We start from the raw sequence: 58,340 nt of genomic DNA, 5'->3' as shown, positions 1-58,340 counted from the left end.
AGCTCGAGACCTCTACTCTCTTTTCGATGTTAAGTACGTAGGGTAGAATATCACGACAGGCCAACCCTCATCACGGTGGACGGGTCTTATTCACTCGATATTTAATTGGTGAAACATGAAATACAATTGCAACTCTAAGCATACCATTTAAAAGACTGAAGTTTCGTCAACATATTGTGATATATGGAAAGCCCCATACGAACTAAAATAAGCATGTGAGCTCTTCGTAAAATATGTTTTCAAGGCAGTTTTGAAATCCAATATGGCGGCTACGTTTTGCATGGAAGGTTCTCATCAGTGACGGCCACCATCTTTCCCCAGCCTTCCCCAGCATCATATTTGAACAATGTTAGCGTATGTATGTAACGTTTATTGATCTTACTCAAGATTGCAGTTGTAATCAGCACAATAAAACAACATTTTGTTGCCTAGCCTATATTAGTGAAAGTATGAAACTTGTTATTCCCGGGTTATGGTTGGAACTGAATTCATTCTTGACCTTGTAATCAGTGGTTTTATCCTTACTGCCATCACCACTGCAAACTCCACAGTGCTTATTTGATTGTAGTTATACACATTTTGGTCTTAATTCACTCCACAGTGCACTCGAACCACATTGCTGTTCGTGTTTCCTAAGCACTCACTCCGTAAACAAAGTTACGAGCAGCAGACGACAACACTGATTATGAGATGCAAAGCTTTATTCCCTTAATTGTTTACTTTACTTAATATTTAGTTTAACTTTAACTCTACTTCAAAATGTTTATTTAATTCATGTCCATTATCCCTTTTATGCAACCAAATTAACCCCCAAAATTACAAATGTTCGGATGTATACTTACGAGCAGACGCGTGAGGAAAAATGGCTCATCGTTGCCAATCTAGTGGAGCGTCACACATACGCCGATGCATTTACAAACTGTTTCGATGAATTCTAGTTGTCATAGTAAGCAGTAATGATAAAATTGCTCTAATATGTATATACTACAAATAGATACGCTAATTTCACTTACGTTCCCCGGTTTTGTGTAAGTCTTATACCTAGTTTGGAGGGCAAACACATACCAATTGACAACACTGATAAACAATTGAAGAGCGCAAAACGCCGCAAAGAATGCCGTAGTCCCCTTGAATAAGTACGAATAAGTGCTGGTAAGAGGGGGGTTTGGGTTTTACGATTGTTGTGATGAAAGTGCCCCAGCGTCTATGGGTACAAGTGGTGTGCAGATTTAGCACATGAAATGGGAAGTTTGTTGACACAAGCGACTCCGTAAACATCAAGATAGCGTCAATCTTCGAAACATTTTTAGTTATAAGTAAAAATTTCTAAAGCGTTTTGGTGAGATTTCCACTGCCGTAGCCACCCTTTTCAGTACCCTCTGTTTAAATCTTAAAATTTGGCCTTAATTTCTAACTTTGGAGAAAATACTTACTTCGACAGGAGAGTAGAGGTCTTTAGCTCCGTTTTTCACCAACAAGAAGTCGCGACTGATGCCCATCTCCGGTGTCAGGACGCGTTATAATGTACTTTTTCGGAGGGTGGCTAGCGTTGATTGTAGGTGGCCTGCTTGGCCTGCTGTGATATTTTACCCTATTTTCTCCAAAGTTAGAAATTACAAATTGGATATTGGTACGGCAGCCGTATCCCTGATTGTGATAGATATTGGTACGGCTGTGAATTGCGCATGCGCGAACCCTTGTTTACCACCTCAGGCATATCAGTGACAGCAAGAAAATGACGACCTAACAACGTGTTTTCAGGTTTCAATAAGCTGAAAAAGGTAGGTAGTAATAGACGTCTGCGAAGAGTCAAACTTCCAAAAATTGTATATTCGTAGGTCACGAACGATCGAATCGGCCCTGAAAAGAGCTCTGAAGAGGAGATTCAAAGGAGATTTGAAGCTCAGCTAGTAAGATAGTGCGCAGCAGACAGTAGTGCGTCCAGTATGGGAAACACGCTGTTAATATAGACCTGATTGGGATGATTACTTACAATAGATTAGGCCTTTTACCAGAGGATCGACTTAGTAGTTTTCCTTACTGCCAAAAATACAGCAGAGCATGATTTCTGTGTACTTCAAGTCTTCTTTGAATTTCCTCTTCGGAGTTCTTTTCAGGACCGTTTCGATCGTTCGTGACTTACGGATACTTTACAATTTCTGGAAGTTTGACTCTTCGTAGACATCTATTGCTTTTTTCAGCTCTTTGAAACCTGAAAACATCTGTTTTTCAGCGAAAACTGATGTATTATTACACGGTTCTGAGGAGATTCAAAGAAGATTTGAAGTACACAAATAGATTAGTTTAGTTTTATTTTTCATTTATATAGTAAAAATCTATGTATGTTTAAGTATTAGTATTGTGATTTTTTTATAATTTAATTTACTGTCAAAATGTTTTGGTGCTTTGGTGATGACAGTATGGTGCTTCCCTTTAACATTTTGAATTGAACATGCTCAGCGAAACAATTCAGTTTGACTATTATTACTACTGTCGCTGATCTTCTAGTGCCGTACCCATAGCTCTTAGCGACAGTGTACGGCAACTGCTGCATGATTAGCAAACTGCCGTACCTACAGCAAGTCAATAGCGCAATACGGCACCACTGACACAAGCTGACGTACCCCCACTACACTATGTTGTTTGTACGGCAGGAAGTCTGAAATTGACGCATGCGCAATTCATTGCCGTACCAATAGCTATCGCAATCAGGGATACGGCTGCCGTATCAATATCCTGTGCCTAGAAATTAAGGCCATATTTTAAGATTTAAACAGAGGGTAATGAAAAGGGTGGCCAACGCAGTGCCCACAACCCCAAAACGCTTTCGAAGTTTTCACTTACAACTCGAAATATTACGAAGATTGACGCCATCTTGATGTTTGCGGAGTCGCTTGTGTCAACAAACTTCCCATTTCCTGTGCTAAATCCGCACACCACTTGTACCCATAGACGCTGGGGCACTTTCATCACAACAATCGTAACCCTGACCTTTTACCAGCACTTATTCGTACTTATTCAAGGGGACTACGGCATTCTTTGCTGCGTTTCACAGCGTTTTGCACTCTTCAATTGTTTATCAGTGTTGTCAATTGGTACGTATTTACCCTCCAAACTGGGTATAGACTTACACAAAACCGGGGAAATAAGTTGAAATTAACCGTATCTATTTGTAGTATAACGAATATATATTATATTACGGCAGTTTTATCATTACTGCATTACTGTGACAACTAAAATTCATGGAAACAGTTTGTAAATGCATTGGCGTATGTGTGAAGCTCCACTACATTGGCAACGATGAGTCTTTTCGCCATCGTCTCCTTGTACTTCAGAAATATCTGTAATTTTTGGGGGTTAATATGGTTGCAAAAAAGGGATAATAGACATGAATTAAATAAACATATTGCAACACACATCCCCTGAACACCTGAACTAGCCCTGGTCACTTACCAGCCCGAACCATCATTTATTAAAAATTTACCAAATCTTTGGTTAAATAAACGATCAGTGTTGCCAATCTCCTGGCAAACACCCTCGTTACCTAGTTACCAGCCCACCGCTAGTAGCCCTGCTCACGGGCCGGTCACACCTGCCCTCTCACGTCAATCACTTATCGTTCGCGGTGGAGTACAGATGTATCCACAGCGAACTCCTTTTTGGTCTTGCCCGGCCTTCATTTGCACCTTTGATTTGATTGAATTTGGTGACGAATTACGCATCCCTTTGGATTACGGTTGGATTGCTCTTAATACCTTGTCATTAGACATTGATTCTGCAAAGTAAGAAACAACCACAGGCTACGACAACGACTACTGCATCCTCGGCCACGACATCACAGAAAACGACGAGCGGAGTTCAACAACGTATCGTCTTTGCCAACAATGCAAGAAAAGGATGAGTACCCTATGACACGATAGTCATTCCTTATGCGTAAATTGTAGGCCTGTTCAATATAATGTAAAAGACCAGATGTTTGGAATGTCAGGAGTGGTCTTTGGACCAGATGTTAGGGTATCTCAAACATAGAAAGGTCTCGTATTAAGAAGTAACTGTAGGCAGGAAGAGACTAACGTAGATCAAGATAAAGACTTAGAGACAGTGCTCTTTAAGAGACTTGAGAGTACGCTGACATCGAGTATGACATCTCTGTTACCGATTTTATGTCAAGATTATGTGTGATAGATCGAGCAATACGGGATACTGAAATTAACTAATCGTTCTGTTCCAGCTCCCCTGCCTGTTCCAGAATCAGCCCTAACCGGTGCTGGGGGTTATGGGATCCGCAAGCCCACGGGCAGGATCCGCCGTCCCCCCTGGCGCGGAGCAGGCAGTGTTGGCAGCAGATCCCTTCCCTCGATGACATCTCTGTTACCGATTTTAGGTCAAGATTATGTAGAGGATAGATCGAGCAATAGGGATACTGAAATTACTAATCGTTCTTTTCCAGCTCCCCTGCCTGTTCCAGAATCAGCCCTAACCGGTGCTGGGGGTTATGGGGATCCGCAAGCCCACGGGCAGGATCCGCAAGCCCACGGGCAGGATCCGCCGTCCCCCCTGGCGCGGAGCAGGCAGTGTTGGCAGCAGATTCCCCCTTCCCTCTGATGTGTAAGTTCTCAGGATGATAAAAACGTAGGTCAGATATAGACGAGTAGGGATAATAGGCTACATAGTGTTTAGTTTAGGAAGAGAAGTGCAGGCTTCTTCGGGTCGGTTTTCTATTAAAAGTAGTAGTTTTTTAGAGGCACAGTGTCCTTAGAGCATCTTTAGGCTTTTTCCTGCTTCGAGTTCCTTGCATCAGAAGCTTTTAGGCCAGGGTTGGTCTTTCAGATATGCTCCTTCGTCTTTAAGGTTACTTTCCTCTACGTATACGATACGATAATTGTTAATATCAACTAATTCTCCGTTCAATGCATATTGACTTACGATATTCAGTATGAAGAGAAATCGAATAAAAATTAACTACGGTTAGCCTAGTGTTTCACGATGATATATCGTAGCTATGCATATTCAGTAGCCTAGCCTAACCTAAAGTATTCGCTGTACAACATATCGGTAGTTATTTTTATTTTGGCTAACGCTGTAGGCTTAAGGCATTCTTGACTTCGGATAATTCAATACAGGTGTAATTGAAAACGAACGAGAATCCGATCTGAGGATAATTAATATGAATGTAATCGAACAGAATGAAGATCGGATTCTGTCCGACTAAAGCATTATAATTGTATTATGTGTATCATCATATGGCGTAGTATAAACACTAAACTCGGCAGTCATTCACGCTGGAATCAGCGGATGACGAATACGGGTTTGCGTCGCCGTATCCATCTCATTCTCTCCTGATTGACTAAAATGACTAACGTAACAACACTCTCACTTATGCCAATTTTTGTACAAAAACGTCTTAAAGGAGACGTGTCTTCAACTATGTTGACATTTAATATAGTCAATGAGGTATCTATCTTGGGGCATATATCAGATGTCAGATATAAGGAATTTGTATGTATGACGTCTTCATACGTTTAACAGACTATTGCCGTCAGTATTTACATTGAGCTTATGGTCAATTACAGTTACAAATTATTACCAGTCGTATTATCAAATTACAATGACAACTGAAATTTAATATTAGGCCTATAATAAAGTTAATTTAATTACTTTAAATATTATTTTATTACTTTTCAATTAAATTATAATTACCACTAGCTTGTCGTCAAACAGCACTATTGTAAGGAGGTGTGGTTTAGACCAGACAAGGATGCCGGCTAGTCTATTTTTTTTTTTCTCCTTGGCTTCAGATTCAACCATATCACTTGGTCTCGGCTAATGATTTTGTCCTTAGTTAGCATATTAAAATGAATATCTGGATACTTAACTTATGTAACGAAGTCATACTGTTCGTCTTACGAGGTAATTTAAGACCAAAAATTTGACTGATACGTCTCATCGGAAGCTAGTTTTCCCTTGGGTTAGATGGCGTTAAATTTAGGATTCCGTTCGTTTTCACTCGTTTTCATAGGTATACGAACCTTACACTTTATATACGTTATTAATCCTTTGTCTGTGTGAAAACAACAGTAAATGAGCTCTTTCATGCTATTAGTTTTTTTTCTTTTACCACGGCTGCGTTGGAATTCATTACAATAAGCTCGGGACTTCTGTCCAGGTTGCTGATGAACGTAATTTTGCCTTATTAGCTTCAGCTGCATTTATAACATGAATACAGTAATTACCGTCCCACGCGGATGAATACAATAACGGATGTTGCTATCGGATTCGATTACTGTCACACGCTGATCAATACAATAAAGTGATGTTGTTATAGGAGTCGATCGCATTAGCAACAAGTTCTCGTTCGGGCGTTGTTCATAGCTGTACGGAGTTATACGAGTATTATCGTTTAAGATAATACCCTTTTAACTTGCTGCAATTTGCGGAGGTGGAGATATTAGACGATCGTAATTTCTCTCTCTCTCTCTCTCTCTCTCTCTCTCTCTCTCTCTCCTCTCTCTCTCTCTCTCTTTTCCTGATTTTATCTCTCTCTCCTCTCTTTTCCCTTATTTTATTTCTCCTTTATCCTATAGTTGTTTTCTCCTCTCTCTCTCTTCTCCTCTCTCTCTCGTCTCTCTCTACCCCCTCTCTCCCTCTCTCCCTTCCAACTTTTTTCTTGAAATTTCATAATTCCTCTCCATATTCTCTCATCCTATTTTCCACGCTCTCCTAACACTGGACTCATTGTGCAACAGAGGTTTTTTCTTCCTTTCACACCTTTTCAAACTTATCAATTTCCCTTCAGCGCTGACTGACCTCATAGGTCCCAATACTCGGCCTTTGGCCTAAATTCTATTTTTAAACCCAACAATCTTGCTGTCTGAGTTAGTATTAGAGTAGGGAGCGAATATTCGGAATATGTATAAGGTATTCATGATATGATATATCACAAGAGGATTTTAAGTATTAGGAAAGATAGGAAAGAACATGTCTGGGTCTATCTGAGGGTTGTATTCTTCCAAGTGCCTAACCACAGGCAGAGTACAGACAGGCAGGTACAACACTACAAGAGAGGACATCACTACAATCGACGACACCGTTGTCTCCTCCGTACATGAGAGGCCTAAGGCCACATGGGAGGTCTTCAGTTTCCCTCCATACATGAGAGGCCGAGAAGCCGCATGGGAGGTCTTCAGATTCCCTCCATACATGAGAGGCCGAGAGCCACATGGGAGGTCTTCAGATTCCCTCCATACAGGAGAGGCCGAGAGCCACATGGGAGGTCTCAGTTTTTCCTCTACTCAGGTGAGGCACATAGCCAGCTGAGAGGAAACAGGTTTGTATCCCTTCCGCACTCAATGAGTTTTGACCTTAGGGTAGAGGTGCAGGGAGTTTTTTCCCTCCACATATGGCAGGCCTAGAAGGCCACACATGGGAGATTAGCTTGGACGAGTGACAAATGAACTTGAGACTGACTCGCGTACTCAATTATATTGACTGACAACTAGTACAGTGGAGGGTCGGGCAAGATTTGATTCCCCACCTCCAAATTAATGTTGTTAATCGGGCTAGTTCAGGTGTTCAGGGGGTGTGTTGCAATATGAAGTTTTTATTGTAAAACTAATATTGTAATACCTACCTGAACACCTGATGATTCCCACCCTCCTCCCCTCTCATACAGAGTTATTGAGTTATGATTGACGTGAGAGGGCAGGTGTGACCGGCCCGTGAGGCAGGGCTACTAGCGGTGGGCGGTGGTAAACTAGGTAACGAGGGTGTTTGCCAGGAGATTGGCAACACTGATCGTTTATTTTAACCAAAGATTTGGTAAATTTTTAATAAATGATGGTTCGGGCTGGTAAGTGACCAGGGCTAGTTCAGGTGTTCAGGTAGGTATTACAATATTAGTTTTACAATAAAAACTTCATTTTGAAAGTAAAGTTAAACTAAATAATAATAATGAGTAAAGTAAACAATTAAGGGAATAAAGCTTTGCACCTCATGAACATGTAGTCGTCTGCTGCTCGTAACTGTGTTTGCAGAGTGAGTGCTTAGGAACCAGGAACAGCAACGTGGTTCAAGTGCAATGTGGAGTGGATTAAGACCAAAAAGTGTATAATTACAATCAAATAAGCACTGTGGAGTTTCAGTTGTGATGGCAGTAAGGATAAAACCACTGATTACAAGGAAAAATGAATTCAGTTCAAATCATGACCCCGGGAATAACAAGTTTCATACTTTCACTAATATAGGCAACAAAATGTTGTTTGTTTCATGAAACTTACCTGTCAGATATATATATAGCTGTATTCTCTGAAGTCCGACAGAATTTTTCTAAAAACTTACGACACACGTAGTGGGAGTAGGGTGGTTAGTACCCATTCCGCCGCTGGGAGGCGGGTATCAGGAACCATTCCCATTTTCTATCAGATTTCTTCTGTCGCCGGTGTTAAATAAAACATCTGTTTACAGCACCTCCGCCTCAGGATTTTGGGAAAACTTTATTTGTTTGAGTATCCTCTTGACTTTTTGGTTATTTGTTATTGGATCGATAGCTTGGCATACGTGACTTTGGATTGTTTTGATTTTGGCTTGGTTTTTTCCTTAAATATGTCAGGTTCTAGTTCGGCTAGTGCCAGAGTGTGTATGAAAGACGAATGCAAGGTGAGGTTACCAAAAGCTTTGGTGGATCCTCACACAGTGTGTAAAGGTTGTAGGGGGCGGGCAAGTGTGTAGGTTTGATTTTTCGGCTTTGATTTTCGTGCACGGAGTGTGAAAGTTTGAATGATGCTCAATGGAAGACTTATGAATCCTATGTAAATAAATTAGAGCGTTATAGGATCAGGAGGTCTTCCTCCAGGAGTAAATCGGGTAGTAGACAGGGTAATAATGTAACCCCTTCTAACCCTTCTTTAGATTTTGTGACTCCTAACCCCGTAGTGTTGCCTTCGGGCCCTCAAGTGGTGTCTGCGGAGGGTAATGCCCTTTCGCTTATTTTAGATTCTTTGAAAACTCTGGAATCTAAGGTTCTAGCCCTTGAAAACAGGGAATGTGCTAAGTGTAGTGATAGTGCCCCCAGTGAAGTGGAGGGGGCGTCAGATCGGCCCTATAGCGCCTCTAGGCTGGGACTCTGCCGACTCCCAGGACTCAGGGAGAGGGCATGTCGAAGGCCGAAGGAGGGTTACGGGGATCCCCCACCGATCTGACGTCCCTTCAGCAGTACCTGTTGACGCTTCCCAGGCTGCTAAGGAGCGTGCTCGAGCACGTTTCCTAAAGGATTGTTTGTTCATGAAACTTACCTGACAGATATATATATAGCTGTATTTTTTTCTGAAGTCCGACAGAATTTAAAAATTCGCGGCACGCAGTGGGCGGCCCAGGTGGTAGTACCCATTCCCGCCGCTGGAGGCGGATATCAGGAACTATTCCCATTTTCTATTCATATTTTTTCTGTCGCCGGTCGGTAAACAAACTGTTTACAGACCTCCGCCTAGGATTTTGAAACTTCATTAGCCACTAAGTATCCTAATTATTCTTTCGATTATTAATTTGGATTTGTGGCTAGGCATACGCTATCGTAAATTTTTTTCATTGCATTTGATGTCTGAAGCTAGTTAGCCTAGTTTCAGCACTTTGTTGTCTGCATGGTAAGGTGAGGCTACCGTAACTTTCGGTAGACACTCGCTTAGTATATATGACGTTTACATGTTTTCTTTGCATAAGGTAATTAGTGTAATGTGTGACTGATTACGGAAGAAGGAGGATTCAATTACGCATTTTAGAGCGTGTTAGAAATCAGGAGTTTTCCTCCACAGTACAGAAGTTAGAAATAATGAACCTTCTAACCTCCTGTAGATTTTATTTTGCCTAACCCTGTGGTATGGCTTACGAGCCTAGAATAAGTGTCCTGCTAAAGGATTACATCAAGTAATCTTAGACTAAAGTGCTCGCTCTCCAACCAGTGTTGTGGAGTGTAGTGCCCCTTGTGTTGTGGAGGGGGCGTCAGATCGGCCCCATAAGCCTCTAGGCCTGGACCTCTGTCGGACTCCCAGGACTCAGGGAGAGGGCATGTCGAAAGCCGCAAGAGGGTTACGGGGGCTCCACCACCGATCTGGCGTCCCTTCGGCAGAACCTGTTGACTCTTCCCAGGCTGCTAAAGATCGTGCACGTGCGCGAATCTTGAAAGATTGCTTCTCGTCCTCCGAGGCGTCCTCCCCACACAGGGGTTGGAGTTCTCGGAAGGACTCGCGCCCCCTAAAGAAGCTTAGAGAAGAGGACGCTTCACGTCCTCTCTCTCGTCACGAGAGGATGAGAGAGTAAAGAGACCACATTTTCCCTTTTAGAAGAATGCACTGGCTCTTTTCCTAAGGGACATTTTAAGGAGGCTCATTCATCTTGCAGAAGAGTGATTTGAGCCTCCTGCGAGAACGCTCATGTATATATCATTTATACATTATTAAGGAGGCTCAATTCATCTTGCCAGAAGAGTGATTTGAGCCTCCTGCGAGTGACCGCTCATGTATACATCATGTATACATTATTAAGGAGGCTCATTCATCTTGCCAGAAGAGTGAATTTGAGCTCCTGCGAGTGAACGCTCATGTATATATCACTTATACATTATTAAGGAGGGTTCATTCATCTTGCCAGAAGAGTGGATTTGAGCCTCCTGCGAGTGAACGCTCATGAAGTTAGAGCTAGTTTTCAACCTCGCTAGCATTCCAAAAGAATTTGGTAATCAAGGACATTCTTGATTCCACCTTTTGGAGGAGCAACTCAGTATTCGTCTCCTCTCCTCATTGCGCTCCGTATACGTTATGTAACGTTCGCTTTACTTCGATAAAGCAAGCTGATAAGTTTGACGGCCGGCAAGCTGCTTTGCACAGTCAAACAACTTATGTCTCTGGTCGGCATAAGAAGGGCAATTTAGACGTGAGGAAGCTTTTGGAGGTGCTCGACGTCCTATAAGTAGAGACATTCTCCAGGACGCTCGGCAAGCACCTTGCGGAAGACGAAAGCCATACGTCTTCCTTTAGTGTTCACACTCTTCAGGAGCAGCGTGCGGCTCTCCATGGAGACTCGCATGAGGACGTCCCTTAAAAATATTCAATGTCATACGCAAAACGCGGTTCGTCATAACATTGTGATGTTGGCAAGGTTCGCTCGCCAGGACGCCTCTTGGCGGGCCTTGCATGCATCAAGGCGCTCAACGAGTTCCTCTCTGAAACGTCGTTCAGAAGACTTGGTGTTCTCTGCTCAGACACTCTCGTAGCTGGACGCTTTCCAGGACGCTTTTGAGGACGCTCGGCAGGAAGCTTTTGAGGACGCTCAGCAGGACGCTTTCCAGCACGCTTTTGAGGACGCTCAGCAGGACGCTTTTGTGGACATTCGCCAGGACGCTTCGGTGGAAGCTCGGCAGGACGCTCGCCAGGACGCTAGCGAGGACGCTCGCCAGGACGCTAGCGAGGACGCTCGCCAGGACGCTAGCGAGGACGCTTTTTGAAGAGACGCTCGGCATCCTACACGTCCATGAACGCTCGGTAGAGCACTTGCCAGGAACGTTCTTCAGACGATAGGCGTCCTACGCATCAAGACGTTTCGGCAGGATTCCTGCAAGAACGCTCTTCAAGAGGGCGTCGTCGAAGTAGAGGAAGGAGTTTGGTCTCGTCAAGATGTCTACTTCGCTTTCTACGAAGGGAGCGTTCAATAGAATCCAATCACTTGATGAATTCCAGGAAAACTGTAAGCAGATTTCGGTGTCATAAAACGCCTCGTCTGCTTTCGGGATTGCGCTGCCGAAGGGGAACATTAAGGTCCTTCCTGTCGTAAGCCCAGTCTCTAATCAGGAATCCTGCCCCTTCCTCGATTTCTGCGGGAATCGGGAAAACTATATGCTCGAATTCCTGGATTACTTTCTGTCATGTAAATGGGTTAGTTCTCATTGACAAAGATCTTCATAACATTTTATCGCTTAAGCGGATAAGTAATAAATTTCGGAAGAGCTCTCATTCATTTTCAGAACCGAACGTGGACAGTCGTTTTCCTTTCTTTCTCTCTTCCTCGTCCAGGAAAGATGTAGTAGAGAATTCGATGTTCAAATTACTACAATACTTACGTAGTTTTATCTTTGCGTCATTTTGCTAACGCATGGGTCGAGTCTATACGCATATCGTATTTACCTCTGCGGATAGAAGCCGAAAGAAACTGTTGTTCTAATGTATTTATTTGACACTCCCTTCAACCTTCCAAGAGTTTTCGGAGTAAGAACAACTCTTCAGGTATTGTTACGACAACACCAACTCAGCTTCTGTATTTAGCGAATTCTGTTTCGTTTAAATAGGCCTGCTTGAGGAGTTTCCTTTTGCTCGATAATATCATACCTATTCCTTCGTAAAGGGTAGTAGCTGGCAACTCAGGCAGATAGTATTCTGTTCTCCATTGAAGCTTTCCTTCGAGGAAGACTTCTCCTTCACTCTTTTTGATAGAGATCGAAGGTGGTCGATCTCCAATCCTTATTTTGTTTTCTTTAAGGAAAGAATTTAGGATGGAGATCGTTGTTGTTCAGAATACTATAAATATACTACGTATATTAACCTCGCGACATGATTCTACTAAGCAGTTGAATTGTCCGAGGGGTAGGCGCATATCCTAGTTATTCTACGGATTGCGACTTAGACGAGAAGTATTCTAATTGAACTGCAACATCAACTCAGCTTCTGTATTTAGCGAATTTTGTTTCGTTTAAATATGCCTGCTTAGAGTTTTCCTTTGGCTCGATATTCATACCTATCCCTTCGTAAAGGAGTAGCTGGTAACTCAGCATATAGTGCGAGAAAGATGATCAAGGCTGCTGTTACTGTGATCTACGCAGTACCGGCTAGCTCGGTGTCATGCGCGGATTGGTTACGTCTCTCTCCCTTGCGGGAATGGCTTAATAAACCGTCCTCTTTGCCCTACAATCATGGATTTTTAGCCTCGGGTTGAGGAAATTTCTAGTAATCTTGAATGATCATACCTGCCGTTTACTTAGAAAATTTCAACAAGATATCTCTTATACTTGTTAGGTGCGGGTTTACCGCACGGTAACATTCTGTACGAATCTACCGCGGCATAGCACTATAATAATGCTCTCCTGCTTATGCAAAGCGCAGCCTTATTTAGGGAAGGAAGCAGGCTGAGTGAGGGAATGGATGAGTTTGCTGGGGACCATTTCCTCGCTGGAGAAGCTTGTTTTCCCTGAATAAACAGCAATTCAGACCTCTACAAATTTTCCTCACGAAGAAATTGGAATAACATCAAAGATCTTGTAATTCTAATTTTCTCTCAACGGCTTGAGGATCACCCTCAGGTGATAGCGAGAGGGTGCCAGACATCCGAACAGAGAACAGATGTTCTGGCACATTGTCTGAAAGAATTGGAAGCCAAATTAGTCGGCTTTCCAGTTCCTCGAAGGGTGAGGTTGGATCGAGTGGCCCAAATCATCTCGGATAATTTCTCAGCTCTCTCATAGCTCGAGAAGAGAGAATTGGTTATGGGCTTGGGCACGGAACGTAACGATCCTCAATAGGTTCGTTAATCTAGTGCACGTCCGTGGGGGTCTTCTCGATCGAAGGCAACAACTACTGACGTCTGAGTAATCCTCACTTAGAAGTATGTCGAAAGTGAGGAGAGACTGAGGGAGTCCTTTCGTTAAGTTTTTCGTAATATTGAAGACGAAGGAGCTTCCTCTTAAGTTGTTCCCTTATTCATGATCCTAGAGGATTAGCTTTAGTCGCCACATGTTGGCCTCTAAGAGGTTGGATTCACAGAGGTCAGGTAATTCAGAGAATTGTCCAAAGACCCTTCCCGAGAGAATCGGTGTAATCAAACATCGTCACTTAGTGAAGTATCTAATATCTCTCCTCTCTGAGTCTGAAAGCGTTCAGACTATCGAGAAGCGATAAGATCTTCAAGATTTATGGCAGTCTCTTGCCAAGGCAAACGAGTGCTGCCTATTTTCAGTTTTCAATCGGAGGGGGCCGTTTCTGGAGATAGTGAAGGGAAATGACTGTTCCTCCACCTCGACCTCTGTGAATTTCGTTATGGTTCTATCTTTCCGTATGAGTATGAGATAAGATAGAAGTCCTAACTGTTGTAGAATATGCAAATATGTTGTTGACGGCCTCTAGGCTCAGAGATCGGTTCTGTCAAACAACAAAGCTTCACGATCTTTGAGGTCTGTGGAGATCTTGTATTCTCTGGATCAAAGGTTCCGGCATGGAACTTAGACGTAGTCTGAGTTTCTGATGCCAAAAGCATTTCGAACCTATCCTTTCTGCGAACTTAATACACGTGACCAGAAAGGCTAATATTCTAACCGCTCTAGCCACGGCAATGGGAGGGTTAGTGAGGTTTTAGCATCATCAGAGGTTTTGCTTTAAAGGACATAATGCGGTCTGTCCGCTAAGCCTTCCGTTCTTGATAAGAACGAAAAACCTGTCTGACCATTGACCCGAAGGCTTGGAGACCAAGGGTATGGCACAAATTATTGGGCAAGGGCATTAGAGAGTCCTGTGCCCTGTAGGGTCTCTCAAGTTTTATCTTGATAAAAGCTATAGAAAGTCAAGGTCAACAGACAATCTGCGGGGTGTTCCGTAAAAAGACCAGACTAGTTCATGTCCAAGAACACCCTGGCATGATAGCCAAGGAGTTCTTTTAAGAGGTCTCATTCATTATGTTTGCATAAAGATTTGAGATTTTTTCTTAATATCAATGCTCAAGAGGTGAGGGCGCGGCCTCGGAAGCATTTCAACAGAGCATGACACTCAGTAACATCCTGAGTGCCCACGCTTTTTGCGAAGCAACTCTGGGTTCGCTTCACACTCCCGAGACAATCTGCGGTGTTCCGTAAAAAGTACCAGACTGGTTTCATGTCCAAGAACACCCTGGCATTATAGCCAAGGAGTTCTTTTAAGAGGTCTCATTCATTATGTTTGCATAAAGATTTGAGATTTTTTCTTAATATGAATGCTCAAGAGGTGAGGGCGCGGCCTCGGAAGCATTTCAACAGAGCATGACACTCAGTAACATCCTGAGTGCCACGCTTTAGCGAAGCAACTCTGTGTTCGCTTCACACGGGGGGTCCCGACGGGATGTGAAGACGACATTTCAGATCCGTAAGTCGCTAGGACCATACATATCCGTAGATATATTATTGGGTGCAAGAAGCAACACGAATCCTATCCTATAGAAAAGGGATAGGTGTGCTTTTAACTTTGAAGGGTTGGTCGCTTGAGGCGCGTTCCTTTTCTTTAGCCTAGAAGTTATGGAACTAACTTTGATAGGTTAGGTCAGGTGGTGGTTTTAGCTTCGGTGCCCTCAAAAGTATGGTCATATGGTCTAGTCACATTGTGGTCACGCCCCCGTTGACAGATCATCTAGAGCGCACCAGCATTACAGGTCTCTACCTCGCTGGCAACTCTAGTAACGCAGAAGCAGACTTTGGTGACAGTAATCACGAAGTCGGCTATGCTAACAGGTCAGGAACCAAGATGTATATCATCTACTTAATTTAGTTTCCCAAAAATCCTATTCTGTCTCTTCCCACCATCCGAAGGTGGGATTCAGCTATATATATATCTGTCAGGTAAGTTTCATGAACAAAATGTTATTGTTTATAATACAATTAAGTTTGTTCATACTTACCTGGCAGATATATATAATTAAAGTGCCCACCCACCTCCCCTCAGGAGACAGTGGCACTGATAAAATATGAATAGAAATGGGAATAGTTTTCCTGATATCCGCCTCCCAGCGGCGGGAATGGGTACTACCACCGGGCCCCTGCCGCCCACTGCGTGTGCCGCGAATTTTTAAATTCTGTCGGACTTCAGAAAATACAGCTATATATATATGTGCAGGTAAGTATGAACAAACTTAATTGTATTATAACAATAACATTTTCTCGTCTTCCGACGCGTCCTCCCCGCGCAAGGGGTGGGAATCTCGTCCGAATTCGCGACCGTTGAAGAGGACGTTTCAAGATCAGGACGCTTCACGTCATGCTTTGTCGGATTGGCATTCTTCTCCGGAAAGCGTGTCCTTTCCGCCCCAGAAGAAGGCTAAGTCGTCTTCCGATGAAGACGTCTTTGAGCGCCCCTGTCGCTCTAGAGCTAAGGCTGTTCCTGGGAGAAGGAAGAAGGCGTCCCCTCGCCCCTCACCTTCTCGCAGGCATGGCTCTTCTCCTCGTTTAGATCCTTCGCAGACGGAGGTGATCCTTGCTATGCAGCGACAAACTGGATGCTTACTTAAGCAGAAGGAAACGGTTTTCGGCCGTAAGAAGGATGATAGACTTCCGATCAAGAGATCAAGACAGTCTTCTCCGCCTGCTCGTCTTTCGTCCCCGTTTCATGGTATTTCGGCGTCTAGACTTCGTTCTCCCCAGCGTTTGTCTAGAGGTGGAAGTAAACGTCAGGAGAGAGAGAGGTTTCTCCAGTCTGCCCTCTCTTCTCGACGTGAGGACGCTCGGCGTTCCGACATCGACGTTTCTGATGAAGATGCTTTAGTTTCTGAAGGACTGGAATTTGGAACGCACCCGCTCCGCTTCGTCATGCTGGTGTTGACGTGCATCGGGACGCTCGTCAAGTGTCAATTCCTGTATCTTCGCGGGACGATCGTAGAGACGCTTCGAGGGACGCTAGGAGGGACGCTCCGCTCATCGCTTCTTTGGACGCTTCGTTGGACGCTCACTTGGACGCTGATTTGGACGCTTCATTGGACGCTCGGAGGGACGCTAGGTTTGACGCTCGATGGACGCTAATAGACATCGTCGTAAGAGCGTCTTGGACGCGAGTACGGAAGTTCGCTCTCGATCGGACGTTATTCCCGAGTCTTTAGATGGACACTACAACGTCTTCCTTCTACTTCGCGGTCTACTCAAGTTGTGATTGCTGCTCCTGTATCGGCTAACGATTCTGTTAAGGATACGTTACCCTCTTCTTCTCGTCACCGGTCTGATAGGAGACTTGGAGTGAAAGGTCTTCTTCCTCTTTCTTCGGAGTTTAACTCGGGTAAGGAAGAAGGGGAATTGAGCTGTTCTTCGGAGGAGTTGGATGAAGAACAACCCTCGTCGTCGTCTTCTTCAGACTATCAAGTTTTGGCTCGGCTGCTCCGTGATTCTTTTGGAGATACCTTCCTTCCTGCTGCTCCGCCTTCTCCTCCATCGCAGTTTTCGTCGTCGAAAGCTAAGAAGACACCAGGGTTTGTTAAGATGAAAACGTCTTTGTCTACCAAGAGGGCTTTCCGGAAAGTTAACACTTGGATGGAGACTAGAAAGCTAAAGGAAGCACCACTTTCGCCCTGCCTCCGTCTAGGCTTAGCGGTAAGGCAGGGATGTGGTATGAAACCGGTGAGGAGTTAGGTTTGAAGGTTCCGACGTCAGCACAGGGAGATTTCGCCAGCGTTGTAGATGCTTCAAGAAGAGCTCTGTTAGCCTCAGCGAAGGTGTCGTGGACTACGTCAGAGATGGATCATCTTTTGAAGGGTCTGTTTAGATCCTTAGAAGTATTTAACTTCTTAGACTGGTGTCTCGGAGTACTAGACACCAGTCGCGTAAGCCAGATTCGATCAGCTTGGGGGAGCTGTCCAGTGTTTTTGTCATGCATGGACAAGGCCGTCAGGGATGGCTCAGAGGAATTAGCATCTCATTTTTCAGCAGGCGTTTGTTTGAAGAAGAGATCGCTGTATTGTAATTTTGCGGCTAAGTCTGTCTCTCCCGCACAGAAGACAGAACTTTTGTATGCGCCGTTCTCGAGTCATCTCTTCCCCCAGGCTTTGGTGAAGGATCTGGCAGTAAGTCTGCAGGAGAAAGCTACTCAAGACCTTTTGACGCAGTCATCGAGACGTCCTGCTGTCCCTTCCACGTCTTCAGGAGTTCAGTCTTTTAAGAAGCAGAAGCCCTTTCGTGGAGGATCTTCGGCTAGATCTGTATCCCGAGGAAGAGGTCTTCCTAGAGGTAGAGCCCCGGCTAAGTCCAGGGGCAAGAAGTGAGAATGCGTGCCTTCAGTCACCGGTAGGAGCCAGGCTTCAGTTGTTTGGAGGAGCCTGGAGAGAAAGAGAGGCAGACACCTGGTCTCTCAACATCATAGAGAAGGGGTACAAGATTCCGTTCGTAAATCCTCCCCCTCTGACTTCCACTCCCAGGGACTTGTCCCCGTCGTATCCTCAAGAGAAGCAAAGGATTCTTTTTTTCGATCTGCTCCGAGCAGATTGCTCGAGAAACGAGCAGTGGAACAGGTCTTAGACCTGGCTACGCCAGGGATTTTACACAGATTGTTTCTTGTTCCGAAACACTCGGGAGGGTGGCGGCCAGTCTTGGACGTAAGTCTCTGAACCTCTATATAGAAAAGCAAAAGTTCAAGATGGAGACACCTCAGTCAGTTCTAGGGGCCTTAAGACCGGGGGATTGGATGGTATCACTCGATCTTCAGGACGCTTACTTTCACGTCCCGATACACCCCCAGTCTATGAAGTACCTTCGTTTCGTCCTGAAAGGAAAGGTGTTTCAGTTCAGGGCTCTTTGTTTCGGTCTGAGTACGGCCCCATTCGTGTTCACCATCTTAATGAAGAATGTGGCAAGGTGGCTCCATCTTTCCAACATCAGGATCTCGCTCTACCTGGACGACTGGCTCATACGAGCTTCTTCGCAGACCCGGTGCCTGAAGGACCTGAAAACGACTCTGGCTTTAGCTGCGTCCCTGGACTTCTGGTGAACTTTCGAAAAGTCACTTTTTGGAGAAGTAACTCGGTGTTCGCCTCGCACTATTTACGGGAGGTCAGAACGACATATGAGAAATGTTAACTCTCTTGGACCATACCGTCGCCGCAGACACTATCTTGGGGGCAGGAGGTAGCACTCATCCTTTCCCATAGAAAAGGGTAGGTGAGTTTTTAATGTTCGCAATGTTTATGGTTGTAGGGTCGGCCGCCGATGCGGTCTTCCCTTCTTTTAGCCCTTGATATATGGGAGTATTAGTTTAGGCTAACTTAGGTGGTGGTTTTGCCTCGTTGTCCCTCTTGAGTATGGTCATGGTCTAGTCACATTGGTGGTCTCGTCCCCGTTGGCAGATCATCTAGAGCGCACCAACTATACAGGTCTCTACCTTGTTGGTAACTCTAGTGAAGCAGATGCAGGCTTGGGTGACAGTAATCACGAAGTCAGCTATGCTAACAGGTAAGGAACCAAGATGTCAATCATCTACATATATATATGTTTCCTAAATCCTTTTCTGTCTCTCCCACCGCCAAAGGTGGGATTCAGCTATATATATATCTGACAGGTAAGTTTCATGAACAAAATGATATTGTTAAGATACAATAAAGTTTGTTCATACTTACCTGGCAGATATATATATTTTAAGTACCCACCCACCTCCCCTCAGGAGACAGTGGAGATAGAAATCTGATAGAAAATGGGAATGGTTCCTGATACCCGCCTCCCAGCGGCGGGAATGGGTACTAACCACCCTACTCCCACTACGTGTGTCGTAAGTTTTTAGAAATTCTGTCGGACTTCAGAGAATACAGCTATATATATATCTGCCAGGTAAGTATGAACAAACTTTATTGTATCTTAACAATATCATTTTTATTGTGCTGATTAAAACTGTATTCTTGAGTAAGATCGATAAACGTTAATATATTTTGCTAACATTGTTCAAATGAGTGCTTTGAAGGCTTGGGAAACGATGGTGGATTGTCTGTGTTAGACCGGGCCACCTACACGATTGTTGCCATATTGGATTTCAAAACTGCCTTGAACACATATGTTACGAAGAGCTCACATGCTTATTTGTTCATGCCACTTACCTGACAGATATATATATAGCTGTATTTTCTGACGTCCGACAGAAATTTCAAAAAACTCGCGGCACACGCAGTGGGCGGCCAGGTGGTAGTACCCATTCCCGCCGCTGGGAGGCGGATATCAGGAACCATTCCCATTTTCTATCATATTTTTTTCTGTCGCCGGTCAGTAAACATCTGTTTACAGACCTCTGCTCAGGATTTTTTGGAAATTGACTCGTTTTTAAGTATCTGATTGATTTTGTTGGTATTGAATTGGATTGTTGAATTGGCATGCGCGATAGTGGACCGTTTTTTGATTTTGGATTGACTTTTCTCTATAAGATATGTCTGGTTCAAGTGGTGTGAGTTTCAGAGTGTGTGTGAGGGTTGATGGTAAGGTGAGGCTACCGAAAAGCATCGGTAGACCCCCACCACAGTATGTATGAGTTGTAGGGGGGCTTCATTGTTTGATTGATCATCGGTGCAAGGAATGTGAGAAATTGCTGATGATGAATGGAGAGCATATGAGTCCTATCGCCTTAAATTTGGAGCGCGATAGGATCAGGAGGTCTTCCTCAAAGAGTGGTTCTTCCAAAGGTAAGACTAACGTTTCCTCCTGCACTAACACCTGTAGTGTTTACAACCCCTAAACCTGTGTTGCCTTCGGGCTCTGATTCTGTGTCGGGAGGAGCGGATGCTCTCTCTATGATTTTGGAGTCCCTTCGCACTCTGGAGACCAAAAGTGAAACAGCCTAGAAACTGGCTCGGTGCAAGTGTGTGATCGTGCCCCCAGTGTTTGTGGAGGGGGCGTCAGATCGGCCCATAATGCTCTAGGCCTAGACCTCTATCAGACTCCCAAGACCCAGGGAGGAGGTATGTCGAAAGCCGCAAGAGGGTTACGGGGGCTTCCCACCGATCTGGCGTCCCTTCGGCAGACCATGTAGCAAAGACCCAGGCTGCCCAAGGACCGTGCACGAGCACGTGTCATGAAGGAGTGCTTCTCGTCCTCCGAAGCGTCCTCCCCGCGCAAGGGGTGGAGCGCTCGGAGAGACTCTCGTCCGTTAAAGAGGACGTTTCTTGCGGAGGACGCTTCACGTCCTCTTTCGCCTCTTTCGTCGGAAGACGCTTATGATGTCTTTCGCCTCAGAAGAGAGGTAGGATCTCCTCCGATGAGGACGCTAGGTTGCGCGCACAGGCGTATACCTGAGAAACAGGTAGCTGTTCCTTTGAGAAGGAAGGAGGGCGTCCCCTCGCCCCTCGTCTTCTCACGGACCAGTCCTGCTTCCTCGACTCATTCTTCTCCAACGAAGAACATTCTTTTGTCCCTTCAGGACCAGCTATCCTCGCTTATGGCTCAGAGGACTCGCCCAGCAGCAGTGCGAGCCTAAGCGGAGGAAGGACCTTAGACTGCCTGTCAAGAGGACTAAGCAGTCTCCGTCTCCTTCTCCTCCTGCGTCTCGTTCGCCGATCGCTTCTCCTTCAGCGATTCGCCGATCTCGGTTCGGTACTTATAGAAGGACGTTACGACAGGACGCTTCTGAAGACGCTTTGTGCAAGGACGCTCGGCAGGACGTTCGGCAAGACGCTTGTCAGGACGCTCGTCAGGAACCGCTTGGCGGACCGCTTGGCAGGACCGTCGTCAGGACCTCTTTGGCAGGACGCTAGGCAGGACGTTGTCGTCAGGACGCTCGCCTACCAGGAACGCTACACAGGACGCTCGTCAGGACGCTCTCCAGGACGCTAGACAGGACGCTTGGCAGGAAGCTCGCCAGGACGTTCAGGCCTCCTTTCAAGACGCTTTCGGGGATTCTGAACAAGAAGTCTTACCCCCAGACGCTTTTTTACGCGCTCAGGCACGTATGCCAGCGAAGAGAGGTAAAGACGCTTCTCGGGCAGGTGAGACTGCCGCGGAAGGCGCGGAAGACGCTCGTCCGCCTCAGGACGCTCTTCCATCAGCGAGCAGTAAGCGTCAGAAAGAAGACAGCCGTGATAAGGCTGCATCTTGCAAGGATAGGGGTCCTTTGATCTTGCTAAGACCCGCCAATAGGACGCCTTCTCCTGACAGACGTTCTCCTCTTCCGTTTAGAGAAGAAGGAGAACTAGGTAGTTCGGCTGAATCGGGTGAAGAGGAACCTGCTACAGCCCTTCTACCTCGGACTACAAAGTCCTAGTTAGACTCTTGCATTCTTCTTTTGAAAGGACAAATTTCAGCCCGCAGCTCCCAAGTCTCCTCACAGTTTTCTTCATCGAAAACGGGGAAAATCCCGGAGTTCGTAGAGATGAAGACTTCTCTATCGACGAAACGTGCTTTCAAGAAGCTCCAGGACTGGATGATAAGAAGGAGAGACCAAGGCAAGACGACCTTCGCCTTGCCTCCTACTAAACTTAGTGGTAAAGGAGGCATTTGGTATAGGACCAAGGACGAAGTGGGAGTTCGTATCCCTTCTTCGGCTCAAGGAGATTTCTCCAGCCTTGTAGACTTACAGAGGAGGTCGCTTTTACCCTCTGCCAAGGTAACTTGGACCGCGTCGGAGACAGACCATCATTGAAAGGTCTGCTCAGGACGCTGGAAGTCTTCAACTTCCTTGATTGGTGTTTGGGAGTTCTGGATTTGCAAGCGAGAAGCCCAGAATCTCTTAGTCTGGGGGAGCTGTCCAGCGTGTTAGCATGTATGGACAAAGCCGTCAGGGATGGTTCGGAAGAGCTAGTATCTCACTTTGGAACAGCTTTGTTAAAAAAGAGAGCTTTGCTGTGCAACTTCACAGCTCGTTCAGTGACGCCAGCTCAGAAAGCGGACTTGTTGTTTTCGCCTCTTTTCGAACCATCTCTTCCCCCAGACTTTGGTAAAGGACCTGACGAACAGCTTACAAGAGAAGGCTACTCAGGATCTTTTGGCCCAGTCTACAAGACGGTCGCCGGACCTTCAACCTCTTCGGCTGCAGTTCGTCCGCCGAAGAAAGTAAAGCCCTTTCGTGGGGCTCCCCCCTCGAGAGCAGCTCCTCGAGGGAGAGGTTTTCACGAGGAAGAGCTTCTTTTAAACCAAAGCCTTCCAAGTGAAAAGCATGTCCTTCAGACACCAGTCGGAGCCAGACTGAAGTATTTTGCGGGAGCGTGGAGAGAGAGAGACACGGACTCTTGGTCCCTCAAGATCGTGGAGCAGGGGTACAAGATCCCCTTTTTAGATCTTCCTCCTCTTTCTACGACTCCCAGAGACCTTTCTCCATCCTACCAAGGAGAAAAGAAGAAAGTCTTGTTCGATCTCCTTCAACAGATGATCGACAAAAGAGCGGTGGAACAAGTCGCGGACCTGGGGTCTCCAGGTTTCTACAACAGAATCTTCCTAGTACCAAAGCAGTCGTCAGGTTGGCGTCCAGTTCTAGATGTAAGCAGGCTCAATCTTTTCGTGGAAAAGATCAAATTCACGATGGAGACGCCTCATTCTGTTCTGGGAGCGTTGAGACCGGGGGGCGACTGGATGGTATCCTTGGACTTGCAGGACGCGTACTTCCACATCCCGATCCACCCTCTTTCAAGAAAATATCTAAGATTTGTCTTGAACAACAAAGTTTGGCAGTTCAGAGCGATGTGCTTCGGACTGACCACGGCTCCGATGGTGTTCACAGTAGTGATGAAGAACGTAGCGAGGTGGCTACACTCTTCGGGAATAAGAGTTTCCCTATACCTCGACGACTGGCTGATCAGAGCGTCGTCGAGAGAAAAGTGTCTGAAGGACTTGCAGTTCACTTTAGCCTTAGCGAAGTCCCTGGGACTTCTGGTCAACCTCGAAAAGTCACATCTGACCCCAACACCGTCCATCGTGTATCTGGGATTCAGATGGATTCAGTGGCTTTTCGAGCGTTTCCGTCCCAGGAACGTCAGCAGCTAGGCTTAGAAAAGATCTCAGCCTTTCTAAGGAAGGAGACTTGCTCGGCGAGGGAATGGATGAGTCTGCTGGGGACCATTTCCTCGCTGGAAAGGTTTGTTTCCTTGGGAAGACTGCACATCAGGCCTCTCCAATTCTTCTTGGCAGACGATGGAAGGCAAAAGACGATCTCGATGCAGTATTGAGGATATCGATTCCGATCAAGAACCACCTAAGTTGGTGGTTTGACCCTCAGAAGCTGCAAGAGGGTGTGTCCCTAAGTCTTTTGAGCCCCGACCTAGTGTTGTTTTCAGCGCTTCCATCACAGGATGGGGAGCAACACTAGGGGGGAGGAAGTGTCAGGCTCCTGGAGAGGGGAACAGGTAGCCTGGCATATAAAATGTAAAAGAACTGGCAGCAGTATTTCTGTCCCTGCAGTTCTTCGAGAAGAGTTTGGAGAACAGATTGTTCAGATAAACTCGGACAATACCACAGCACTCGCTTATTTAAAAAACCAGGGAGGTACACACTCCAGAGCGTGTACTCCCTAGCGAGAGAGATTCTGCTGTGGGCAAAAAGGAAAGAGGTAACGATCCTGACGAGATTCATTGCAGGTGTGCAAAAGTCAGGGGCAGACCTTCTCAGTCGTCGGGACCAAGTCCTTCCGACGGAATGGACCTTGCACGAGGACGTTTGTCGAGACCTGTGGACGCTGTGGGGACGTCCACTGGTCGCTTATTCGCAACGTCAAGGAACAAGAGACTTCCTCTTTACTGCTCCCCGGTCCTGGATCCAGAAGGCAATCGCGGTGGACGCGTTGCTTTGGAATTGGACGGGCCTGGACCTTTATGCCTTCCCACCATTCAAGATTCTGGGGAAGTCATGAGGAAGTTTGCGGCCGTCGGAAGGGACAAAGGCTAACCCTGATCGCTCCCGATGTGGCCAGCAAGAGAATGGTTCACAGAGGTCATGTCTTTCCTTGTATGACTTTCCAAGGACATTGCCCTGGAGGAAAGATCTACTCAAACAGCCTCACTTCGAAAGGTTTCACAAAAACCTCTCCGCTCTGAGTCTGACTGCGTTCAGACTATCGAAAAGTTGGCCAGAGCGAGAGGTTTTTCGAAGGCAGCTGCGAGAGCAATCGCACATGCGAGACGTGCTTCCACAGAGCTGTTTTACCAGTCGAAGTGGGCTTCCTTCAGGGCATGGTGTAAAAAGGAGGGAGTTTCCTCTTCTCGACCTCTGTGAACCAGATAGCTGATTTTCTGCTATTTTCTCAGAAATGTGCAGAAATTAGCGGAGTCCCTACCATCAAGGGATATAAAAGCATGTTGTCAGCGGTTTTTAGGCACAGAGGCCTAGACCTGTCTGACAACAAGGATATTCATGACCTTTTTGAAGTCTTTCGAGACCTCGAAGGTTCCTCAAATGAGACCCCCTTCATGGAATCTGGATGTAGTCCTGAAATTCCTTATGTCGAACACTTTCGAACCGCTTCAGACAGCGTCTCTTCGGAATCTGACAAGGAAGGCTCTTTTCCTAACTTCTCTTGCGACGGCTAAGAGAGTTAGTGAAATTCAAGCGTTTAGCAAGTTAATGGGCTTCAAAGGGGACAATGCTGTCTGCTCGTTGAAACCCATCTTTCTTGGCAAAGAATGAAAATCCTTCGAACCCTTGGCCGAAGACTTTTGAGATCAAAGGTATGTCAAGTCTGGTGGGCCAAGAACCAGAGAGAGTCCTTTGCCCGGTAAGGGCTCTCAATTCTACGTGCATAGAACTAAAGAGTTAGAGGTCCCTCAGGTAACCTCTGGTGCTCTGTGAAGAGGCCAGAGTTACCTTTATCGAAGAATGCAGTGGCTTTCTTTCTAAGGGACACCATTCGGGAGGCTCATTCATCTTTCCAGAAGACTGATTTGAGCCTCTTCCGAGTAAAAGCGCACGAAGTACGAGCCGTCGCTACCTCTCTTGCCTTCCAAAAGAACATGTCAATCAAGGACATCCTCGATTGTACCTTTTGGAGGAGCAACTCCGTCTTCGCCTCACATTACCTAAGGGATGTGAGAACGATCTATGACGATTGTAATGCACTGGGGCCATACGTTTTCTGCGGACACAGTATTGGGTCCGGAAAGTAGCTCTTTCCCTATTCCTTAGTTAGGTTAAGTTAGGTTGTTGTGTTTTTAGGTTGTGGTGAGTCTTATGTGAAGATCTCCCATCCGTTAGCTAGTTTTAAGGGGTTTGTGTATAGTTGGTCAGGTGGTGGTCAGTTGCTTCGTTGCCCTCATTTGTATGGCCTCGATGATCTTGTCACGCTGAGGTCTCACCCGTTTGACAGATCATCCAGAGCGCACCACCACTACAGGTCTCCACCTGGCTGGCAACTCTGTAATTAAGCAAAAGCAGCCTTACGTGACAGTAATCACATAGTCCCTACTTTGCAAACAGGTAAGGAACCAAGATGTATATCATCTACTTAATTTTAGTTTCCCAAAAAATCCTATTCTGTCTTTCCCCACCATCCGAAGGTGTGATTCAGCTATATATATATCTGTCAGGTAAGTGGCATGAACAAAATGTTATTGTTATTATACAATTAAGTTTGTTCATACTTACCTGGCAGATATATATAATTAAAGTGCCCGCCCTCCTCCCCTCAGGAGACAGAGGCATTAATAAAATATGAATAGAAAATGGGAATGGTTCCTGATATCCGCCTCCCAGCGGCGGGAATGGGTACTACCACCTGGCCGCCCACTGCGTGTGCCGCGAGTTTTTGAAATTTCTGTCGGACGTCAGAAAATACAGCTATATATATATCTGCCAGGTAAGTATGAACAAACTTAATTGTATAATAACAATAACATTTTTAGCTCGTATGGGACTTTCATATATACATTATGTTGACGAAACTCCAATCTTTCGAATGGTATGCTTAAGTTGTAATTGTTAATTGTTTCTTGTTTCACCAATTAAATATCGAGTGAATAAGGCCTGGCCAGTGCGATGACAATGGATTGTCCGCGGTTGTTTACCCTAGTTTTTCATTAAACTGAGACCAGGTTAGTACACAGCCTGGTTCCTGCCAATCGCTCACCATATAGGCATGTTCGTCTGATTTTGTGAAAGTATGTGTTGTTTTCGGTAGACCTAGATAATAACTTCGCATCATGTTTATATTTCTTTGGAAATTACAGTTACCTATAGTATTTGGGTTCTTTATTAAGACTTTACTGTTATTTTTGGGAGGTTGACTGTAACCCCCAGGGGCCAGTACTAAAAACAGCAAACTGCATTTGAGGGTCCAATCTATACCTAGTGGCTTCCATATTCGATTGACTGTTCCTTGCAGTCCATACGGAGTTGTTGCCCAGAATTACCCTGTTTCATGCCATCATCCCCAGGGGACTGGTATTAAACATGACAGACATTTTGCAAGTAAATTGGTTAGGGTTATTATTAAAACATTAAAAAAACAATCCAGCCCAATAGTAAATCCTAAAGTCCCCTTCAATTTGTTTTACCGGAAAATCCCATTTTAAAACAAAACTTAGTCCCCGAATTGTGATTTACGAAAATTATGTGATAGGCATATTTTCCATTTTTCAGCCCTAATAGCCTAAAAAAACGTGTTTGTTAACTTGCAAGGGATACATCTCTATGCCATATCTATGAATATGAATCCTCCCTTAGAAACCACAGATTTCCGATGGAGAAATGAGTGAATAATGGAATTTCTCTTGGGTCCAATTCAGTATTGGGGTAGATTACACTTCCGTGGACGGATGTGTAATCTACAGCTCCTAAATATGACTCCAAATAAAATACTGTATAGAATAAAAGTTGTTTAGCCTTCCAAAATCTACCTGAAAGTCACTTACCCAACCAAATTACACCAATTTTCCATCAGCCAATATTTCCTGTAAAACGTAACTTTTTCCTAAGTACCCAGTTGATGTGGACGGTGACATACAGGTCAGAGCTCCAGTAGTTCTGTATGCCTTTGGGTTTACCCCAGTTTTTAAAACAATACATTCAGTTTAGGTTATGGTAGGTAAGTTTAGGATACATTCCTGTAAGTAACATTTTGACTTCTTTATCCTTTATAGATGGTGATAAATGGTGTGCTTTCAAGTCAATTCTTTATTGATAGTGACAAATCCTGTGCTCTTCACTCTAAAGTCACCTTAATATGCTTAATACAGTAATCATACTTATGTCTATTGGAAGTTACTGGTCAGATTGTACCAAGTTTTGTGTTGTTTTAACATTAATTTTAATGAGGCTGGTACTAAACACAGTGCTCGTGGGAGTGGTTGTAGTATCAAAGTAAGAATTTACCAATTCGTCTTGATCTGAAGCTAGCAGAAGTAAATTGGTAAAAAATTAATTTAGAATATAGGTTGGTGAGTTGCAAGATGTTAAATTTGGTAAATGTTAAGTTTCCTCTGATCAGTTGTGGTTGTTTCATGCAATAATACATTGTTTTAGAAATTTGGTGATATGAATTAAACATCTTAGACTATAGTACCGCACCAATAATAATCTATCAGTCATGGAGGGTAAGTAAAGGCAAAGGTTGTAGATGAAAGAGAGAGCATAAGCATAATTCACGTAAGAAGAAAAAAATAAAGATATTTTTACTTCTTGTTATAATGGGTAGATTATAATCTTCACTTTGTAATTATTTTACCTTAGGAAGACCTAAGACCAGTTGGAGAGATTGCATTAGAGATTATATGAGGGAGAAGGGAGTATGGGAGGAAATGACACGGACCAGAGGTAGATGGAAGAGACTCATTAAAACGGCGGACCCCAAATAGGGATAAAGCTGGGGAAGAAGAAGATTCATTTGTGTACTGTATTTGATATTGTGAATTTTAGGTGGTTCTGTTCTTGAGGTGCATCATAACCTGAAAATTGTCGTAAGCCAGAATGACATTGGAAAAATATATTAAAAATGCAAAAAAAGTTATGATAGCCTTACTTTTAATCCTTTTGGTGTACTGCATGTTGTTTCTTGATGTTTTACCTGCAATCTGGAGTTTATTTTTATCCAAAAACTGGTGGTTCTGGAATGTAAAAATCCACCATTAGTATAGCATATACTACACAAAGTCCTGTATGCAATGAAGTACATAGAGTATCAAGAGTAAAATATTATTATGTATGTGTAGTACATTTTGTCATACAGTACAATAAATGTCAAATACAGTTGTTACTGTAATTTATATCAAAGGATGGTACTAGTACAAAAGATAAAAACAGTGAATTCCTAACTTTTAATTTGAATTTGTCATACTATGTAACTGGACAATGTTTGTGTGGCCACATCATTAAGGGATTCTGGAATGTAAAAATTTACCATTAATATGTAGTCCTGTATGTAATAAAGTATACAGTAGTAGTACTATTACAATATTTTATTAAATATAAAATGTATAAAATTTAACCAACTTTCCTTACCAACTTTTAGTGATTCTCAAAGCTGTTAGCTAGGTTGTGGAAGATGATGTGCATGTGTGTAGGGTCCCTGCAGTGATAAGGATAAAATGATGCAGGGTGTATGTACAATAATAGAAAAGTTCTGTAATCAGTTGAGGTAGTTCTTTCAGACCAATACTTTACTATTTCCTTTTATTCACAGAATCATCCTGCCACCAATATGTTGAGCGCTGAGACTTTTCGAAAATGGAGATGCGCACAAGATTCGTGTGGAAAGCAGGCAACAGTTACTTTAAAATTAGAACGATTAAGTTCCATCCATTCTGTTGATATTGGCAATAATGGATCTGCATTTGTTGAAGTTCTTGTTGCACGGGAAGGTGTAGATTATCAGGTAACTATCCATTGGTTTAACATAATCGACCAATATCCCTGTATACACATTATGTTGGGGGCTTTTCTAAATATGTAGTAGTTATTTTGGGAATTCAAGAGATGAAGTGATACTTGACAAGTTTAGACTGATTATAGATATCCCCCCCCTCCCCTTTTTATTTCATTTTATTTATTTTTTTTATTCCAGTGAAAAAATCATTATAAAGTTTTTCTTGTTTTTTATATAAAGTTTTGGCATTTATTTGTCAAGTCTCATCAATTTTTCATTGGCCATGACGAAATAAAAATAAAGTTGAATTCACAGTGTAATTATGTTTTATATCAAAGATTGTGTGTAATGTTGCTATGTATGTGTAATGTTGATATGAAATAAACATGCGATTAAGAACTCATTAAAGTTTCTTCTCAGGTCCTGCTGGTTGCATCATCATTCATGACACCAGGAGAATCTAGAAATAGCTCAGATACAAATCGTGTGCGTATGTTCGGTCCAGATAAGCTGAATAAAAACATAGCCGAGCAGAAATGGGATCGTGTTAAGGTCATATGTACCCAGCCCTTTAATAAGACACTGCAGTTTGGATTATCATTTATAACTGTAACAGCCTCTTCTGAGGTGAGTGATTGCTTTTGATTTTTCTTTTATTTTCTTTACAATATTTCCAGTGAAGTTTGGTGTAATCTCTTCTGTCAGTTAGATGAAAACTGTTGAGTCTGTGGGACTTATGTGATCACAGAGGTAGGTGCTTGACTCCAATATTTGCCTGTATTTAAAATGTTACACTTTTGCTATTCATAATCTTGCTTTTCATACATTCAACTTACCTGTCAGATATATACATAGCTATCGACTCTGTCGTCCCCAACAGAAATTCAAATTTCGCGGCACTCGCTACAGGTAGGTCAGGTGATCTACCGCCCTGCTCTGGGTGGCAGGACTAGGAACCATTCCCGTTTTCTAATCAGATTCTCAACATTGTTGTTACTTCCTCCTGACTGGAATTCTTTTTTCACAATGCTTTTGATCATCTTTCGACTGATTTTTGGTGACATACTTGGATCGTTGTTTGGCATTCGCTATCGTGGACTGTTTTTTGGACTTGGCTTTGGATTTTCGTGAATATGTCTGTTTCTAGTGTTAGTTTCAGAGTGTGTGTGAATGAAGGCTGTAAGGTGAAGATTCCGAAAGCTTCAGTAGATCCTCACACTGCATGCAGTGGTTGTAGAAGGGTGGTTGAATGCTCATTGAGAATAAGTAATAATGAGTGTGAGAAACTGAGTGCGCAAGAGTGGAAGAATCTAACTTCTTACTTGAAGAAGTTACAGAAAAGTAGAGAGAGGAAGGCGGCTTACAAAAGCCGAAAAATGTCTAGATCTCGTGAACTTTTATCTAGTTCAGTAGCTTCTTCTTCTGATAATTATGCCCATTCTATTTCAGCCTGTTCACAAGTTTGTTAACCCCGCCTCTGATTCTGCCTCAGAAATGGCGGAACTCAGAGCTTCCCTTCAGAAAATGCAGGAAAAAATGGCGCATTGGAAGGTAAGAGAAGTGAATGTGGTTTCTCAAGTGATTTAGTGTCCCCAGTGTAGTGGAGGGGGCGTCTGGTCGTCTCTGCGACGCTCCCAGGTCTAGACCTCTTCCAAGCTCCCTGGCCCAGAGGAGAAGGAAAGTCGAAAGCCGTACGGGGGTCGTGGAGAATCCCCAACGATCAGGCGTCCCTTCGGCAGAATCTATTACATCTCAGACTGCCAGGGACAGCTATAGGAAAAGCGTCCTACGAGAGTGCTCTTCGTCATCTAGTTCGCCTTCTCCGAGAAGAGGATGGAGGGAGTCTAAGCTTTCACGTCTGCTGAAACGGAATTGGAAAGAAACCTGAGCTCAATTCTAGCCCCGAGCGCTTCTCTGAAGAAGATGCGCCTTCGGTAATAAGTAGGCTAGGAAAGCAGTTGGATCCTTGGACTGTAGGAGATCCTCGAGCGCCTTCCAGATCTCCCTCTCCTGATTCGAATGAGCCTTCGACCAAGAGAATTTTGATGAATGTACAGGAGCAATTAGCGTCTTTGGTAGAAGTACTTTCTAAAGAGCCTACTCGTAAGAAGGATGATAGGCTTCTGATTAAGAGATCCAAATACCGATCTCCTGTCAGGCGCAACGAACCTTCCAGGGGAGGGTGTCGCACAGGCCCCCAGACCCATCTCTGGGGGAAGCGGTGCGTTAGGCAGGAGAGAAGTGGAAAAGGAAGTAACTCCTGCCAAGCGTCTGGCGCCAACCAGGAGCCAGGCGCCAAGTAGGCGCAAAGAGCCTGAGTTTCCTGTAGACCGTTCAAGAACTGGAAACTTCATCCAAGCAACCAAGATCCAAATGGAGAAGAGGGATCTCCTGATAGGAGTAAAGCGCCTGATAGGCGCAATATACTTGTCAAACGGAATGCGCCTTCCATGTGTGATACTCCTACCAAACTTCAGGAGTATTCGGAAAGAGATGCGCCTGCCAGGCGACAGGAGTACTCTGATCTCGATACTCCTCCCAGGTGCCAGGAGTATTCTGAACTTAATACTCCTCCCAGGCGCCAGGAGTATTCTGAACTTAATACTCCTTCCAGGCGCCAGGAGTATTCGGAACTTAATACTCCTACCAGGCGCCAGGAGTATTCGGAGCGCGATGCGCCTACCAGACGCCAGGAGTATTCGGAACTTAATACTCCTACCAGGCGCCAGGCGTATTCGGAGCGCGATGCGCCTGCCAGACGCCAGGAGTATTCGAAGCGTGTTGCTCCTGCCAGGCGCCAGGAGTATTCCAAACACAATACTCCTACCAGGCTCCAGGCGTATTCTCAGCGAGATAATCCTGCTAAACGCCAGGCGCATTCTCCTCATGAAGAGCTTGATATCCGACAGGAGTCTACAAGGAGTAAAACGGTTATGCACGACTCTCCTAATGATAGACGTAGAGAGAGAGTTACTCTTAGTCCCTCTCCTAATAGAAGTGCTTCTTCTTCGGAAAGGAAGAGATCAAAGGAGGAGACAGATGAGAGAAGAGAGCCTTCACCTTCCGAGCCTATTTTAGAAGACGTCTCGGAGGACGAAATCACTAACAAGGAAGGATTTTCCAATTATAAAGTTCTTTCTTCTCTTCTCTTAGAAGAATATGGAGATGCCTTGACTCCAGCCGCTCCTCCTTCTCCGCGCTCTCTTTTTTTTAGCACGAAAGCGCACAAATCTTCATCTTTCCTGAAAATGAAGCCGGCCATATCTATGAAAAGGGCCCTACAATCTCTTGATTCCTGGATCAAGACAAAGAAGGAGTTAGGAAGGACAGTCTTTTGCATGCCTCCCGCTAAACTATCAGGTAGGAGAGGCCCATATGGGTACGGGAAACGGGAAAGGGAAAGAATAGTGGGATTGTCCCCCCCCACCCCTCCCCTGCCTGTTTTCGGCTGAGTCAGACTTCTCGAGTCTCGTAGACTCCTCGAGGAGACACGCCTTAAATTCGCTAAGGCAACATGGGGTGGCTTTCGGAAATGGACCATCTCCTCAAGGGACTTTTCCACACTTTAGAAGTATTTAACTTCCTGGATTGGTCCCTTGGGGTTATTGCTAAGAAGTCCCATGAAAAGGAACAACTAAACCCCGAAACCTTACATAGCATCCTTGCATGCATTGATAAGGCGGTTCAAGATGGATCGGCGGAAGTATGCTCCCTCTTTGGTGCGGGAATACTAAAGAAGAGGGCGGTTCATAGTGCTTTTTTTCTCACGAAGACCGTCTCTCCTTCGCAGAGATCCGCTTTATTGTTTGCGCCTCTCTCAGAACATTTATTTCCTTCTCAGTTGGTGAGAGACATTGCTCATTCACTAACTGAGAAGGCCACTCAAGATCTTCTAAGACAATCCTCAAGGAAGAATAGACCTGTGGCCAGTGAGGAAAAGAAAGCTACTAGGCCAGCTCAGCAACAGCAGCCCTTTCGAGGAGGCCCTCAGGCTAGATCCATCGCCAGAAGGAAGACAACGGAGAGAAGGGGAAGATCTTCCTTCCGTCCCTTTAAGAAGGGAAAATGAGAAATCTTTCCTCCAGACACCTGTAGGAGCCAGGTTACAGTTCTTTGCGGGAGCATGGGAAGACATAGGATCCGATCCTTGGTCGATGTCAATAATCAGAAAGGGTTATTATATCCCATTCAAGGACAGGCCCCCCGACAACATCACCGAGGGAACTGTCCGCCAGATACAGGGACCCTGTTCTGATGGATACTCTTCGTCAGATGGTGGAACAGATGTGGGACAAAAGAGCAATAGAACTGGTACTGGATCACAGCTCCCGGGGTTTTAACAATCGCTTGTTTTTTCATCGTAGCGAAAGCCTCGGGGGGATGGAGACCAGTACTGGATGTAAGCTCGCTGAACAAATTCGTAGAACAACAGAAGTTCAGCATGGAAACGTCTGCCTCAGTACTTGCAGCTCTCCGTCAAGGAGATTGGATGGCGTCCCTAGATCTTCAAGACGCATATTTCCACGTCCCCATTCACCATTCGTCGAGGAAATTCCTTCGTTTCATGTTCGAGGGAAGGATCTATCAGTTCAGGGCCCTGTGTTTCAGCCTATCTATGGCTCCCCAAGTCTTTACAGATTTGATGAAAAATGTGTCAAAACATCTACACATGAAAGGGATAAATGTCTCCCTATACCTGGACGACTGGCTCATCAGGGCCAGGTCTCGAAAGCAGTGTTTGGAGGATCTGTCAACAATCCTGGAATTGACGAAGAGATTAGGATAATCGTGAACCTCGAGAAATCTCAGATGGTCCCCAGCCAGAACGTAGTTTCTTTATTGGGGATTCAGATGGATTCTCTGGGTTTTCGAGTATTTCCGTCTCAAGAGAGAATAAGGAAAGGCTGTGCCACAGTATTGAGCTTCTTAGAGAAAGAGAGTACTTCAGCGAGGGAATGGTTGAGCCTTCTGGGGACCCTTTCCTCGCTCAAACAGTTCTTTCCTCTAGGAAGACTACATCTCTGTCCGCTTCAGTTCTTCCTGAGAAGCAGTTGGAGTTGGAAGACAGGACAGCTCTCGAACACGTTTCCAATCTCATCGGAAATAAATGATATCAATTAAGGTGGTGGTTGACCCCCTTAGAAGAAAAACAAAGGAGTATCTATGGAAGTACAGAACCCAAACCTGACATTGTTCTCAGACGCGTCGGGAGACAGTGGGGTGTCGACCTTAGGGTCCAAAGAAGTGTCAGGCACCTGGTCGGAAGAGCAGGTGTCATGGCACATAAATTGCAAGGAGCTATTTGCAATTCACCTCGCGCTAAAGAGCTTCGAGCACATAGTCAGAGACAAAGTAATACAGATAAACTCCGACAATACAACCGCTCTGGCTTATGTCAAAAACAAGGAGGAACCCACTCTCTCGCCCTATACGATATAGCAAGAGATCTGCTGATTTGGGCGAATCAAAGGAACATGGTTCTCCTAACAAGATTCGTCCAAGGGGAGAGGAACGTGAGAGCGGACAGACTGAGCAGGAGGTTCCAGGTCCTTCCTACAGAATGGACCCTCCACTCGGAAGTCTGTCAGAGCCTTTGGTATCTTTGGGGGAAACCGCAGGTAGATCTATTCGCCACGTTTCTCTCCAAAAGGATAGATACATTTTGCGCCTAGTGGAAGACATCCCATGGCTTATGCAATAGACGCCCTTCTCCTGGACTGGTCAGGGCTTAGATGTGTACGCTTTTCCCCCCATTCAAGATACTGGGGGAAGTAGTCAGAAAGTTTGTGGCCTTGAAGGGAACAAGATGACTCTGATAGCCCCATATTGGCCATCCCGAATTTGGTTCACAGAGGTGATGGAGTGGACAGTGGACTTCCCCAGATCTCTTCCAAACAGGATAGATCTGCTCAAACAACCCCACTTCGAGAGGTACCATCAAAATCTACCCGCTCTTGCTCTGACTGCCTTTCGACTATCGAAAGACTTGTCAGAGCGAGAGGGTTTTCTCGCAAGAAAGTGGGCAAGCGCAATTGCTAGAGCCCGCAGAACATCTACTAGGCGAGTGTTACCAATCGAAGTGGAAGTTTCAGAAACTGGTGCAGGTCGAAGAAGCTGTCCTCTTCCAATACCTCTGTAGCCGAAATTGCGGATTTCCTTCTTTTCCTGAGGGAAAAGTCGCATCTCTCTGTACCAACTATTAAGGGGTACAGAAGTATGCTTTCAGCAGTCCTTCAGACAGGGATTAGATTTGACGAATGATAAAGATTTGCACGACCTCATTCGCTCCTTTGAAACATCGAAGTCAGTAGAACCTAAGGTTCCAAGCTGGAACTTGGATGTGGTCTTGAAATTTCTGTCCTCCGAGAGGTTCGAACCACCTCATACGGCTTCATTCCGGGATATCACTAGAAAGTGTATATTTCTGCTATCTCTTGCCACAGCTAAAAGGGTCAGCGAGTTGCACGCCCTTGAATCACGAGTTGGCTTCAAAAAAAGATTCTGCAATTTGTTCATTCCAGACTCTTTTTCTTGCCAAAAATGAAAACCCTTCGAATCCCTGGCCCAGGAGCTTCGAGGTAAAAGGACTTACTAGCCTAGTGGGCAGAGAAATAGAAAGATCACTTTGTCCAGTTAGAGCATTGAAATTCTATCTGGACAGAAAGAAGCAGTTGGGAGGTTCACAACATGGTCTATGGTGCTCGGTGAAGGACCCCAAGAGACCTATGTCTAAAAATGCTTTGGCCTTCTTTGTTAGAAGTGTCATTACCAAGGCTCATAAGAACTGCTCAGATGACTCTTTTAATCTATTAAGAGTAAGAGCTCATGAGGTAAGGGCAATCGCGACGTCTATTGCATTCCAAAGAAATATGTCACTTAAAAATATTCTGGATGCAACCTTTTGGAGATGCAACTCAGTATTTGCATCTCATTACTTAAAAGATGTGCGAGTTACGTATGAGAAATGTTTTTCTCTAGGTCCGTTTGTGTCAGCACAGACGGTTCTGGGTAAAGGAGAGAGCACCGATCCTTAAATATATGTACGTAACCCTCTTGTCGGATGTGTTCTTGTATTTCCTGTGCATGGGAGTGTCAGATGCCGCACTGGCGGCCTTCACTTCTCTTCATTAGGAGATCGAGTGACAACTGACTTTTAGAGGGGTACAAAATTTTTTTTTTTAATTTTGTATGTATGATTATTGAGTTTTTGGTTGTTTGCTAAGAATTTGGGGATGACTCTTGGCAATCTTAGAACTAACACGGGTTAGGATCGGGTGATCGGGATCGGTTTGTGTGCTCCTTAAAGAAAGCGTGTTGTCATATAAGCGATTAGCACCATTGACAAATGCCAGTTAGGCTCTGCCGATTAAGTGGAATGAGAAACCCCCCATCAACAGACCATAAGAACTCTTGGCCACCCAGAATCACTATCTCGCTAAGGCTCTTGAGGTGAGCAGACTCCTGGCAGTAGCCACGAAGTCTTCCACCTAATAAAGGTAGGAACCAAGGTCTATTAATACCTACAACATATGTTGTTTACCTCTGTCTGATCAGTAAGTTAGCTGTCTCTTGCCCTCCACCAAAGGGTGTCAATCAGCTATGTTTATATCTGACAGGTAAGTTGAATGTATGAAATGATATTGTTATGATACAATAAAGTTTCATACATACTTACCTGGCAGATATATACGATTGAAGACCCACCCAGCCTCCCCGCAGGAGACAGGTGGAAGAGAGAATCTGATTAGAAAACGGGATGGTTCCTAGTCCTGCCACCCAGAGCAGGGCGGTAGATCGCCTGACCTACCTGTAGCGAGTGCCGCGAAATTTGAATTTCTGTCGGGGACGACGGAGTCGATAGCTATGTATATATCTGCCAGGTAAGTATGTATGAAACTTTATTGTATCATAACAATATCATTTTTGTACAAGTAACTTACCCAGCAGATATATACTTAGCTATAGACTCGGTCGTCCCGACAGAATTTCAAAACTCGCGGCACACGCGACAGGTAGGTCAGGTGATCCACCATTCCCGCGCTGGGGTGGTGGCGGGTCTGGAACTATTCCCGTTTTCTAAGCCATAATTTCTCTGTCGGTTGAACGGACAACACCTATTGTTCGTTCCTCCATCTTGGATTTCAACTCGTTTGCCGAGAATTTGGATTGGTTTTTTTTGGTGACGTATTCTGTTTTTTCTCTGGCTTGGCATACGCTTATTGTGGACTGTTTTTCGACTTTGGTTTTGACTACTCTTTCACGATGTCTGACGCTAAGGCTTCACCTATGTTTAGAGTTTGCAGTAGGGAAGAATGTAAGGTTAGGCTGCCTAAATCGGCATTGGATCCGCATAGTATTTGCGCTAAATGCAGGGAGAATGAATGTTCTTTTATTAACACCTGTGTGGAATGCGAGAACCTTACGGAGCTTGAATGGAAGGAATTATCATCATATGTTAGGAAGCTTGAGAGAGATAGAGTGAGAAAGGCTTCAGCTAGGTCATCTAGTAGATCTTGCTCATTAGAACAAGAAATTAACTCTCCATCTAACAATTTTCCCTTAGCCTCAGCTGCTTCTCCCTGTTCTGAATCCAAAGATTCTTCGTCAGAGAGGGAAAATGTAAAAGCTTCTATTAAGAAACTTCAAGCTCAGCTACGAGCTCTAAACCAAGGTAAGAGTGGTGATAGTGACTTGTGCAGTGTCCCCCCAGTCAGTGGAGGGGGCGTCTGACCGGTTCCTCATTGCTCCTAGGCCTAGACCTCTTCCAAACTCCCAGGACCAGGGGAGGAGGAATGTCGGAAAGCCGCAGGGAGGGATGCAGAACATCCCCAACGGTCAGGCGTCCCTTCGGCAGATCCTGTTGTTAAGTCCCAGGCTGCCTCGGATTGCCGCAGAAAAGGCGTCCTAAAGGAGTGTTTTTCGGCCTCAGACTCTTCCTCTCCTAAACGAGGATGGAGTTCGGCCTCCCGTTCGCGCCCTTTGAAGAGAGCCTGGAAGGCGCCTAAAGGAGACGCGGCTGACTCCAGCCCAGAGCGTTTTCCCGAGGATTGGCCTTCGGGACCTAAGAAGACTAGACTAGGAGAGGCCTGCTCTTCAGGATCCGACCAAGAAGTTTTTGGTTAATCTGCAAGAGCAGTTGCTTCGCTCGTAGGCTCTTTTGCGAAGGACTCTACAAGGAGGAAGGATGTCTCGCTCCCGGTTAAGAGTTCCGCTAAGCGTCCTTCTTCGTATAGGAGAGAACTCTCACGATCTCCAGGGCGTTTATCGCCTTCGTCGAGAGACTCGTCGGATAGGAGTTGTTCTCCTGAGAGAAGAGCCCTTTCGCCCTATAGGCTGTCTTCCCCGAAGCGCCCTCTTAATCGCAGCGAATCGAGCAGAAGTCTCGATCGGTTTATGTGCAGGAACCGGAAAACCGATTTAGGTATCAGGATCCCTTGGGTCTTCAGGACCAGGAACCAGACAGGCGCAAAGAGGCAGCAAGACGCAAGAAAGGGCGTCAAGAGCCTCTTAGAACGCAGGATTCAGGACGTCAGGATTCGGCTAGAAGGCAGGAATCAGGACGCTATGAGCCAGGACGCCATGAGTCAGGGCGCCATGAGTCAGGGCGCCAGGAGTCAGGGCGCCAGGAGTCAGGGCGCCAGGAGTCAGGACGTCAGGAGTCAGGGCGCCAGGAGTTAGGACGCCAGAAAACAGGACGCCAGGAGTACGTTAGGCGTCAAGTGTTAGGGCGCCAAGAGCCTGTTAAGCAGCAGGATTCAGGACGCGAGGATCTTTTCAAGCGCCCTGAATCAGGACGCCAGGAGCCTAGCAAGCGCCACGAACCCGACGAACATAGACAAGAGTCTAGTAGGCACAAGAGTGTTGCCGACAGACAGGAGCCTCACTCCTCGTATAGGAGTGCTAATGTTCCGCGCTCCCCTTCTCGGGAAAGGAGTTCTTCTCCCGGGAAGAGCCAGATCACTCCAAAACGATCTCCTTCTGTAGATCAGTTGGACCAGGTATCGGAAGACGAAGAGCCTGTAGATGTAGCAGTTTCGGACTACAAGAGACTTTCTCTTTTGCTGCTAAAGGAGTTCGGAGACTCCCTTCATCCTGCGGACCCTCCTTCACCAGGATCGTTGATGTCCAGCACTAAAGCTCTCAAATCGTCTTCCTTCGTTAGATGCGCCCCGCTCTTTGTATGAAAAAAGGCATTAAAACTTTTTCAGAGTGGTGTGACTTCCAGAAGGGAAGCGGCAAGACAGTTTTTTCCTGCCCTCCTTCCAAATTAACAGGCAAACCAGGAAGGTGGTACGAGACCAAAGAGCCGATGGGGTTAGGTCTGCTTCTTCCGCGGATGCGGATTTTGCTTCCTTAGTGGACTCTGCTAGGAGGAAGTCGTTGCTGTCTGCTAAGGCGACTTGGGGCATGTGTGAGCTGGACCACCTTCTAAATAGGGCCTCTTTAAAACCCAAAACCCTAGAAGTCTTCAACTTTATGGACTGGGCATTAGGAGCTTTAGCAAAGAGATCTCAGGACACGGACTTTGTTTCCATGGAGGAACTTTCGAGCGTCCTGGCTTGCCTGGACAGAGCGGTCATGGATGGTTCTGTGGAAGTTGCCTCTCTTTTTGGTACGGGAGTATTGAAGAAGAGATCTGTCTTTAGCTCTTTCTTAGCAAGAGCAGTATCACCCTTGCAAAGGATCATCTCTTCTTTTTGCTCCATTTATCCCCGCACCTTTTTCCACAAGAGACGGTTAGAGAGGTTTCGAAATCTCTTACTGAGAAGGCAACTCAAGATCTCCTCACGCACTCAGCCAAGAAGTTAGGCCGGCAGTGCCTATAGAGAAGAAAGAGAGACCCTCTTTTGTTCAGCCCTTTCGAGGGGCCTCCTCTTCTAGAGCCCCTCTTAGAGGTAGAAGACCAGAGAGAAAGAATGACCATCTAGAAGGTCCTTCGGAAGTCTAGATGAACGCAAGTCCTCCAGACGAAAGTAGGACCCAGGTCTACTCCACTTTGCCAAAGTCTGGGCGCAGAAGGGAGCGGACTCCTGGTCCCTCTCTATCCTGAGAAAAGGATACTTGATCCCCCTTCAGGGAAAATCCTCCCTTGACGGACAACTCCAAGGGAGTTGACCGCAGATACTCGGATCCGGTCCGAAAGCTTGCTATGTTGCAAGCAGTGGAACAGATGATTTCCAAGGAAGCGGTAGAACTGGTTCAAGATCTCCAGTCTCCAGGATTCTAACAATCGGCTATTCCTGGTACCGAAAGCATCGGGGGGATGGAGACCAGTTTCTAGACGTCAGTGCCCTGAATTTCTTTGGGTCTTGAAGAAGAAATTTTCGATGGAGACGTCTTCCTCTGTTCTATCTGCTCTTCGTCCAGGGGACTGGATGGTGTCCCTGGACCTTCAGGATGCGTATTTCCATGTGCCAATTCAATCCAGGCAGCAAGGAAGTATCTGAGGTTCATGTTCCAAGGGAAAGTGTTCCAGTTCCGAGCGATGTGCTTCGGACTTTCGACTGCCCCTCAAGTCTTTACGGACATCATGAAGAATGTAGCTTATTGGCTACATCTGGAAGGGATCAGGATCTCGTTATATCTGGACGATTGGCTAATAAGAGCCCAATCGGAGGAAAAATGTCTGGAGGACCTTTTAGTTACTCTGAAGTTGACAAAGTCCTTAGGACTTTTAGTAAATCACGAGAAATCCATGCTGACTCCCCAGCAAAGTATTGTCTATCTGGGGATTCAGATGGATTCTCGGGATTTTCTAGCGTATCCTTCGCAGGAAAGGAGACAACGCTGCCTAGAAAAGGTGTCAGTCTTCTTAAGGAAAGAACATTGTTCCGCGAGGGAATGGATGAGCTTGCTGGGGACCCTCTCCTCGATGGAACAGTTCGTTTCCTTAGGAAGACTTCACCTAAGACCCCTTCAATTTTATTTGAAGGAGAAGTGGGATTGGAAGTCCAACAATCTGGGAGAGACTTTTCCAATCTCGAAACGGATCAAGGAGAATATCCGTTGGTGGTTAGATCCACAAAACTAAGCAAAGGAATCTCCCTTCGCTTACAGAACCCTCGCCTAGCGTTGTTTGCGACGCCTCAGATTCAGGGTGGGGAGCGACCCTAGGTTCGCAAGAGGTGTCAGCATTTGGGGTGGGAAGGAGAACAAGTGTCCTGGCACATAAACAAGAAAGAGCTAACAGCCATTCATCTAGCTTTGGTTCATTTCGAGGTAAACAGGGTCTCAGGTCTGGGGATTCCAGATTCACTCGGGACAAACACAACAAGCCCTCGCTTATATAAAGAAGCAAGGGGGGACGCATTCCTTTTCCCTGTACGAGTCAGCAAGGATCTGCTGTTTGGGCACAGCAAGGAAAGGAAGATCTCTCTCCTCACAAGGTTTGTGGCAGGAGAGAAAAATGTCCGGGTGGGCAGATCTGTTAAGCAGAAAAAGAACAAGTCCTAACCCACGGAATGGACTCTCAATCCTCAGATTTGCCAACAACTTTGGCAGCTGTGGGGAAGGCCCAATATAGACCTGTTCGCGACCAACAAGAATCACAGATTAGAAACCTATTGCTCCCCGATCTCGATCCTCAAGCAGTAGTCAGTAGACAGCTTTCTGCTAGATTGGACGGGCTTGGACGCTTACGCCTTCCCTCCTTTCAAGATAGTAGGAGAAGTATTGAGGAAGTTCGCTTGCTCGGAGGAACAAGAATGACCCTCATCGCTCCCTTTTGGCCGGCTCTCGATTGGTTTCACAGAGGTGCTGGAGTGGTTAGTGGATTTTTCCAAGATCGCTTCCACTAAGGAACGATCTTCTCAAACAACCCCACTTCGACAGGTTTCACAAAAACCTCCCCGCTCTAAGTCTGACCGCCTTCAGACTGTCGAAGGACTTGTCAGAGCAAGGGGCTTTTCACGAGAAGTGGCGAAGGCTATTGCAAGAGCCAGAGAGTCTCCACTTCTAAAGTATATCAGTCGAAGTGGGAGTTGTTTAGAAGATGGTGTAAGGAAAAGAAAATATCCTCCTCCAGTACCTCTGTAACTGAAATCGCAGATTTTCTCCTATATTTGAGAAAAGACTGTAACCTAGCAGTTTCAACAGTGAAGGGTTACAGAAGTATGCTGGCCTCAGTTTTTCGACATAGAGGAATAGATCTGACAAACAATAAAGATCTTCATGACCTTATAAGGTCTTTTGAGACCACGAAAGGACATGTCATCAGAAGCCTAGCTGGAACTTGGATTGTCCTCAAGTTCCTAATGTCGGGAAAATTTTGTACCGTCTCACGCAGCTTCTTTTAGGGAACTTAACCAAGAAAAGTCTTTATTCCTTTTTTGACGTTAGCAACAGCCAAGAGAGTGAGCGAGTTGCAAGCTTTGGAAGGTAAAGTGGGGTTTAAGAAGATTCAGCGATTTGCTCCTTTCAACCATTTTTTCTAGCGAAAAATGAAAATCCCTCAAAGCCTTGGCCAAGAAGCTTTGAGATAAAAGGAATATCTTCATTAACGATAGAACTAGAAAGGACTTTGTGTCCAGTCAGGGCACTCAAGTTCTACCTGGAGAAGAAGAAGTTGCTGAAAGGTACAGAGGAAAGTCTTTGGTGCTCTGTAAGAGATCCGAAAAGAGCGATTTCTAAGAACGCCCTTACATTCTTCATAAAGGATGTAATAAGGGAAGCTCACCTTAAATGCGAAGAAGAGCATTTCAATGGTTCTCAGAGTGAGAGCTCATGAAGTGAGAGCCATAGCTACGTCTATGGCATTTCACAAAACATGGTCGCTTCAGGCTCTTATAGAGTCGACATTTTGGAGATGTAATTTCGGTGTTTCGCCTCGAATTACCTAAGAGATGTTAAAGTTTCGTACGAAAAGTGCTTTGCTCTGGGAGCGTATGTTTCGGCGAATTCAGTGCTGGGAGAAGGGGCTGAGGCTAATCCTTCCTATTTAGTTTAAGGCTTAAATTACTGTTTTATTGGTGGTTGTTTTTATTGGTTAATTGTCAGAGGGAATAGGGACCCTCTTACAATTCATAGAGTGTAACAAGACTAACATGGTCAGTGATCGGGATTGGCTTCATGCTCTTTGTGATTTGTTTTATAACCTTAACTCTGTCATGTAAGAGGGCGAGTCCCCATTGATATGACAAAAGGTCAAGGCTCTACCATGTAAGTGGGTCAGCCCCATTGGTACGATCCAGTATAGGCTCTGTCGCGTAAGCGGGCTAGCCCCCATTGACACGATCCAAAGAGTTATTCAACCATAGGTTCATTCCTCGTTGAAACTCTTGAGGCAAGCAGACTCATCGACAGTAGTCATGAAGTCTTCAGCCCAATAATGGTAGGAACTATGGATTATGTTATCCAAGAACATAGGTTGTTTTTTCCCTGTTTTTTAATGTATTTAGTTTAAGTATTATTTTGTTTGTAGCTGTCTCTTGCCCGCCACAGGGTGCCATCAGCTAGTATATATCTGCTGGGTAAGTTACTTGTACAAAATGATATTGTTAAGATACAATAAAGTTTTGTACATACTTACCTGGCAGATATATACGATTAATGGCCCACCCAGCCTCCCCTCAGGAGACAGGTGGAAGAGAATTATGGCTTAGAAAACGGGAATAGTTCCAGACCCCGCCACCACGCGGCGGGAATGGTGGATCACCTGACCTACCTGTCGCGTGTGCCGCGAGTTTTGAAATTCTGTCGGGACGACCGAGTCTATAGCTAAGTATATATCTGCCAGGTAAGTATGTACAAAACCTTATTGTATCTTAACAATATCATTTTAGGGCTCGGGTGACTCCACCCCTAAAGTCACCAAACTTGGTAGTTTCACCCTGAAAGATGAGGAAGAGGAAGATCCAATATCAGTTGGGTCTATTTTTGCTCGAAGGAAGGAGAAAGAAACATCCTCCCCACTTACAGGTATGTTTATGAGTTCTCCATACCTGTGAAATTGGGCTTCTTGCTTATGTAACAGTGATAATATTATACTACATATTACATTCTAGTGTTTTCAAGAACCTCATTATTTCAAAGTTTTTTTTATAAGTAATAGTACATTAATCTTAACAACACTGATAGTTACAGACAACAGCAAAATTTAGTTAAGAGCAGATATTAGACTTTTCCTTAACCCTTAACTGAGCCTGTCTTTGGCATACACATACTATAGTATATGGAGCACCATTTTTTCATGTTTTATGCATTTTTACAATTGTTTTTATGTAAACTGCATCTTTTTTCATATACCCCCTACATCTAATAATGGGAGAGAATCTAAAAGCATATGAATTGGACAAAGAGGAATTGTAAAATATATATATAAATTGTGTGTAATCAGTAAGAGTAAAAAACCAAATGATAATGTCACCTTATGCAAATTTTTAAGCACTGATAACATTCATTCTGTGGCTCTTGAATCTCTAGGTGCAGCAGCCATTCGTGCAGCTTCTGCTTCAGCTGTGTCTTCAGCTTCAACTCCAGATTCAAAGAAAACTAAACCGTTTAATGCTCCAGATGTTGGATTCTATCAGTTGAAGAAAAATGCATCTCCAGGTTAGTTCCTTTCACCACAAACCCATCTTTTAAATATGGCATACACATAGTATGTGTGGTCTTCACATGTTCCAGACACTTGTCTTCTGTTTATCAGACAGAAGATTAGGGTTACAGGGATGTATTCAGTTACATCCAAAAAAAGTTACGCAAAACCTCCATAGGGTGTTAGCGCCATCAATGCACCCCACATGGTGCACTTAAGATTCTTTGCAGCATCCCTTCTGCCCCCAGCTGCAACCCCTTTCACTCCTTTTACTGTTCCTCTGTTAATGTTATCTTTCTTCCATCTTACTTTCCATCCTCTTAACAATTGTTTCATAGTGCAACTGTGAGGTTTTCATCCTGTTACAGCTCTATAAACTTCTTTACTCTCCATTTCCCTTTCAGGACTGAATGCACTTTTTGTGATAAAACTATTAAATTACTCAGGTATAAGTATTTTTAGACAGTATGTTTTGTGTTTTAACCATCAAATTAGGCAGTTCTTAGCATTTTAGAGAGGTTTTAAGTATTCATGTGGGTGTGTGGTACCCATCCCCCACGAATATGGGATGTCTATTGTACATAGGTACTGGAACAGAATACAAAATTGGTAATTATTGACATTGAAACTTCTCCCGAGAGGAAGTCAATTTCAGCACTAGTCAACACTGTCAATTTAAGGAGTTATACAGTCACCCTTGTGAGCCAAGAATTTTAACCAGTTGGAATTGTTAACTTTTATAAGTGACTAAAGAGTTATTCATTATTGAGTGTGTGCTTATTGGTACAAGATGAATAAGAGGTTTGTATTATATCTCTGGTACACAAAATGTTTACAATTTATATTTGGCATTGCAGGCCTATCCTGGTTATTATCCTGTTGCCTCATTGCTCTTAACAGCGATAAAAAAGCCTAATAGATAATCTATCATCATTAAAGGTTTTTTATCGGATATTCCCTTACAAGTGTTGAGTTGTCTCCACTTGGTTGTGTACATTTACATCTTGAATATTTATCTTATGTAATTCTCATGTTTTGCCTTTCCCCAGTGAAATTCTGACTGTTCCCATGGGTATTTGCATGGGAGTACTATTAAACTTGGTGTTAAAATGTTGTGTAGCTTTCAGAAGCATTTTTATTTCTTAACAGCACCAGAACGGCCAAAACCACTGCAGCCTTCCACGCAGTCATCATCTGATGCTCACGAAGAGAGAGGCAAAGAAAAAAGAAAAGAAAGAGACAGAGATTCTGACAAACATAGAGAACGTGATAAACGAAGCAAAGATACAGAAAGTAGAGTTGACAAGGAGAAGGAAAAACCAAAAAAAGAAGGAGGTAGTGATCGAAATTCATCCTCAGAAAGCAACAAGAGGAAGAATGACTCCAGAGACTTAAAGAGAACATCTTCTCATGAAAATAAGCGGACAGCATCACCATCGTCATCATCAGCTTCTTCAGGCTCGTCATCCAAGAGAAAAACAGCTCCTTTTACCTCCTTGTTGAAAGGTGTCACCTTCGTTCTAAGTGGGTATCAGAATCCTCTGCGATCACAGATTCGAGATATGATGCTGGAAATGGGAGCAAGGTATAAACCTGACTGGGAGCCATCTTGCACTCATCTTATGTGAGTATGGGACTTCTTTGCTGTCTGAGAATGCATAATTTAGAGTTTTTCTTATTTAGTGAAGAGATATCTTACTCCTAAGTAGTGTAGGATGTGGTTTGATTCACAAAAGAAACAGTTGTAGGTAATTCTTGTTTTACAGTCTGTATATATGAATTATTTATTTCATTTATAAACGAGTATTTATTTCATGTACGGTATGTATTTAGTTTATACTATTGGCATTTTGTACAGTAATTGATTTTCTTTTCAACCACTTATGTTATCACAGCCATTATTTTTTAATTTCTGAATCATGTTTTAGTGAAGTTGTCTCATGAAATTCAAAGAACAGCTGTATATAATGTATATTGTTTGGTGATTTATAATTTTTTTCACACTTTACCTAAGGTCATGTTATTACATGCAAGTTGATGGTCCTTTGGTTCATTCCATATGAATGCTTGCATATTTTTAAAAAAAATGGTAATCATTATTTGAGTATCTGTATTACTTAGGAAATAGTTAGAAATAAAGTTCAATTTTGTTCTCATTTTCCAGATGTGCCTTTGCTAACACTCCCAAATATCAGCAAGTGAAAGGCAAGGGTAAAATAGTCACAGCAAAGTGGATATCGGATTGCCATAAAAACAAGATTCGTTATCCTTGGAGAAGGTATTTCTAACCATGATTTTGTGGAGATATTTATTCATTTACAAGATCTTCCACAATGCAGCTCGTGTGTTAATGTAGAAGTCTTGATAGTATCATTTAGTGAATAATATCATAGCAGTACTTACAGTAGTATTTGCAGAGTTTTAACTCCTAAAATCTCCTTTAGGTATGCACTTCCCAGCAGATAATGCCAGAGAGAGTGAAGAAGAAATTTGGGCCGAGGAACTTCTCCCTAAGGAAGAGAAAGCAAAGACTTCTAAAACAGTAGACTCGGATGTTGAAGGTATTTGTGTTTCTGGGTCAGTGGAAATATGATACTTTCATCATTGTTATCATAGATGCTTTTACAAAGGTCTTTCCAATTTCAAGGTAGCTGTAATGCAACTTGAGACTGGGCAGTTGTGATCTGCTAATTTTTTTATTGTGGCTTTCATGTATATCATGCTTATATTCAGTTTTCTTTACAGAATCTAAGTATGATAAAGAAAGTAATGAGGCCTACAGCGACAGTGAAGACACAGATGATGAAATTCAAAGGTTAGTTCAGACTTAAATATACCATACATATTTTTCTGTATTTTAGTGGGATCTCCTTGGAACTGCTGCATCACTCATGGAACATGAACTATATGAATTTACAAATCATGTAGCCACATTCAGAAGCATTGTAAAATTAAACTCAGTAGTTATCCAAAAGGAATAATGCAGTCCATTAATATTTATGCTTATCTATATGACTTTTCAGGAATTTTCAAACCAAATTTTTGTAAAACTAATTTAGATCCTTGACTTAAATGTATAATGCAAATAAAGGAAGGCTTATTTTTTTGCAAGGGGTCAAGTAATTGACAATTTTGTTATAAACTTTGTAGTTGATGCACTTCAGTCATTTGGTTACGTAACTCACTTGTAGTCAAGTATTTTATAAGAACAACATGCGCAATCACCAGTACGTATTACTGATTAACAATATTTCCTTTTTAAAAGTTTATTATTATTGAAATAGTTTGACAGGATTAATAGTTTGTTGGGTTTTATGTGCAGTGGGGGAATGTGTACCATGGAGACCCCCCCCCCCCCCCCCCCCCATGCAAATATTTGGAACCCATATAAAAATGCTGAAAATGGCCTATTTTGGTAGGTGAAACAAAAAAAAAAAAACTCATAATTTTTGTGCCGGATTTTTAAAATAATTTTATCACAAAATGTGTATTTTATGATGAAATTGATTAAAAAACAGGAATTTCTGGATATTTCTCTTAGAAAAATACTGTGAATAGGTGCATTTCCCACGAATAATGGGTAGATATGGTCCAGAGAGTTGGCGAATATGGGGGGGCCCCAACTGTAATCCCATTTTGAGAAGGGAGAGATTAGTACAGTATACAATTGTTTAGGGAAAACTGCTTTTACAGTATAGTGTGGTTCCATATGTAGATGAGATAACAACAAAGGGGATATTCAGATGAGTTGGACATGTCTCTTCACACTGCACCAGGGTGCAGTCTGTGATAGTGTCATCTGAGCTTTTTTGGGTTGGCGATGGGTGGAGGTTCGTGAAAGCACAGAAAATACACGAGCGGCAAAATATTACATTACACTGCACTGTAGGTGGTGGATCATTGTTGAGATGTGGCCTTTAAAAAAGGAACACTAAGTTTAAATATTGTAATTTATTTTGTCTTCAAATTGTCCATACTCATTGAATCCAAAAATAATTGATGAACAACCCATGTGACCATGTTTTTTGTATGCAGGGATTTTAGGTCCAACACAGTTAATTGTTTTTTTGTTCATGAAACTTACCTGTCCAGATATATTATATATCTGTATTCTCTGAAGTCCGACAGAATTTCTCAAAACTTACGACACACGTAGTGGGAGTTAGGGTGGTTAGTACCCCATTGCCACGCCGCTGGGAGGCGGGTATCAGGAACCATTCCCATTTTCTATCAGATTTCTTCTGTCGCCGGTGTCGTAAACACCTGTTTACACACCTCCGCCTCAGGATTTTGGAAAACTTGTCATATTGCTTGAGTATCCTCTTGACTTTTGTTTTGGTTTGATTGGATCGATAGCTTGGCATACGTGATTTGGACTGTTTTTTTATTTTGGCTTAGAATTTTCCCTTAAAAATGTCTGGATGTAGTTCTGCTAGCGCCAGGGTGTGCTCGAAAGTGAATGCAAGGTTAGGCTTCCAAAAGCCGTGGTTGATCCTCACACATTGTGTAAAGGGTGTAGGGGGCAAGAGTGTAGATTTGATTTGCGCTGTAATGAGTGAAAGAAAACTTAGATGATTTGCAATGGAAGACGTATGAATCCTACGTTAAGAAGTTAGAACGTGATAGGATTAGGAGGTCTTCCTCCAGGAGTAAGTCGGGTAGCAGACAGGGTATTAATGTATCCCCTTCTAACCCTCCCTTAGAATTTTGTGTCTCCTAACCCTGTAGTGTTGCCTTCGGGCCCTCAAGTGGTGTCTGCGGAGGGTAATGCCCTTTCGCTTATTCTAGATTCATTGAAGACGCTTGAATCTAAAGTGCTTGCCCTTGAAAACAGGCAAAATAAGTGCAGTGATAGTGCCCCTAGTGAAGTGGAGGGGGCGTCAGATCGGCCCTATAGCGCCTCTAGGCTGGGACCTCTGCCGGATTCCCAGGACTCAGGGAGAGGGCATGTCGAAGGCCGAAGGAGGGTTACGGGGAACCCCCACCGATCTGGCGTCCCTTCAGCAGTTCCTGTGGACGCTTCCAGGCTGCTAAAGGAGCGTGCTCGAGCACGTATCCTTCAGGATTGTTTCTCGTCTTCCGACGCGTCCTCCCCGCGCAAGGGGTGGGAATCTCGATCGGATTCGCGACCTCTGAAGAGGACTCTTCAAGAGCTGGACGCTTCACGTCATGCTATGTCTGAGTGGCATTCTTCTCCGGAAAGCGTAGCCTTTCCGCCCCAGAAGAAGTGTAGGACGTCATCCGACGATGACGCCCTCGAGCGCCCCAGTCGCTCTAGAGCCAAGGCTGTTTCCTGGGAGAAGGAAGAAGGCGTCCCCTCGCCCCTCTCCTTCTCGCAAGCGCAGCTCGTCTCCGCGTAAGGAGACATCTCAGACGGAGATCATCATTGCGATGCACGGCAACTGGACGCTTTACTGAAACAGAAGGAGACGGTCCCGCATCGGAGGAAGACGATAGACTGCCTATCAAGAGATCTAAGCAGTCTTCTCCAATTGGCTCCTTTTCGTCCCCGTCATCTGATATTTCGCCCTCTGAAGAACGTCGTTTTGCTCCCCAGGGTTCATCTAGAGGTGACGTTAGACGCCAAGTTAGAGAGAGTTCTCGGCATGCTCCTCTCCCTTCCCGTAGAGAGGACGCTCGGTTCGTTTCCGACTTCGACGCTTCTGCTGACGACGATTTGCGTTCTGCACCTCTTCGACTTGACGCTCAACGTTATGTTGACGCTCAACGTTATGTTATCGGGCAGTAGATCAAGTTTCTTCCTTCTGAAACGTTCGGAAGGACGCTTCGCGGGACGGTAGAAGAGTCTCTTGTCTCTTTGATGGACGCTCCGTTGGACGCTTCGCTGGACGCTCGGTTGGACGCTGATTTGGACGCTCGAGAGAACGCTACATTGGACGCTCAGATGGACGCTCGTAGACGATCTAGTAAGACCTCTGTGGACGCGAATGTGGAAGTTCGCTGTCACTCGGATGTGGTTCCCGAGACTTTGGCACGTTTCGCCTCTAAAAGTGACTCCTGATCCTGTTCCTGTTAAGGATCCGTTGCCCTCGTCTTCTTTTCATCGTTCAGATAGGAGACTTGGAGCTAAAGGACTTCTTCCTCTTCCTTCGGACTTGCTCTCCGGGTAGAGAAGAGAACTTAGCGGTTCTTCGGAGGATGTTGATGATGATCAACCTGCTACGTCTGCCTCGTCAGATTATCAAGTCTTGGCACGGACTACTCGTGATTCGTTTGGCGATACTTTTCAGCCAGCGGCTCCTCCTTCTCCTCCTTCTCAGTTTTCGTCGTCGAAGACAAGTAAGTCCTCCAGGTTTCGTGAAGATGAAGACGTCGTTTAATCTACGAAAAGAGCTTCCGAAAGGTAAACGCCTGGATGGAGTCTAGGAAAGCAAAGGAAGAACTACTTTCGCCCTGCCTCTGTCTAGACTTAGCGGTAAGGCAGGGATGTGGTATGAGACAGGCGAGGAATTAGGATTGAAGGTTCCTACGTCGGCTCAAGGTGATTTCGCCAGCGTGGTGGATGCCTCAAGGAGGGCCCTTTTAGCATCGGCTAAGGTTTCTTGGACGACTTCCGAACTGGACCATCTTTTGAAGGGATTATTTAGGTCCTTAGAAGTTTTCAACTTTTTAGACTGGTGTCTTGGAGCCTTAGACAACCAATCTCGTAAGCCAGACTCGATCAGCTTGGGGAGCTGTCCAGTGTATTGTCATGCATGGACAAGGCCGTCAGGGATGGCTCAGAGGAGTTAGCCTCTCATTTTTCAGCAGGGGTTCTTAAGAAAAGGTCGCTTTATTGCAACTTCCGTCGGCTAAGTCTGTCTCTCCCGCTCAGAAGGACAGAACTTTTGTATGCTCCCTTCTCGAGTCATCTCTTCCCCCAAGCTATGGTGAAGGATTCTGGCAGTGAGTCTGCAGGAGAAAGCCACACAAGACCTGTTGGCTCAGTCTTCGAGACGTCCGGCTGGCCCTTCAACGTCGTCTGGAACACAACAGTTTAGAAAGCAGAAGCCCTTTTCGTGGAGGGACTTCCGCTAGATCGTCTCCTCGAGGAAGAAGCCTTCCTAGAGGTAGAGCCCTTCCAAGTTCTAGGGTAAGAATTAGAGATTCGTGCCTTCAGTCCACCGGTAGGAGCCAGGCTGCAGTTGTTTGCAGAAGCCTGGAGAGTCAGAGAGGCAGACACCTGGTCTCTCGACGTCATAGAGAGGGGTTACAAGATCCCTTTCATAAAGCCGCCCCCGTTGACTTCCACTCCCAGGGACTTGTCCCCATCGTATCCGCTAACAAAGCGAAAGATTCTTTTCGACCTGCTCGAGCAGATGCTCGAGAAAAGAGCAGTGGAACAGGTTTTAGACCTGGCAACGCCAGGATATTTTTTAACAGATTGTTTCTTGTACCGAAACAATCGGGAGGGTGGCGGCCCGTCTTGGATGTAAGTCGTCTAAACCTCTTTATAGAGAAGCAGAGGTTCAGATGGAGACACCTCAGTCAGTTCTGGGGGCCTTAAGACCTGGAGATTGGATGGTATCACTAGACCTCCAGGACGCCTACTTTCACGTCCCGATTCATCCCCAATCGATGAAGTACCTTCGGTTCGTATTGAAAGGGAAGGTCTTTCAATTCAGGGCGCTGTGTTTCGGACTGAGTACGGCCCTTTTATCTTCACCATCTTAATGAAGAACGTGGCGAGGTGGCTCCATCTTTCAACATCAGAATCTCGCTCTATCTAGACGACTGGCTCATACGAGCCTCCTCGCAGACCCGGTGCCTGAGGATTTGAAGACGACTCTGTCTTTAGCTGCGTCCCTGGGACTTTCTGGTGAACTTCGAGAAGTCACATCTGACCCAACACAGTCCATCGTGTATCTGGGGATTCAGATGGATTCAGTGGCTTTTCGGGCTTTTCCGTCCCAGGAACGTCAGCAACAAGGCATAGAAAAAGTGTCAGCCTTTCTAGGGAAAGATTCATGCTCGGTGAGGGAATTTGCTGAGGGAATGATCTGCTGGGGACCATTTCCCCTCGCTGGGAGAAGTTTGTTTCCCTGGGGAGGCTTACACCTCCGACCTCTTCAGTTCTTTCTGTCGGACAGCTGGACAGAAAAGGACAACTTCGAAATGAAGTTAAACATCTCGGAAGAGGTGAAGAACCATCTAAGATGGTGGCTCGATCCGTGGAAGCTGTCAGAGGGAGTATCCCTCAAGCTTCAGAACCCCGACCTAGTGTTGTTCTCCGACGCGTCATCCACGGGGTGGGGAGCAACTCTAGGGGGGGGGAGGAAGTGTCAGGTACCTGGAGAGGGGAACAGGTAACCTGGCATATCAACTTCAAAAGAGCTGGCAGCGGTTCAATTAGCGCTCCAGTTCTTCCAGAAGAACAAAGTCCTCCCGTCGTGTGGTTCAGATCAACTCGGACAACACCACAGCCCTGGCATACTTGAAGAAACAAGGAGGAACACACTCTCGCTTCCCTGTTTTCTCTAGCAAAAGAGATCCTGCTTGCTGGGCAAAGGAGAGAGAAGTCACAATATGACAAGATTCATTGCCGGAGTCGAGAACGTCCGGGCAGATCTCCTCAGTCGACAAGGACAGTTATTGCCGACAGAGTGGACTCTCAATCAAGAAGTATGCCAGGAACTGTGGGGTCTTTGGGGATGCCCCTTAGTGGACATCTTCGCAACATCAAGGACGGCGAGACTTCCTCTGTATTGCTCCCCGGTTCTAGATCCGGGAGCAGTAGCAGTAGACGCCCTTCTATGGGATTGGACGGGCCTGGATCTCTACGCTTTTCCCCCCTTCAAGATCCTGGGGGAGGTGATGAGAAAATTTGCAGCATCGGAGGGGACGAGGTTGACCTTAATCGCCCCCTTTTGGCCCGCAGCGATCTGGTTCACAGAAGTGATGTTCTACCTAGTGGATTATCCGAGATCTCTTCCGTTAAGGAGAGATCTACTCAAACAGCCCCACTTCGAGAGGTACCACAAAAACCTCTCCGCTCTGAGTTCCTGACTGCGTCAGACTATCCAAAAGTTGGCCAGAGCGAGAGGTTTTTCGAAATCAGTGGCTAAAGCTATCGCCACCGCGAGGAGACCATCATCAATCGCGGTTTACCAATCGAAGTGGGCAGCCTTTAGAAGTTGGTGTAAGAGAAAAGGAGTTTCCTCTACCACTACCTCTGTGAGCCAGATCGCCGATTTCTTGCTTTATCTGAAACAAGATCTAAAGTTGGCAAGTGTCAACTATTAAAGGCTACAGAAGCGCTCTATCTGTAGTCTTTCGCCATAGAGGTCTTGACCTCGCTAACAATAAGGATCTCCATGATCTATTGAGCGTTCGAGACGACCAAGGTACCACTACCGAAGCTTCCTTCGTGGAACCTGGATGTGGTTCCTAAAATATTTGATGTCAAATCGTTTTGAACCTCTTTCATCTTCGTCTCTACGAGATTTTGACGAAGAAAACCGTATTCCTAACTGCTCTGGCGACGGCGAAGAGAGTTAGCGAAATACAGGCTATCAGCAAACACGTCGGTTTCAAAGGGCATAATGCAGTCTGCTCTTTGAATATGTCGTTTCTGGCCAAAAACGAAAACCCAAAACCCTTCCAATCCGTGGCCTAGAACATTCGAGATCAAGGGTATGGCAGAGATCATTGGTCAAGAGCCAGAAAGAGTCCTGTGTCCTGTTAGGGCTCTTAGAGAGTATATTCGTAGAACGAAGGATTGCCGAGGTTCTGCAGAGAACTTATGGTGTTCGGTCAAGAGACCAAACATGCCCATGTCCAAGAATGCACTGGCATTCTTTTTAAGAAACACCATTAAAGAGGCGCACGCTTCTTGCAAAGACAGTGACTTGAAGATACTTAAAGTAAACGCGCACGAAGTAAGGGCTATTTCGACCTCAATAGCCTTTCAGAAAAACACATGGCTCTTAAAGACATTTTAAGTGCTACTTTTTGGAGGAGTAACTCAGTGTTCGCCTCTCACTACCATACGGGAGGTGAGAAAGACCTATGAAAGCTGTTACTCTCTCGGACCATACGTCGCCGCAGACACTATTTTGGGGGCAGGAGGTAGCACTCATCCTTTCCCATAGAAAAGGGTAGTGAGTTTTTAATATTTGTATGTTTATGGTTGTAGGGTCGGCTGCCGAGTACAGTCGTCCCTTCCTTTAGCCTTTGGTATATGGGAGTTTGTTGTTAGGCTAACTTAGGTGGTGGTTTTTGCCTCGTTGCCCTCGGAAGTATGGTCAAAATGGTCTAGTCACATTGTGGTCCCGTCCCCGTTGACAGATCATCTAGAGCGCACCAACTACATAGGTCACTACCTTGTTGGTAACTCTAGTGAAGCAGAAGCAGGCTTGGGTGACAGTAATCACGAAGTCAGCTATGCTAACAGGTAAGGAACCAAGATGTCAATCATATACATTTATATGTTTTCTAAAATCCTTTTTTTCTGTCTCTCCCACCGCCAAAGGTGGGTTGGATTCAGCTATATATATATCTGACAGGTAAGTTTCATGAACAAAATGATATTGTTAAGATACAATAAAGTTTGTTCATACTTACCTGGCAGATATATATAATTTTAGTACCCACCACCTCCCCTCAGGAGACAGTGGAGATAGAAATCTGATAGAAAATGGGAATGGTTCCTGATACCCGCCTCCCAGCGGCGGGAATGGGTACTAACCACCCTAACTCCCACTACGTGTGTCGTAAGTTTTAGAAATTCTGTCGGACTTCAGAGAATACAGCTATATATATATCTGCCAGGTAAGTATGAACAAACTTTATTGTATCTTAACAATATCATATTTGAATGTACAAACTTCAAACCAACTTCAGATGTCTTGTATTTTATGAAACATCAGTGAAGGAAATTTTGTTCAAACTTCAATCAGTCTCTTTTCGGTTTACCCAGTCATTAAATATTAATAAACATTACCTTAATATAATTTATCTAGCCCTAAATCCCCAAAAACCGCACCAAAATTTACCACATTGGCAACCCTGTTACCTCCTATTCTGTCCGCCAGTTGGCAACACTGTTGTTGACAGATACGAAAACCTTCCCTCAAATCAGTTGTTAACGAGCGCCCGTGTTGTTTACATCACGGCCGCTCTTTATAAATTTCCTTAAACATTTTTGTGCCTTTTAAAGCTTTCATTATTTGTTAAATGAGACTTTATATGAATTACCACTCACGCATTACATCACGAAATAGTGAATTAACTTTGATTTCTGTTGTGGTTCTTATCTCAAATTACGAACTTTTGCGCAACCCGGAACTACTGACCTGTCCAATTCTACAATGGATTACCAAGAAATTACGATGCTTCCTTCTGCAGCAACATCAGGAACTGCCCGTTTGTGGGACAAGGATGAGTAGCAGGGAGTATGAACCCCAGACATTTGTAGCTCTTGTCGTGGACAGGTTTGTGACTTGACTTCTCGTTTGTGACGTATGTAAGCCCTGGTCTGACGAGGATATGACTGCTTTATATGAACGCCAAACAATCTTGCAGCGTAAAAGATCGGTTAAGGAGAAAAAGAAATCGATTGCTAGAACTGTATCTAACGAATTCTTTGACTTGGGCGCTCATGATTCTGGCTCTTCGGTTTCGGTATCGTACGACTCCGATTCCGAATTAATTGATGCTTTGCCCCCTGTACAACCAGTAATTAGTGAAGTTATTTCTGATGTAGATTCGAAGATTTTGGCAATGGAAACTACCTGGAAACAGAATTTTAAGAAATTACAGCTTAGTCTAGATAGAGATATTTCTGCTAAGTTTAACAATCTGTCAGAGAATTTTCAAGAAGCCTTTACTAGAATGTCTAACACACTTTTAGATTCATTTTCAGCTCCTCGTCAGGTACCTGTCGACAGCACCATGGGTAACGGTGCGACAGATACCCCGGCTTGTGAACCCCGTCGTGGCAAAGGCCTAGGGGGGATCCGGTCCGGGCAGGTGCCTAACGAATCTTTACCCAACGTGTCCCCCTGTTAGTCCCGTAACAGTGCCAAAGGGCGCTTATTTAGGAGAAGGGGGGAGGGATATTAGTGTCAGACCTAAGATAGCTAGTCGTCAGGATTTTACTTCAGAGGAAGTTTCTAAGTTAGGATCTGACGATGATGATGATGATGACGCGGATTCGTGTGATATTGATGTTTCCTCGAATGGATGTCATGATGTAGAATTCAAGAAACTTTTGTTTTGATTTAATTTTGAGTTTTCTTCCTCAGGCGAGGCCTAAAGAGCAGAAGCAGCCTCCGCCTCGTTGTAATTACAGAAGGAGATTTTTTCTTGACGGTCCCATTCCCTGGTCACCCCACACGGGAATTTTTACGTTTTCCCTTTGCCCAGAGGTTCGCGAGAGTGAGGGCGGACGTTGCCGCTAAACTTTCGAAGGTGATCGGGGAAGGGAAGAGGAAGCTCTCTTCTCTTCTACGACACCGGAGAGGAGTTTACCAGGTGGCGGATGATTCTTCATTCTCTCGACCCCCCCAAGCCAAAATCCTGATTTTGTCCGACTTTCAAGTCAACCCTTGCCTTCTAAGGCTTCGGTCTCTGTCTCAATTGAAGATTTTATTGCTATGGAGGCTGTTATGAGCTCCTTACAAGAAGCTCAATCCTTCAATATGTGGGTCCTCGGAGGGCTTTTAATGTATATCAAGGACTCCGGGTTTGTTCCTCCTGATGCTCCTCTTTTTGAGAAATTCTGCTCATCCATTTCAATCGCTTCTGTACATCAGAACGAGCTTGCTGCTTCAATGCAGGCCTTTCTTGTTTCTCTAAGGCGTAACCTGTATTTGTCGCAGTTACCCTCCTCTGTATCGGAGATTCAGAGAACCCGTCTGTTGTCCTCTTCTCCTTTTGGCGATTTCCTTTTCGATATTTCTGTGCTTTCTGAGGTTTTGAAGGAACTCAAGGTTCTTCCCAAGCTCACTGGGCCTTATCAAGAGCTTTTTCCTCTGGTCTTCCTCCGTTCCTTCAAGGAGTAAGCGTAAGTTTAGGACCAGATCTGTACCTTCTGCTCCAGCCCAACAACCTCCTTCTGGCTCTTTTTTTCCAGAGTACATCTCAGGTTGCTGGTGCCTCTTCTTCATCCTCTGGTGCTCACCCTTTGAAACGCGGGAGAGGTTCTTGGCGTGGCTCTAAGGGCAGAGAAAGAGCTCAACCTCCAGGAGGACCTTCTTCTTCTTCTTCTTCCTTGTCTCTGCGTAAGAATTTTTTCGGATAAGTAGGAGTCATCACCTCGCCTGGAGACCGCAGTAGGAGCTTGTCTCTCCCACCATTGG

At 44.7% G+C, this 58,340-nt stretch overlaps 1 protein-coding gene across 1 annotated transcript; it reads left to right on the top strand.

Moving 5' to 3' along the window:
• Positions 1-29,324: 29,324 nt before the first annotated feature.
• On the top strand, positions 29,325-47,520 carry LOC135224649 (DNA repair protein XRCC1-like). The gene is made up of 7 exons (XM_064263865.1): positions 29,325-29,513; positions 29,925-30,131; positions 44,285-44,420; positions 44,925-45,053; positions 46,189-46,663; positions 47,204-47,317; positions 47,484-47,520. The coding sequence occupies exons 1-7, from the start codon at positions 29,340-29,342 to the stop codon at positions 47,503-47,505; spliced, it is 1,257 nt and encodes a 418-aa protein (XP_064119935.1). The 5' UTR covers positions 29,325-29,339; the 3' UTR covers positions 47,506-47,520.
• The last annotated feature ends 10,820 nt before the right edge of the window (positions 47,521-58,340 follow it).

The sequence above is a fragment of the Macrobrachium nipponense genome, chromosome 12 (genome assembly GCF_015104395.2).
Source record: "Macrobrachium nipponense isolate FS-2020 chromosome 12, ASM1510439v2, whole genome shotgun sequence".
Lineage (NCBI taxonomy): Eukaryota > Metazoa > Arthropoda > Malacostraca > Decapoda > Palaemonidae > Macrobrachium > Macrobrachium nipponense.
This window is presented reverse-complemented; position numbering and strand designations above follow the sequence as displayed.

What these genes read in the sequence shown, in the direction of transcription:
- LOC135224649 (XM_064263865.1), top strand. Translation starts at nt 29,340, where the DNA reads ATGTTGAGCGCTGAGACTTTTCGAAAATGGAGATGCGCACAAGATTCG. An exon ending in AACATCCTCCCCACTTACAG is followed by an intron (nt 44,421 to 44,924) that starts GTATGTTTATGA and finishes TTGAATCTCTAG; the next exon opens with GTGCAGCAGCCATTCGTGCA. An exon ending in ATTCGTTATCCTTGGAGAAG is followed by an intron (nt 47,318 to 47,483) that starts GTATTTCTAACC and finishes AATCTCCTTTAG; the next exon opens with GTATGCACTTCCCAGCAGAT.